We start from the raw sequence: 72,089 nt of genomic DNA on the forward strand, positions 1-72,089 counted from the left end.
CTAACAGGCTTTAAATGACGAGATAAGAGCTAACATCTTTCCTCATCCAGAGCTTCTAGTGCAGTACCCAGCACAGACTGGGCACTTAATTGTTAAAGGGAATCAATCAATCCGTCAGAAGTAGAGTCTGAAACCAGGGACCCATTAAAATCATTTCAATAAAATCATCCCGTATAGGTATGATTCATAGACGCTGGTGCCCAGCTTTTACCCTCCATTCCTCTGTTCACCGCCTCCCCCATCTCCAAATAACCAGAAGATTTACACCTCAAATGCAACAGCTACACGACATATATCATGCCTCTCTCCGAGATCGACGTAATCAATTCTCGCCGCAGATTCGTCAGTCTTGTCAGTTCCCTGTTTTCCTCATCCTTTCTCACTTCTGTAACGCTCCCCCTCCGCGGCTGGAGGCAGATATGCCTACGCTTTCAGTCTTAAAGGGCTATAAACATCCGCCTCATCCTCTCTCCAGTCAGCGGCCAACGGCCCCTGCCTTGCAGCCACAGAGAGCAGCTCCTGCGGCATTGACCAGACCCCAACCTGCCGTGGCCCTCGCTAAGAGTCAGTCATAATAGAGACTCGCCTTGGATATTTCCTGGGCGCCCATGCGGCGACGTAAAACGGAGTTCCCACAATCCTCTTCCGCCTTCTTTCCCCACTCTCATCCGTTCCTCCGCCCTGCGCAAAAAAAAAAAAAAAAAAAAAAAAAAAAAAAAAAGAGGCTTTAACCCCTTCACGTCTAAATCCCTTGCGCGGATTGCTTTGTTGAGAGATTCCAGTCATTTATCTGGGTTTAACCATTGATTTTTGTTTGTTTGTTTAAGACTCACAATTATCGATGGTAGTTAAAAGTATTGTCCTTCCCTTTCCTCCTCTTTGTTTTTCTAAAGCAGCTAAGAAAATTCAGGTCAGTAAGATAGCAGATAACTCTGTAACTTTCCCATGGTCACAGAGTTAGTAACAAATAGAGCCAAGACCTAACCTCAAATAAATTCAAATATGCCTTGGTCTTTCTCAAATATCACTGAGAAAATGGCAATAAATTATTTTTGAGTGCTTCTCCCTCCCAAGAGTTGCCTCAGTGCTGTGTAGGTCAGGAAGGCTAGGTTTTCTTCAGAGGCAGAATGGCAGCAGGCAATAAAGCAAGAGTCTCTCTCTTGAAGGCTGTCAGCAAAGGGGATGACCAAAATAGTAATATTTAATGGACCCTCCCCTTTTAACTCCTTTAAATTTAAACTCTATATCCTCATTCCAGAGACTTCATCTGCATTAAATTCTCCTAACCAACCTGGTGCTTTCACTGCTGGGCATCTTGCCCTGATCACTGAAGCCACCACCTGCTGCAACTGCTTAGCAGAAAGAATAGGTGAGTGGGGAGGATATTCCTAAACCCAGTTTTAGAAAGGGATATGTGTTCTCAGCATCTCTAGTGATTCTCATATCATATTTTAAGAAACACAACCACACATAGTTTAAGTGTTCAAGTTCTGCAATACTTTCTGTAGTATGTTTCAGTTACATGTTTCTTAAGGGCTGGTATTGGGTCCTAACATACAAATGATAGTGTTTTCAGGGAGCTTAGGTGGCTCAGTCAGTTAAGCGTCCAACTTCAGCTCAGGTCAGGATCTCATGGTTCATGGATTCGAGCCCCACGTCAGGCCCTGAGCTGACAGCTTGGAGCCTGGAGCCTGGTTCAGATTCTGTGTCTGCTTCTCTCTCTGCCCCTCCTCAACTCACACTCTGTCTCTTTCTCTCTCTCTCTCTCAAAAATAAAATAAACATTAAAAAATTTATTAAACAAATGACAGTGATTCTATATTGTAGTATATGTACACTGCTGGCGACCAGTTCAGGTCCCGTTTACAGGGCAGATGGACCCATCCCCCAACAACTCTGGGTGTTAGCTGCTAACTATAGCTTCTTCCTTCTCTGGAGAATTGCACTCTGCCGAATAAGAACTTCAGTACGCTGCCACACTCCCACTCCTTACACACCTTTGCAACCTGCAGTCAATGACTGAATGATGATGAGGGTATATAATGCTAATCACCCTACCTCAAGGTGGACCAATTCTGTGGGGGCAAATCCTACTCCAGTGCTCCTTGTGGGGTCAAGCTAAAGCTAGTCTCCAACTGGCTTAGTTGTTTTCCTCCTTGCCCTGTCCTACTTCCTTTATTTCCCTTTACCTGAGAACATTTCGTCAATAAATCACTTGCATAAGAACCACCTCCTCTCAGCCTGCGCTTCAAACAACACTCTCTAAGACTCATTCTTTTTTTTAAGTTAATTTTTTACTTTAACTTTTTTAATGGTTATTATTTATTTTTGAGAGAGGGAGAGAGACAGAGCATGAATGGGGGAGGGGCAGAGAGAAAGGTAGAGAGAGAATCCCAACTGGCTCCACAAGTCAGTGCAGACCCCTATGCAGGGCTTGATCTCATGAACCATGAACCATGAGATCATGACCTGAACTGAGATCAAGAGTAGGGCATTTAACTGACTGAGCCACCCAGGTGCCCCCAAGACTCATTCTTATCTCAGGTTTATCAGAGGACTAAGTAAAGAAGGCCCTCTGAAGTCCTCCCTTTCTCTGACCAGACCAACCATCCATTGTAGGAAGAAGAGTCATCCATCTCTGGAGAAGCCAGTGGTGAATATGCAACTAGACAGGGTCCCTCAAATCAAAATTGGACCTATGACATAATTCAAATGACAATGAGGCCCAGCCAATTCCTAATATCCTTTGTCTTATTGACACCAACAGACCACATTCTATCAAATCAGAAATAAAGGTACATTAGTTCATGCTTCATTGTAATTCTTTCTCACTACAGAATATGAAAAATTCTTATAATTATTGTAAAGGGCGATGTAAGATTTCTTAAAATTTTGGTTAGACTATAATTTTCTTGTGATAGATATTCCTGCTTAATAGCATGAATCTTAAATTTATTTATTAGCAGTTGGATATTTTATTTCTATTAACTGTAAACTGTTATTGAAGATGGCCAAAGAATGAGCTCAAGTTTTGATACCTGTAAGGATGTACTGATTAATCCAGAAGTCTTAAAAAACAGACCAGATTACTAGTTTGCAAATAATAAAAATACATCCTAATTTAATAATTCTCCTGTGATTTAGAAGACATATTGGGGTCATCATTATAAACCTTGATATTGTAGAAATATAGAAGTATTAGTTAAGAGTAATGTTCAGGTTGAAAACAACCAGATTTTAAAAATTTAATGTTTATTTATTTTTGGAAGAGAGAGAAAGACAGAGCATGAGCAGGGGAGGGGCAAAGAGAAAAGGAAACACAGGATCTGAAGCAAGCTCTAGCCTCTAAGCTGTTAGCACAGAGCCCGACTTGAGGCTCGAACTCATGAATCTCAAGATCATGACAAGAGCCAAAGTCCAATGCTTAAGTGACTGAGCCACCCAGGCATCCTGAAAATGACAAGATTTTTAAATTTTACATTTGTATAGATGCAAATTCCATAACATCTGGCATCTCATTCAGTTTTTTTCCTCCAATATGTATGTCCTATTATATATCCCTTGTATAGCCATCCATACCAATCTCAGTTGACTAAATCCACTCTTCTGGCTTACAATAAAAGTGCCAAGACAATAATTTTCAATGGGATTATCTTCTTAATTAACTTCCACCTAAATTAGGACACAAATCTATCTGAAAATCTATTTCTGTCTATATTTGAATACTTGCCTTTTGGTGTGACTTCTCATTATTAGTTTCCTTTTTATTTATTATTTTCATTTTTTACATATATCTACTTATATGTAAATTTTTATCTTAATTCTTTTTCATTTGTTATTTAGCAAAATATGTTGATCATCTCTTCCCTCCAAAGAAATCTACATTATGGGGGAACTTTTAAGTGATTGCTTTTGATTTGGAAACTAAAATAAGCATTGTCTATTTCATAAGAAGAAAATATCATTAATTGAAATTTTCTACTGATCAGAGAAATGTTTCTTGTTTACAGAAAGCACTTTCTACATTAGTCAAATAAGTCTCAGTATTTATGACTTATATAGTATTTTAGTTGTTTGCAAGATTTGCAATATAGGATAGGAAAGAACACTATACTTACTTGCTTGACACAGGCATATACTGAAGAGAAGATATGACTTTCCTACCTTATTTGTAACAATGGTTAAGTGAAAGTTTGTTAAGAGCAATTGAAGAATGGAGAATTATCCACTCATTAAAAATTTTAAAGTACTTGAACATTAGGGTGTACAGAATTATAGGACAAGATTATAAATTATTTCCTTTTCAAAAATTAGAACAAAAGCATATGAGGGCGAATATGTAAATTTTATTATAATAGTCCTCTCTGTTGGTATTTCTCAAAATATTTCTGGCCATCAACCCTTAAAGGCTTCTGTGATTGTATGTGACTAATACCACATCATCCATTTCTAATCAAAAATGTTTTTAAGTCTGTGATCTCTTTCAGAATTCACCAGTTTCACCACAGAAATGATAGTGAATTTCAGTGCCACATTGATTCATCGAAAATGCCCATCTTTTCTAGCTTAGTGGGCAGCTACTCATATTCTAAAAGCCCAGGAAAAATGTTATGCCTTATGCAAAGCCCTTCCCAATCTCCTTTCTCCCAGACAGAATTTATTCTTTCCTTAAATGTGCATTTATAGGTCTTTATAGATACTTCTTTTAGACTTTGCATCTCAGTGTATTATAATTATATGTTGTATCAGATAGGAATTGTATTTGGCTGTCATCAAGAAACCCATGATTTTTCTATCCCATAAGAGAAATCCAAAGGTAGGCAGTTCAGTATTGTTATGGTGGCTGGATGCATTCATCTTTCTGCTCTATTTCCCAAACTCAAGCTCTGCCTTTGTAGCTTAAAGTTTCCTCAATGTAACAATATGATTGCTGTATCTCCAGCCATTACATCCATGCCCTAGGCAAGGATGAGTAAGAAGGTAATGCAAAATGGCCTCCCACCTTATCAGCATCAGCTCATAAACAGCATCACTCTTCCTCCCTCCCACCCCAGTGCATGCATGTGCACACACATAAGCATGGACAAAATTATGAAGTTTTCTAGGAAGCCCAACCAACATCTTCCACTTCCATACAATTGGCCTATATATAGTCACATGGGCACCTCTGTCTGAAAGGAAGGCTGAAATATTACATTTTCTCCCATTTGAGTATATAGTCATCCCCAACAAAATCAGGTTTTCTCACTTAGAAAGAAGAGATAGGATATGTGATAGACAATTAGCAATCTCTGCCACATTTTTCACTTTTTTTTTTTTTTACCATATCTGTTTCCTTACCTAGATTGTAAAATCTTGGAAAGTTTAGAGTATGTCACATTCACTTTGTATTTCTAGAGTCTAGCACAGTACAAGACACTCAAGACAGAGTGGTTTACTGTTTATTTCCTTCACCTACAATGTGAAGGGTTATTCTGTGTAATATGCCTAGATAAAAATGATTCTATGTTTTATCAGAATAGTGTTTTGTGGTTTATGTTGACTGTGTTGTGTCCTCAGTTTAAGAAAACAAAGTTTCCTCAGTTATGTAAGGGCTAAGGTTCTTGACAATCATGTTACCATCTATGTTCATCTTTAAATGTTTTATTGTTGCATTCATGTGAATAGCCAAATATTGTTTCTTGGCACTAACCATCCTAGTTTAAGTGCTCAAATCTCCTGATAACTTTCGATTTTTCCCTTCCTAAAATTGAATCCTAGATGTAAAATGAAATAAAATAAATTTTAGGATATCTTTTGCACCTATAGTTATCTTTGGCATTTCCCCAAGGGTCCCTAGACAATCAAAAACTTGTTCTTTCACCTTGTTATAAAGAAAAGTGTTAGAAACTGTTATGTTTACTCAATGTTACTACTGATGATTGCGTGGTAAGAGTTGTCCAATCCAAAGAGATGCTTAGACTTCCCCAGGTTAAGTTTGGGTGGGAAAAATATTATATTAATATAAAATTTTCAGAAATTATATGCTATATGGGAAATACCTAGAGATTTCTCACTGCTCTCAGTCTCCATGATGTTCCTATTTATCAGAGTCCTGGTAGTGCTTTGCCTGAGATTATTAAGCAACAGCAATATAGTGTTATAAGTTATAATTTCAGTTATTGACCACATCTTACTTCTTATGAATTTGAATCTAGCATCTCAAGGCCAATGCTTTTTAATTGAGGATACACATCAGACTTAATTATGGAGTTCCATTAAAATATAGTTTTTGTACTGTTCCAGACTTACTGAATCTCTTTATTTGATATTGCTCATATTCTATCAATATGTATTCTCCCTGCATGTTTGATATATTCATGGTATAGAATATACATTATATTTCTGTATTATTATATATCTTAAGTTTTTCCTTTATAACAGTTATTATTTTTTTTTTGTAAATCAGATATAATATTCACTATCTTTGCTGAAAATAGGCTCAATAATTATCCTTATAGATATTTTGTGTATACCTTTGGGAATTGGCCTTATTTTTAGATTGTCTCTGATATCATACATTTGGGCCCATTGGTTTCTTATCTAGCAAAAAGAATCAGCAGACAATTTAATTCAAGAAAGAAAAAAGTTAGGGGTCTCTGATTTGAGAACTGAAACCCTAACTACTTCAGATGACTTTTGGATTTCTATTTTCTCCCCTCAGCCCTCCTAATTTCATGCTTTATAGGAGATCTAGAAAGTAGAGCAAATTCTACATGCTGTGGTTCACAGAATTGTGAGTAGTTTACAAAATGCCACTGCAACAAGTTAAATAGTATCCCCCTAATGATATTATTTCCACTTCATCATCCCTGTAACATGTGACTACTACTTAATATGGCAAAAGAGTGAATGTTACTGTACATGGCAAACAAAAAAAATGAGATTAATAATTCTGAGAGAAGGACCGTATCCTGCATTATCTAGATGGGCCCTACATCCAAAGACAAGTGTCCTTATAAAACTGAGGCAGAGGGAGATTTTACACAGACAGAGGTGATGCAAGGGTGAAGGCTGAGATTGGAGTGGTGGAGCCACAAGCCCAGGAATGCCAGGGCAACCCCCAGGAGCTGAAAGAAGCAAGGAGCCATTTCATCTCTAGAGCCCCCAGAGTGAGTGTGGTCCTGCCAGATTTTAGATTTCTAGACTCCAGAACTGTTGTGAGAATAGGTGTCTTTTGTTTTAAGCCACCATATTTGCAGGAATTTGTTACAGCAGTCTTAGGAAACTAATATAGCCACTAAGACTACAGAACTTTTTTAAAGTTTATTTATTTATTATGTTTGATAGAGAGAGAGAGAAGGGGAGGGGCAGAGAGCGAGAGCGAGAGCGAGAGAGAGAGAGAGAGAGGAAGAGACAGAATATCCCAAGCAGGTTCCACACTGTCAGTTCAGGGCCTGATGCGGGTCTTGAACCCACAAACTGAGATCATGGCCTGAGCTGAAATTAGGAGTCAGACACTTATCTAACTGAGCCATCCATGTGCCCCAATACTATAGAACCTTTTGATCTAAAAGTTCATTAAATTGGTGGTGGTTCAAAATAGAGCTGCTTAGATATAAGACTGGTTTCTTGAGGGAGAATGTGGACAATTTTAACAGTAGAGTGTTGTGCTTACATCCCTGCAGACCTCTCTGAGTATTTAATACTACTAAAAACCCAGGAAGTAAACCAAATAATCAGAAATTGGGTAATTTGGAGAACAATCTCATATCTGCTCTGACAGACTCTTTGGATTGGGTCTGAGACCTATTCCCTTGGTGTAGTATGTGCACTTGGCTCTCTTGGCTGAGAAGTATACCACAAATTGAACTGTGACAAATAATACACTCAAACTTTGTCTTATCAATAGGTTGTGCTGATGATATTTGGGGAGTTAACTATTTATATATCTTATTATATATATTGTTTATATATAACTTTATATATCTAGATGTATATGTAAATATAGATATAAATATAGACATAGATACACATATACATATATATCAATCCCATGAAAAAATGACAAGGGTTAGACTAGATCATTGGGTCAAGTCCAATGTGTTTCTATCCAAAAGTAACCAACATGGTCTCAACTTGTTCAATCTCTCCACAACCCTCTTGAGGCCCATCAGCTCTCTGGGAGGTGAATTATGCATCTGAAGAAGGCAGGTCACTCTGGGGTTTCTTTTCAGGCCCAGACCCTCACAGAAGTTAGGGAACTAATATATCCATGTTTTCAGAGAAACAGAAATTAGGAAGGATGTTGGTGGAGAAAGGAAGGGAGAGATGAACTGGGTAAATCATTCAGACTAGATACACCCAAGGGACAAACCAAACAAATTAAAGTGGGGCAAGGAGGAAGGATGCACAATAGTCACGAATTCTTAGTGGTTAAGAGCTTGGTAAAGATGTATTAATACATTATTACAATATATTTAATTAAACATTATATACATTACACATACTCTGTTCCTCTCAGTACCTAATTAGTATTTCTCAACTGAGAAATGTACTGGAGGGACTTCTTTTAAAGGAAAAACATTCCCTTAGACTCAGGCATTCATGTAAATTATGCTTATAATATTTCTTAAATGTAAACAAACATAAAACTAAATAGAAACTCAGCTGTTCATAAAGCTCTTATAAAAATTTAACACCAAATGAAATTTACAAATTGTGCACAAATGAAAAATATTAATTTAATATGGTACATGATATATGCTGAGACAAAACTGCTTTTAGAAACCTGAACATACTACTGACTGGCCTGCGTGTGTTCTTGGGTTCAACAGGCTTGTATGTGAGTCTTGTGAGGACTCAGCTTTCCCATTACTTTCCTTTTCCAAACTACTGGAAAATCTTCATCTGTAAAGTCAGCCATGAAGAAAGAGGTACGCCTAATTTATTTTCTCACTTGCTTATGACAGTTAAAGTAGTATTGTTGCCAACTTGATGTTTAAAACAAGCATTTGAGCCCAATTAAGTGGCAGCTGTTAGTTACCATTTGTCATCCAGACACTCCAGGATATGTTTAAAATTAAATGTAAAAGTAAAACATATTTGTAAAAAAATTCAGAGACTCTGTCATTAGACTCCAGTTTGAAAAACACTGTGCTATTATTACAGTATGTGTAAAAAATATATATGTTTAGACTATTTTACTGGTTTCTTATTAATAGCTTCTGGTGCTATTACCTGAGTACCTACATTATTTTTTTTAAGTTTATTTATTTTTGAGAGCAGGAAAGCAAGGGAGAGGCAGAGACGGAGAGAGAGAATCCCAGGCAGGCTCCACACTGTCAGCACCGAGCCCAACTCAGGGCTCAAACTCACCATCTAAGAGGTCATGACCTGAGCTGAAATCAAGAGTTGAATGCACAACAGACTGAGCCACTGAGGGGCCCCTTGAGTACCTACATTATTATGCAGCACTTGACTCCTGTTTCATTTGGACAACTAATTCTCTTATGTGTGGCAACTAAGCCATGGCCCATTCAGGCTCACTGGGAATGGTGCTTTGGGGACCACAAGTCAAACCATTATCACCCTTACATGCATGATTTTTAAATTAAATGAAAGAAGACAGGCACACTCAGCAGTCAGGTAACCAAAGAACTGAAGGAAGATAATATATAAATTTTAAAGGAGTGGTTCAGTTGTTTTCATTATAAATTGCATTGGTAGGACATGGCACGATTAAAACTGTGTGAGGCTTCTGTGTGACAACTCCCTATTTCTCCCAACATTTCTCCTTTCCTTCCTCTTGGGTTCTTTCACCTATCCTCTTTCTTCCACCTACTTTAGTTTTACTTTACCCCAAAGTTCAATATGATGAGTTTTTCCATAAAGCTAAATATATTCAATGGCATTTTTTATTAAGAGACCATGCTTTTAACATTTTCATATTAAAATGTTCTTCCTTTCATAAATTAAAAAAAATATCTTCGGGGGAACCTGGGTGGCTCCGTCAAGCCTCTGACTTCAGCTCAGGTCATGATCTCATGATTTGTGGTTTCAAGCCCCGACTCTGGCTCTGTGTTGATGGCTAGAGCCTGGAGCTTGCTTCAGATTCTGTGTCTGCCTCTCTGCCCCTGCCCTGCTCATGCTCTCTCTCTCAAATAAACATTTAAAAAAAATTTAAAAAGTCTTCATTTGGCAAAATAAGAAATTGGCAACCTTGTGTTTTCCTTTGAATATTAAAATTTTTTTAACATGTCCAAGATCAGCACCCACTTAATCTGGAAAGCAAAGCAAAGAGAGACAGGAAGAAAGAATGGTATGTGATATCTTAATAAGTGGGCTTAAGATGAACAAGTTAAGCGCCATAATATACTTTCTACTGAAGCAGGAATATGTAAGACTCATTTGGGAGTTAGGGAAGGCTTCACAGAGGAGGTAACATTTGAGCTGGGGCTTTAAGGATTAGCAGGGGAGAAAAGGCAGGGCATTCCAAGCAGAATGCATAATGCGAGCAAGAGCTCAGAGCACAAAAGAGCATTACGTGTCCAGCAGCTCTGAATAGCTTGGTGACTGTTGTGTAGAGTTCTCAGGGTTAGAATATCAGGGGTGAGGCAGGGACTATTTTTTCCTACTTGGCCAGTTTCCCCTACAGCTCATTGCACAGTGCTGGGCACACACAGTGGAGGGACTCAATATAAATACTCATTGAATTGGGACAGGGTATCCAAGTACGCTGGGAACCAGGACATCTGGATTCGTTCTCACGCACTCGCAGTGTGACCTTGGCTAAGTCCCTTTTTTCAGGGCCGCGGCTTGCTGCTTAGTAATCAATCAGCCCTGGGTGAGAAAACCGAGGTGGTTGGCTTCAAGGTTTTTGCCTTTCCAGCGCCTGGAATCCTTGGTTCAACGCATCAAGGGCGGGGCGGGCGGAGGTTCAGTTCCTCCTCCGCTCCAGCAGGGGGCACAGGGAGCGACTTCCCGCCGCCCTTCTCCTCCAGGCGGACGCCAGACGGACTGCAGCAGTGGTGAGCTGCGAGCGCAGTGGGCGGGGCGGGGCGGGCCGGGCGGCTGTGGCCCTGCTCTGCGTTGCTCTTACTGGGCTGGGCCGGGCAGCGGCGGCGACAGAGACGGCTTGCAGAGAGGCCACTGAGTCGCTGACCAGGTCTCTAGCAACCTCTTCGCGCGGCCAGCATCTCCCGGGCGGCATCTGGCCGTGGGGCTCAGCCTGCTAGTGAGCTGCAGTGGGCACACCCCGGCGCGGGGCGGCGGCGGACAGGTTAGAGTGGGGGAAGGGGCCGGCGCAGGAGCAGCCCGGGGCCAAAGAGGGAGCCTGAAGTCAGGCCGTCTCCAGCCATGTCCGACGAGACGTCGGCCACCACTTCGTACGAGAAGTTTCTAACCCCCGAGGAACCCTTCCCGCTTCTGGGACCTCCTCGCGGGGTGGGCAACTGCCCGAGCGAGGAGCCAGGTTGCCTGGACATCAGCGACTTTGGCTGCCAGCTGTCTTCTTGTCATCGCACCGATCCGCTCCACCGCTTTCACACCAACAGGTACGAACTGCCTCTGAGGGCCGGGACGAATCACACCCCAGCCTCAAGCTGGAGAACGCCTGGTCTCTCCTGAGCCAGGTGTTCCACCTCTGGCCTGCGCTTCCACTCGTCCCCTCCCCCACCTTCCTCGGAGTTCATTCCCCAGCACCTTCCCTCTCCCCCTCCCTGTGTTCACCCCTGCCCTTGGATTTTCCTTTCTGTCGGCATTTTACTCGCTCTCTTTTCCTCAGTATTCTGACCACAGCGACTTCTCCGTTTCCCCTCCCGCCTTATCTGTACCCTGAGAAGTCCAAATCCCCACCCTCGATTTTAAGATGTATCCCTGTTTCCATCCACCTGAAAAACTTTAACCCCTTCCATTTCTCATACACTCTAGATTAGATTTTGGATGACTCGAAATCGATCTATGGATCTTTTGAAAGATGGCACTTTTAAAGCTAGAATCTTCCCCTTCCTGATTTTTAACCTCACAGCCCAGTTTCCACCCCCGCCCTCATTTTTTTTTTTTTTTGATGAAGCTCTAGGAAACCAGGCCGTTCTTTTTTCCTGTCCTTATGAACTCTTCGCTTCACCGCTTTAGGCCCTGCCTAAATGTATAAGCTTAGCTCTGGAATGTTCCTTCATGTAGCATATCCCTTGGTTTGCTCCCCCAGTGGAGGGATGGAGCTAAGCTTAGGATGGGCTTGCTTTTACAAATGTATTCAATGGGTGCGTCTCCTAATGTATTCAGTGGGCGCATCTCCTAACTTATTTTATTGGAAGGAAGATTGTTTTGGAGAATTCCATGACGCAAGCATTTAAGTGTTACACCAAATGTGGGGAATTAAAGATGTACGCAGAGGTCCAACCTTTAATGTGGGTGGATATTTCGGAGATATATACCAAAGCCTGCTGCAGTGAGTGGGAAACAAGGGAGGAGGAAGGAGATGGTTCAGTTATGGAAAATATTGGAGTTGACATAAGGAGTCTAGTTCTGATTTCTGATCCACAAGATGAGCGTACATCCTTCCACATTTTAATGTTTTTTGCATGCCCCACATCTCTTAAATCAGTCTGCAGATTTACTGAGTACAAGGAGTGTATAAAAAATGATTCTTACCTAAAATAAATTTATAGTCTGGAAATGAGGTGTTACATTTAAAGAGTATCATCAGTATAACACATTTGAAAAGGAAGTGGTAGTAAATTTATTACAACTTTTCCAAATCCTCATTGCAAGACTGAGGAAACTGAGGCCCAGGACGAAAGACTGAGTTCAAGGTCATAAAACTGAGTTTGGCAAAGCCAGGATTATTTCTTTGGAGTCACTGATGAAATAGAACAGAACTAATGGCTCAGATGTAGTAAATGGTTGTTGTTTTTTAGACTAACTCACAGAAGCCTATTTAACCCAAGATGTGGCTATAACATAAAGTGTAATGTGTTTATAAAATCAAGTGTTCTTAGGATTGTTTGCATTGGAAAATGATACAAAAGAATACTTTTGCACATATTTGATATTTAATTTCTGCAGCATTGGAGTGAGTCATATAGACAGAAAGTTAAATGTTTGCAGAATTAGCCAGCTCTGATGATGAGGGCAAGAAAGTGGAGAAAGAGGCTGAGGGTAAGCACTGCCAAAACGGGTGGGCAAATGAGGAGTGAAACAAGGAAAATGATACATTTCTTACAGCTTGTTCTGTTCTTTCACCTCCTCCTCATTTTTGTTCTTGTGTTTTTCTATTCCTTTTCTTAGAGAAGGAGGTAAGGTCAAAGTTGTTTTCCAGAATGGGGCAGTTAAGAGAGAGTGGGAGGTTCCTGTTTAGCCCCAGTTTTTAAGTCAGACATTTTTTCCTATTTGATTGCCTACTTTTCACAAATCTCCATCTCCTATCCTACTTTTCAAAAGGCTTGGAATGGCAGTAGAAGTTCTAATGTATTTTGCCTGTACCCTTCCTAACAGAGATTAGGGCAAATAGAATTAGCAGTATTTACATCTGAAGATGTTTCTGCCCTAGGTTACCTTTTAAATCTTTTCTCATTCTGGACTGTTCTGCCTTCCTACCTACCCCTCCTCAAGATGGCATTTGAGAGGACCATATACATCCAGCCCTTTTCAGAGAGAAGCAAACAGTGAAGTCATGTATGTAGGCAAAGTTTAGTTTACAGAATTCTTTTATTTTGGATTTCCATGTGTCCCATTTTTTTTTTTCGTCACATCACCAGTTGAAGCAACAATTCAAAAATCAGATCTGAATAATTGAGTACTGATGTTATGCTTTGGGTTTGGTCATTATAAAACACATTTTATTGAAAATAAAAAGCTTGTCAGTTGGCAGATACTTGATTTACATTTATTTTGCTTCTTCCTTGTTACCTGATGAGAAAACTGGGGATATTGCTTAATATCATTGATAAAGGCTTTCTGATGACAGTTTGTGCCTGCTCATTTACTGGACTCTGGGCTATATTTGCAGTTTTCGTTAACCAAGGGATTTAAGACAATATTATTTATGATACCTTAGTTTGAATGTTTGTAGTGTTCATAATCAGAGTCACCTGCAACTTCGAATGGCATGTCACTACTCTAGGTTCAGTGGAAAATTACATGAACACAGCCACTTTCCTAAGAAATCACACTTTTCAAGGAGTATCTTTTAGGATTTTTATGACCGAGTTGGGTTTGTCTGGAATTTTGCTTAGAATAAAGTAAATTTCAAGAAACTTAATTATTTTTTAATTTGTGTCAATACGGAATATATTTGGTGTATGTACATTTTTCCTTGGTTTTGAGACAGGATTTTTCTAATATAATTATCAGCATTTGTCCATGACAGCCTCCCCCATTATCGAAAAAGGATGTCATTTACCAAACTGAAAAAAACATGATGATATTGGTTAGCCCAGGAATTAGATTGAAGGAGATTAATATGAACTACTAAATGTGTTATTGTCTTCATCTTTTGTACATCAGTACTTTGACATTGCACAGTTGTGAAAAGCGTGTGGAAGGACAGTGCCCCACTTTTGTATACCCTATTGGCAGGATAGGAAGTGAACTATTGAATAAAGCAGTTATTTGGTTATGTGATTAACCAGAAGACCCCCAAGACTACTGTATACCTTTTGTACTCCCCACAGTTTCACTGTCTCAGTATAGAATTGACAGTTGCAAAAGAGCTGTGAGTTGCAGGTGGGAGAACTGCACTCCATGAAGTAACAGATTATAGAAGCAGGAGGAATTTGGTTTGGGGACTTGAGACAAGTTGAGAATGGGGATCATGCTTGGGAGAACCATCCAGGGTAGACATGTGGATTTGGGAGCATTCAGAACAGAAATTCCAGTAGCTTGTTTGGAGTAAAACTGGGTTGCTAAAGGTTGAGAGAAGAAGACACTTTTCAATTAATTTAGCAGGGAAAGGAAGGAGAGGAGATGTAATAATTTGAAAAAAAAAAGTGAAGGTTTCTTCATCGTTGTTGTCGTTTGCCTTATTTAGTTTTTCTTTTCCCAGAATAGAGATTTTAGCTCTTTAGGAGCAGCCCACAGGAAAGGGAGAAATTGAAATTACAATAGAGCGGGGATGACAGGAGACGATGAGCTCTGAAGCCCAAAAGGAATAATTAGCTTTAGAAATGACATGGAATGTTTTTTGTTTGTTTGTTTGTTTGTTTGTTTGTTTGTTTACTTCTGAGGCTCTGGAGAGGGTACCAAGACAGTTGAGATCACTAGGAGGAGAGTTGGGAATTTGGGTGAGTAGAGTAGGAGAGTTGTCTTACTTGGACAATTGCTCTTACTTGGAACCTTAATGGCCTACTGTGCTGCTCCAAACTTGTAGCAGAGGTTGGGGGTAGCTATATCGGGGTTTTGGCAGATAAACTTTGCAGATAAATGTTCTTGGCTTTATGTTTTATAAATTACAATTTGGGCAGCAAGCCTCGTTATTGAATTAAACTCCATTTCATTGGGATTCTTTTCAACATTTTTCTTTTAAGATAGAAAGTCTTCTTTGTGAATAATTTTATGATATAGCTAGGATCTTAGGTAGCTTTCTCTTAGTGGAATAAGATATAGGAGATTTGCAGGTTTGATAGTTCAGTGCTGAGCACATGCACACAGTGGTCATTCATTACATATTTAAAATCACACTTAAATTTTTATTATAAAAGCTCATTTTAGAAAATTGGCATTGGGCACTTGGGTGGCTCAGTCGGTTAAGCGTCCGGCTTTGGCTCAGGTCATGATCTCACGGTTCGTGGGTTTGAGCCCCATGTTGGGCTCTGTGCTGACAGGTCAGAGCCTGGAGCCTGCTTCAGATTCTGTATCTCCCTCTCTCTCTGACCCTGGCCTGCTTGCACTGTCTCTGTCTCTCAAAAATAAAAAATAAAAAACATAAAAACAAGAAAATTGGCATATACAAAGCTATAAAGATCACCTATGATCCCTTTCAGTAAAGAAAACAACTATCAACATTTTGATGTTGTTACTTTTAATATTCTTTTTATGTTCATATATAATTTTTAAAAATAAAGATCAGGTCATATAAAATTTGTGACCAGATTTTTGCACTTACATTGTGAGTGTTTTTCTTTTCAAAAAATAGTCTGAAAATACATATTTATTGATTATAAAACACCATTATTTAGATATGTTATTTAATTATTCCCCATATTTGGGGACCATGTCTTTTTCTTTTTTTGGCTATTATAAATGATATTGTTTGGCCATGTTTGTACATACATTTTTTTCCAAATTTCTATTTGGGGAAGAGATAGATTCCTAGAGGGACAATTACTGAGTCCAAAGGAATTAACTTCTTTGAAGCTCTTGATATATATACAGTGCCAAATTGCTTTTTAGGAAGATTATGCCAGCTTAACACTCCCACCAGCAGTGGATAAAAAAAGTACTACCTAGGGGCGCCAGGGTGGCTCAATTAGTTTAAGCTTTTGACTTCAGCTGGGGTCATGATCTCGCAGTTCCTGAGTTCGAGCCCCATGTTGTGCTGACAGCCTAAGTCAGGCTCTGTGCTGACAGTTCAAAGCCTGGAGACTGCTTCAGATTCTGTGTCTTCCTTTCTCTCTCTGCCCCTCCCTTACTTATGCTCTGTCTTTCTCTGTCTCTCAATAATAAATAAATGTTAAAAAAGTACTACCTAGTTTGTTTTTGTTCACATTGCCTTAAAATAATAATAAAAATAATATTTGGAAGTTAGAAGATAATAGATTTTAAAAAATCTATGGTAATAAAATATTAATATTCTGTTTTGTAAATGATTGGTTTCAAGTATGAACCCAGTTTTGTTGCCACTGTTAATTAAAAAAAAAAGAAAGAAAAAAGAGCAAAGGCTTCTAAGAATACCCAGAATCCTGTTAAATCTGTTAGAAAGTCATGGACCTGGAAAACTGAGAAACATACTGATTTTGCCCTACAGTTAGAGCACGAAACCAAGTAAATTCCTGACTGTCTTGTCAGTGATCCAAACATTAGATTATTAAATCTAGCATAGTTTTTTAAAAAGGAAAGCCATTATTACTTACGGAAGGAAATACATTTCTGTGGAATTTTTGCCAGCTCAAAAGGAACTCTCATTAAAAATAGTTACCTAACAGCCTTTCCTACCATATAACACAGTACATGACACATAGAAGATACTACCTAAATGTTTGTTGAGTGAGAGAATGAATAAAGGTTTTAAAAAGTCACATGCAATTTGAAGACACAAAGAAAGAATAATTTGCCTAGAATAGAGCCTAGGTACTGGTTTACTAGGTCTAGGACAAATCTTGATTGCCATTCCATAGCTTTTATATTGCCTTATTGTACATCCTGAACAATGTGGTTAAATCTGCTGGGTTTGTTGATATTTTGAAAAATGAGGATACTGCCTGCCTAGGAAGCATGTGATGAATCTGTGTAATATTACAGTGTATTCTAAGATTGATAGATGAATTTTAGATTTTTGCCTACTTATAAAAGCTTGATGACATCTGTGTTTATATTTACTTAACTATAATAGTTTAGAGAGTGTGTGTTTGTGTGTGTTTTGATGCTTTAAAATATTCTACCTTTGGCTCAAATGAAGAAGTGCCATAAAATTGTCAGATTGCCACATTTTATAAATCAAGAACTTTGAAATTAAGATTAATCATGCAAAGCAGGGGAGGTAAAAAACGAACACAATTTGAGAAAAAAGTGGATTTAATGAGGAATGAGAAACAACATAATAATAGGTAAGTAACAGTTTTTTTCAGGAGGTCATTATTTCAGTATCTTATTAGTATGGTATATAAATCATTATCTCAATGGTTAATTCCCTAGGCTACCACTGACTCAATGAAGATGACCTCCTCCATAGTATAAAGCTAGTGGAAATTTCCAGAAGAAAACAGATTTGTAGATTTTGAGACCAAAAAAAAGTAATCCTACAACAAATAGCATAGACAAAATGTTAATATTCTTTAATGCATCAAGATCTCATAAAATCAATAAGGAAAACATTAACACATAGAAAAACAGTAGGGCACAATATCCAATAAATATTTTAGAATTTGATCTTGCCAGTAATTAAAGAAATAAAAATTGATATAAAATGTTTTTACTTCAGGATAGCTAAAAATTTTTTAAATTCCACTGCTGTTAAGGTTGTGGTGAAATGAGCACTTTTTGTATACTGCTTTGGGGAGTGTAAATTGGTGCAGCTTTCAGAAAGGTCTTTGCCTAAGTATGATATGACCTTCAGAAGTGTTCATATTCTTTGACTCAGTACTTTATTTTCAAGTAATCTGTCTTGAAAAATTATATATTTTGATAAACAGTTATAACCAAAAAAAGAGTCATAACCCCCCAAATGGGAATAGCCTAAGTATTACTGAAGGGATACAATTAAATAAATTATGATAACTTTTTAATCAAGGGAATATTATATAGGCATTAAATGTTTTCAAGTTACATACATGGGAAAATGTTTAATGTTAAGTGAAGAAAGTGGTATCTAGTATACTCTGTGTGTGTGTATCTGATTCTTTCTCTGGCCCTACCCCGCTTAATGTGCACATGCTTTCACTCTCAAAATAAATAAATTAATTAAAAAATACTAATAGCTATCATGTATTGAGCACTTTTTATGTCTACTAAGTGTTCCATATGCACTTATATAATCTTCCTAAGTGTTCCTTAAAGATGGTAACACAGACTTGAATAGGGTATGTTTTGCTTGAGATCAAATTGTAGTCAAATGATAGAGCCAGAATTTGAATTCAGTCTGACTTCAAAGTGTATTCATAACTACTATGCTGTAAGTTTTGATTATTGATGAAGGTTTTACTGTATTCATAATTTAAATACAATATTTATTTTACATATATATATATTTCTTATATATATATATGTTTTAGAGAAAGTATGCAAGCAGGGGAGAGTGGCAGAGGGAAAGAGAATCTTAAGCAGATTCAAGCTCAGTGTGGAGCCCGAGGTAGGGCTCAATCCCAAGACCCTGGAACCATGACCTGAGCTGAAATCAGAGTGGGACACTTAACTGCCTGAGCTACCCAGGCTCCCCTGGGTTCTTTTAAAATACTTTCTTATAAAATTTTTCAAATATAAAAATTAAAGGGGATAGGGTAATGAACCTCATACTCAGCTTCAACAATTATTCACATATGGCAGGCAATGTGGTTTATACCACTACTCATTCCTCAAACCCTTCTTATTATTTCAAGACAGATCCCAGATATATTTCATTAATAAATGTTTTAGTGTACATCCTTAAAAGAGAAGGACTCTTTTGAATATAATCACAATAGCATTGTCATACCTAAAAATATACTTCCAGTCTTCATAAATGTCATAAATCTGTCCTATTAATATCTTAAAATTATGTGAATTCTATAGTTCCTGTTATAATTTCTTTTGTGTTGGATTTTTAAGGTGGAACTTAACTTCTTGTGGAACAAGTGTTGCCAGCTCAGAATGCAGTGAGGAGCTGTTTTCATCAGTTTCCGTTGGAGATCAAGATGATTGCTATTCCTTGTTAGATGATCAAGACTTCACTTCCTTTGACTTATTCCCTGAGGGGAGTGTCTGCAGTGATGTCTCTTCTTCTATTAGCACATACTGGGATTGGTCAGATAGCGAGTTTGAATGGCAGGTAGGTTTTGTGTTTTCTTATATTACCATTATTACAACATAAATAGGAGAATGAATTTCTATTTTGATATTTTCATCTCTACCTCAAAGTAAGTTTTCTTCAGTGTTTATCCAGTCCTGGAGATTCTCTGACAACATTAAAAATTAGATGGAAAACCTATCCTTTAGTTTTGCTAATTTACCATTTAGGCTTCTGATGCTACAGATATCCTTATTTAGATTTTCATGTAATTTAATAATTGTATAATGTTCCCATTATTATATATCATCAGTACTTTTCTGTGCATGAATTCAAGCAAATGTATTCTTCCTACATTATAGTAATAGCCTTTGTGTCCTTATAGGCACAGTATCTTTGTATCAGAGTTATGTTCTATTTATCTGGGATCTCAAACCATTATTACAAAAACATAATTTTTGGTTCTGTTATAATTTCTCATTTTGTATTTTCATATGTAGAGGTATTTTTTGTTCTACAGTTTTATTTCTTATGGCATATATACCATGTAAAATGCTTTGTGCAAATTGTTTGGAAATTCTGCCTTATAATGAGTGCAGTTTGTTAGAAAATGTAAATCATGTTGCATTTTCCATTTGCAACATCCATTTTCTGATTGTAAAAAAATGATGACATTGAAGCCACTTTCCTTGCATATAGCAAATCTTATATTCAACAGATACTACTGTTTGAAAGCCATCCAAATCTTTGAAGTTGTATTCTAAATGAGGAATCAAATATTATTTTATTTTAAACATTTTCTTATTAAAATATGAAAACAGGCTGGCATGTAAGTCTCCAAGTCCCACTATGCTATGGTTACCACTGTTAAAAGCTTGTGCAGATACAAGTATGTTTGCACAGTGTTAAAAATGCACAAATGGAATCATATGTCAGCCACGGTTTGGCCTTTGCTATTTTTTAACTAACATTTCATTCTTTTCAATAACTATATCCTAATTTATTTAATCTGTTCCCTCATAATGGATATTTAGATTGGTTTCAGTTTTTTCTTGTTATAAAAATGCTACACTGAAAATTAAATTTTTATTTTACTTTTTAAAATTTACTTTTGAGAGAGAACATGAGCATAAGTGGGGGAGGGGCAGAGAGCGAGGGAGACAGAGAATACCAAGCAGGCTCTGTGTTCAGTGCAAAGCCCAACGTGGGGCTCAAACTCACCAACCATGAGACCATGCATGACCCAAGTGAAATTCAGATGCTCAACTGACTGAGCCACTCAGGTGCCCCTGTGGGTTGTCTTTTTACTTGATGCTGTCCTTTGACACACAACATTTTTTAATTTAAAAAAGTTCAGTTTTTTCTTTGAATTCTGCGCTTATGATGTCGTATTTAGAAAATCATTGCTTGATCTAAGGTCATGCAGATTTTCACGTGTTTTCCTTTTTTAGAGTTTTAGCGTTTTCATTTTTACATTTAGGTTTTTGATGTAACATAACCATCTGAATTCATTCTTCTGCATGTAACATTCAGTTGTCCCAGCACCATTTGTTGAAAAGACTACATGCCTTCCTTATTGAATGGTCTTGGTATGCTGGTGGAAATGAATTGGTCATAGATGTGTAGGGTTAGTTCTGGACTGTCAGTTATATTCCATATATATATATATAGGTCTATCCTTATACCAGTTGCAGAGTTTTAATTGCTCTAGCTTTGTAGTGAGGTTTGAAATCAGGAAGTGTGATTTCTCCCACTTTATTCTGCTTTATTAAGCCAGTTTTGGCTATTGAGGATCCCTTCTGAAATTCTATGTGAATTTTAGGATCAAGATGTCCATTTCTACAAAAAGGGCAATTGGAATTTTGATAGGATTGTATTGAATCTGTTGTAGTTTTTAGTGTCTAAGCCTTGTACTTCTTTGGTTCAATTTATTCCTACATATTTTATTCCTTTGATACTGTTGTAAAATGGAATTGTTTTCTTAATTTCATTTTTGTGTTGTTCATTGCTGGTGTCGAGAGATAAAACTGTTGTATATTGATTGTGTATCCTGCCACTTTACTGAACTAGTTAGCTTAAATGATTTTTTTTCTCTATGTGGATTCTTTAGAGGTTTTATGTTTCAGATCTTGTCATCTATAAATAGAAATAGTTTTTCTTCTTCCTTTCCAATCTGGATATCTGGATAGCTTTTTTTTCCCTTGCCTGATTGCTCTGGCTAGATCGCCAGTGCATTGTTGAATAGCAGTGGCAAAACTAGGCATCCTTGTCTTTTCTGATCTTAAGAGAGAAGCTTTCAGTCTTTGACCATTGAGCATAATGGTAGCTATAGGTTTTTCATAAATGCCCTTTATCGTATTGAGGAATTTCTCTTCTATTCCTAGTTTGTTGAGTGTTTTTATCTGAAAGAGTATTTAGATTTTGTCAAAATGCTTTTACTACATTTATCGAGATGATCATGCAGTTTCTTCCCTTCATTCTATTAGTGGGATGTACTAGATTGATATTTGTATGTTGACCCACCTTTGCATTCCTGGATTAAATCCTAATTGGTCATGGTATATATTCCTTTTAATATGCTGCCGGATTTCATTTGTTAGTATTTTGTGTAGGAGTTTTGTGTCTGCACTTATAAGGGGTATGGGTCGGTAGTTTTTTGTGATATTTTCGTGTTGCTTTTGCCTCATGGAATGAGTTAGGAAGTATTCTCTTCTAGATAAAATACTGTAATAAAATTTTCTCATTTAACATATAAACTTTTTCATGATCTTCATAATAATTCTCTTAATGACTTTATAATATTCCTGGTGGTAGATATGCCAGGGCTTATGACACCATTCCCCTATTTAAATCCATTTCAAAATATTTTCTATTTTAGATAAAACAGCAGTGAGCATCTTTGTGTGGGTACCTTTTTATTTTGTGCCTCAGTTTTTAAGTGCACACTTTGTATTTAAAACGAGACTACCACCAGGATTATTTAAAATAAAGTACAGTCAGATGGAGTCCTGATAATTCTGAGAATTATTTTTTCTGATTATTTTATTTGATTTAAAGTTGTTACCATCCATAATGTTGCAACACAGCAGTCGTTTTTTAATTTTAAATGCTGACTTTTTCACTCATTTCATGAGTAGTTAGAGTGGAAAACTATCCCCAACCACTGACTATGAATGTACATGACTGACTATAACATTGGAGCAAAAATAAGGCCTACCTTAGTAATGTGTTTTCCCACTTCTGAAACTGGAATGTAGGTACTCTTGTCACCATGGATATTTGCGATTTAAGTACTATTCTGAAAGGTTTAAAATGCACTCTATGGCTGCCTGGCAGGGCATATAATGCACCTAACTAATAAGACATAGTCAATAAATATCAGTTGAAATCTGTTAAAAAGAAAACTACAGGAACAGTATGGTGCCACTTAGGTCAAGTCTGGCAAACAAAGACTTAATACCTAACCTAACTGCAGTTTCAGCATCCTGGGAAGGTAACCTTTAACTAGTCAACATGGTATGTCTTGGTCAATACTAGGAAATTTACCAATAGAATTCTGCTCTCCTTTGGAGGACAGCAGCCTTGCCAAACAATGCCATTCCTTGTTAATAAATTTTCTTAAGGCCCTCTCTCTGCAGTTAAAAACCTTTGTGTTTGTTTGTTTGCTTAGTTTTTTGGATCATCTCTTTATTTGCTAGATGAGATGCTGCTTGATTCATGCATGGGTTAATAAAGCCAATTAGATCTTCACATCAAAAGAATGCTCTTTGTGGGACCACATAATGATAAGCAGGAAATTATCCAAGAAGACGATTACAAACTATGTGTTAGGATTAATATAGACTAGAAACTGTTGACTATAATTTAAAAATTCCAATTACCTTTGTTGTGATTAAAAACTATATCTGTTTAAGTCTTTCTTTTTAATAAACGTTTGAATTACTACCAAGGTAAATATAAAGGATTCATAGATTCTTTGGGAAGAGAAATATTAACTACTTGATAAGGCAGATTTTAACCTCAGGATGAAATAGCATCAAAACATTTGGCTTTGCTGATAGTTTTCTTTGCTTGCAGTCCTTTTGTTATTAATGATATATTTGACTAGTCTTAGAGCTTGAAAAATTATTGTACTGTTGAGCAGGGAACCATAGAAAACTTAAAGAGTGAGTAATTCAGCTGTCACACTCGAAATCTAAAGGTGCAATTTGAAATTACACGTCAGCTGTTACAGGAATGAGCTTACTCAAAAAATTTTGCTGCATACTGCAGAAAATATGGCAGAGGTTTTATTTAATTCTCTCCACTTTTCACAATTAATGATTATAATATAAATATACTAAATGCTCTTGTCCATGAAAAATAGGGAATAAGAATTATTAAGCATTTTTAGCTTGAAATATATTATCAGTTATAAAATGGAAAACGACTGGTCTAATAAATATACAGGAGTCCATACAATTAATTCTGATGTTCATCTGCAGCTCTAATCCCCTATCTCCAACTGACTACTTGACATTTCCACTTGGATGACCTTATAATTTAATGCATCTATTATCTGATGCTGATTCCTTGATCAGTAATGTAACTTCCAATTACGGTGTTTCTATGGGAAAAAATAGATTCCACTTAATAACATGTCTTAAGGTGTAGTGAAGAAAGACTATTATCATTTTGAAGGACATTTGCACTTGCTTCTTTCGTTATCAGTACAAACTCTCCATATCCCAAGTTGCATTCTACTCTCATTCCAAACTCCTGCAAGGCAGGAAGGATGGGCATAGTTGAAAGCACTGGACTTGTGTCCTACTTTGGATACTGCCACTAGCTGTATGATCCTCCCTAGACATCATTTTTCCTTATTTGAAAAGTGAGAGCGTTGGACTGAAAGATGTGTAACATTACTCCAGGTCTCTTTCTGTAAAAATTGAAGTCTTCAAGTGCATACACTGGATAGGTTGGTTGTATGACAGAAATGTGGCCAGTTTTCTTCTGCTTTTAACAAATGGTCATCTCTTACCTATTCAATTAACAAACTGCCTTGTAGGGGCACCTGGCAAGCTCAGTCAAGAGCATGCGACTCTTATGTCAGGGTAGTGAGTTAGAGCCCCACATTGGATGTAGAGATTATTTAAAAATAAAATCTTTAAAAAAACAGCCTTATAAATTGTTTTGCATTTGAAATTTTCCCTATTTATTCCCATTTTCTTTGCATTTTTGTTAATCTTAATCCAAGTGTTGATCAATTAAGAACTTCCTGTGTAATTCAATTTTTTTCATCACTCTAATTTGTCCCAAACTGCTTTTTAGCTCATCTTCCCTCAAGACCAGTTTCATCAAGTTACTTCTACCTAGAAAATGTTACTGACCTACTTCTCTGTATTATATAACACCTTGTTCATAAATTGAGCTTTCAAATCCCTAGTACTGATTTTCTGTTTTAATTATTTTGGTCTCATTAATCTCATCCTATTTTTTTTAGTTTGTGAATTTACCAAGTTTTTATCCTTACCTGAATGCCTTCTCCTTTTCTGCATTCTGCCATTCTAGACACCTTATGAAACTTCACCCACTTTAGCAACAGGTGACGTTCTCTGATGGGTTCTTGCCCTTTTCTAAGGGTACAAAACTGTGGCATGAGATGGGAAAAGGAAAACACATGTGTGTATGGAGTTTTGCCTATTAACCTCATTTAAATTTCTCAGCAGTCTTTTGAGATGGATGACTTTAATCATAACTCTGGGGCTCAAAGAGCTAACCTCTACAAGATCACATGGCTAGTGAGCAGTGGAGCTAGGATTTGAAGTCTGGCATCTTTTTACTTCTCCCTGAAAAAAAATGGCCAAAGAACCATTAGTTGCCTTTTTTTTACAGCCCCTCTGCAAACACACACATAAACAGAACTAAAGGCACAAATTGAAGTGTTTAACATAGTCTGCTACCTAGCAGAAGTTTGCCAAAGACATAGATGAAAATTTTTCTTATATTTTGAGAGTATACATATTTTGGTAGTTTCTTTACCTAGTTCATCAAAGGAGCTTGAAGTAGGGGAGGCCTTTCATCTGATAAGGACTGTTGCTTTTTGTTTTAGAAACCTCAGGGTCTTTAATGTAGTAGTGTTGTGATTTGAACTCTTTCAAAGGAAAGAACTATTTTCAAAGGAAAAATAGCAAGATATTTTTTAATGTTTATTTAGGGAAAGAGAGCACTTACCAGCAAGGCAGGGACAAAGGGGGGGGGGGAAGAGAGAGAGAGAGAGAGAGAGAGAGAGAGAGAGAGAGAGAATATGAATATGACAGGCTGTGCCAGCACAGAGCGTGATGCGGGACTTGATTTCAACTGTGGGATTCTGACCTTAGCCAAAATCAAGAGTTGGACACTTAACTGATTGAACCACCTAGAAGCCCCAAAACATTTTCTTATTTGACATTAAAGGCTGAAAGATGGCCTTCATGTGTGCATTCAGCAGTCATTCTTTCATGACGCTGACTAGATAACATTGGGGCTAAAGAATGAACAAGTCAAGCAGTGTTGATTAATGAGGTTTTTAAATGTTTATTTTTGAGAGAGAGAGAGAGAGAGAATGTGTGTGTGTGTGTGTGTGTGCGCGCGCGCACACGCGCGTGCGTGCACATGCCTGAAGGTAGGAACGATGAAGAGAGAGGGAGACAGACAGTCCAAAGCAGGCTCTGTGATGTCAGTGCAGAGCCTGATACGAGGTTTGAACACACGAACTGTGAGATCATGACCTGAACCAAAGTCAGACGCTTAATGGACTAAGCCACCCAGGCACCCCAGTTAAGGAGTTTTTAATGGAAGTCATACAAATTGTTGGTCGTCATTTATGCACTTGGATTCATCAGTGACTATTAAAGTGAAAATGTGGTTTTTAACAGTAGTAGCTAACTTAGATAATTTCATTCTAGGCATTATGTTTGCTTTGCATAGTGATCAACCTCATTTTTATGTCTTCATTAGGTTTTTCTATACAACTGACTCTCCATGCCTACCTTCTTGTAGCTCTCTAAGCTTTCGTTCTGCAGCTTTAACTCACTGCTAGATATTACCATTGATTATTTATCATTTCAAGTCTAGCATTTGTCATTTGATACTTTGTATAATTGTATGTTTGTGTTATTATATTCTCTTCCCCAGTTGAGAATAAAGTTTTTTGTAAGGACCATGAAAAAAAAACCCCTTTGAATCCTTTGTACTTATCAGAGTGCTATGGGTGTAGTAGGAGGCCAGATGTGTGTGATTGCAATAATCTTCATGGATAAACTAGCTTTTCTTTTTTGGTAACTTCAAAAGCCTAGGAATCATCTAGAGTTCAGATATCATTGCAAAGCACAACAACCAAAAGGTGTTATTTTGTACCTTGTAAAAATGAAAGCACTGTCTTTGAAAGCTGTGTATTCCTCGTAGAAGAAATTATCTTTTTGATGAATGATTTAAACTTACTTATTTGAGAGAGAGAGAGAACACGTGAGCATGAGCTTGGGAAAAGGGCGGGAGGGGGAGAGAGAGAGACAGGATTTTAAGCTGGCTACATGCTCAGCATGGTGCCCAATGTGGGGGCTTGATCCCACAATCCTGATATCATGACCTGAGCGAAAATCAAAGAAATGCTCAACCAACTGAGCCACCCAGGTGCCCCTTTATTTATTTTAAAAAAAGATTATTTAGGTAATCTCTACACCCTACATGGGGCTTGAACTCATGACCCCGAGATCAAGAGTTGTCTGCTCCTCCAACTGAGCCACCCAGGTGCCCCTAAACACATGTATTTAAAATTAAATCCATTTTGACTTTTGGAGGTGATAGATCTATTATCTTGATTGTAGTGATAGCTTCATGGGTGTATGCATATGTCCAAAGTCCTCAAATTGTCTGTATTAGTTCTGTATAATTCTTTGTATCACTTATAATTCAATAAAGATGTTAAAAAATTAAATCTATTCTAACTGGCTTTTAACAGACAGTATAAAATTATAGCACATAATTTTGGTGTTCATCTCTCTTCAAACTGATTTTCTCTATATTAGGCTTTCTTGCTTTTCTCCTTTGTCTACACATTGTTTCAGCATTTTTTCTAATTTGTCTTTTATAATACTTCTGACCTTTACGGTGTTTTGCTCCATAATAACAGCATATTTTAAGTACTTCTGATTGCCTCGAGGTTGTTAATACTGACTTAAGCACAAGGACCATGGCTTATTTGTCTTCATATTGGCAGTATGTCTAGCATAGTGTTGGGCAAAGAGCCAGGTAATAGCCAATAACTCAAGTCTCCTGAGATGGAGACCAGTGTTACTTACTCATCATGCTTTGTGTGCCCTAGCCTATATTCACATTGTGAATTAAAAACCCCAATGATGGAGGCTAAAGTCAGGGATTGTGATGCCTCCCGTTTTGGTTTTCTTCCTCAATATCACTTTGACTATTTGGGTTTTTTTGTGGTTCCATACGAATTTTAGGATAGTTTGTTCTAGCTTTGAGAAGAATGCTGGTGCAATTTTGATTGTCATCGCATTGAATGTATAGACTGCTTTGGGTAGTAATGACATTTTCACAGTATTCTGGCTCATCCATGAGCATGGAATCTTTTTCCATTTCTTTGTGTCTTCTTCAGTTTCTTTCGTAAGTTTTCTATAGTTTTTATCATACAGGTCTTTTACATCTTTGGATAGGTTTATTCTTTGGTATATTATGGTTTTCTGTGCAGTTGTGAATGGAATCAGTTTCTTGATTTCTCTTTCTGTTGCTTCATTATTGGTGTATAAAAATGCAACCGATTTTTTTACATTGATTTTGTACCCTGTGACTTTGCTGAATTCATGGATCAGTTCTTTTTTTTAAATTTTTTTCTGTTTTTTATTTATTTTTGGGAGATAGAGAGAGACAGCATGAGCAGGGGAGGGTCAGAGAAAGAGGGAGACACAGAATCTGAAATAGGCTCCAGGCTCTGAGCTAGCTGTCAGCACAGAACCCGACGTGGGGCTCAAACCCACGAACCATGAGATCATGACCTGAGTTGAAGGCAGACCTTTAACCAACTGAGCCACCCAGGCGTCCCCATGGATCAGTTCTGAAAGGCTTCTGGTGGAGTCGATTGGGTTTTCCATGTAGAGTATTACATCATCTGCAGAAAGTGAAAGTTTGATTTCTTTTTTGCTGATTCTGATGCCTTTTATTTCCTTTTGTTGTCTGATGGCTGATGCTAGGACTTCCAGCACTATGTTGAATAACAGTGGTGAGAGTGGACATCCTTGTCATGTTCCTGATCTCAGGGGGAAAGCCCTCAGTTATTCCCCATAGAGGATGATATTAGATGTGGGCTTCTTATAAATTGCTTTTATAATGTTTAAATAAGTTCCTTCTATCCTGACTTTCTTGAGGGTTTTTATTAAGGGATGCTGTTTTTTGTCAAATGCTTTTTCTGCATCTGTTGACAGCATCATATGGTTTTTATCTTTTCTTTTGTTAATGTGATATATCACATTGATGGATTTGTGAATATTGAACCAGCCCTGTAACCCAGGAATGAATCCCACTTGATCATGATGGATAATTCTTTTTATATGTTGTTGAATTCGGTTTGCTAGTATCTTGTTGAGTACTTTTACATCTGTATTCGTTAAGGATACTAGCCTGTAGTTCTCTTTTTTTGCTGGGTCTCTGTCTGGTTTGGGAATCAAAGTGGTGCTGGCCTCATAGAACGAGTTCGAAAGTTTTTCAAGACAGTATGGTATTGGCACAAAAACAGACACATAGACCAATGGAATGAAATAGAGAACCCAGAACTGAACCCACAAATGTATGGCCAATTAATCTTTGACAAAGCAAGAAAGAGTATCCAATGGAAAAAAGACAGCCTCTTTAACAGGTGGTGCTGGGAGAATTGGACAGCGACATGCAGAAGAATGAAACTAGACCACTTTCTTATACCATACACAAAAATAAACTCAAAATGGCTGAAGGACCTGAATGTGAGACAGGAAACCATCAAAACCCTAGAGAAGAAAGCAGGAAGCAGCCTCCTTGACCTCAATCGCAGCAATTTCCTACTAGACACCTCCCCAAAGGCAAGGGAATCAAGAGCAAAAATGAACTATTGGGACCTCATCAACATAAAAAGCTTCTGCAATGCAAAGGAAATTGTCAAAAAAACTAATAAGCAACCGATGGAATGGGAAAAGATAGTTGCAAATGGCATATCAGATAAAGGGTAAGTATCCAAAATCTACAAGGAACTCATCAAACTCCACACCCGAGAAATGAGCAATCCAGTGAAGAAATGGGCAGAAGCCATGGATAGACACTTCTCCAAAGAGGACATCCAGATGGTCAACAGGCACATGAAATGATGCTCAGTGTCACTCATCATCAGGGAAATACAAATCAAAACCACACTGAGATACCACCTCACCAGTCAGAATGGCTAAAATGAACAAATCAAGAGAGTGTAGATGGCGAGGGTGTGGAGAGACGGGCACCCTCCTACACTGTTGGTGGGAATGTAAACTGGTACAGCTGCTCTGGGAAACAGTGTGGAAGTTCCTCAAAAAACTATTGATAGAACACCTTTATGATCCAGCAATAGCACTGCTGGGGATCTACTCAAGTGATACAGAAGTGCTGATGCATAGGGGCACATGTACCCCAATGTTCATAGCAGCACTTTCTACAATAGCCAAATCATGGAAAGAGCCTAAATATCCATCAACCGATGAATGGATCAAGAAGATGTGGTATATCTACACAATGGAGTAATACATGGCAATGAGAAAGAATGAAATCTGTATATTTGTAGCAAGGTGGATGGAACTTAAGAGTGTCATGCTAAGCAAAATAAGTCAGACAGAGAAGGACAGATACCATATGTTTGCACTCATAGGTCTATCATGAGAAACCTAATGGGACCATAGGAAGGGGAAGGGGGGGAAAGAAAGTTAGGGAGAGGGAGGGAGGCAAATCATGAGAGATTCTTGAATAATGAAAATGAACTGAGGGCTGAAGAGGGAGGAGGAAAGGAGATGGGGGGTGATGGTCATGGAGTGGGGCACTTTTGGGGAAGAGCACAATCACCCAATGGTGATTGACTCTTAAATTAACATTTTATTAACAAGTCTTGATTATGATTTTAAACTTTTGGAAAATATCTTTCATTGAATAAGTTACTGTCTGAAGAGTATGTTGATGTTGCTGCTTTGTGTAATACAGGAGTGGATCAGAAATAATGTCTTCTTCTGTATTTGTCATTAAAAAGTAATTTTTAATCAATATGAAATAAGTTGTATTTAAAATGTATTTTTGAAAAAATTTGCTTTTCCTATCCCCTTCTTATTTTTATAAAGTTACCAGGCAGTGACATTGCCAGTGGGAGTGATGTACTTTCTGATGTCATACCCAGTATTCCAAGTTCACCTTGCTTGCTTCCGAAAAAGAAAAACAAGCACCGGAATTTAGATGAACTTCCTTGGAGTGCAATGACAAATGATGAGCAGGTAGGGATCTTGACATTTTTTTAAAGTAGGCTTCATACCCAGCACAGAGCCCAATGTGAAACTTGAACTCAGTGACCCCAGGATCAAGACCTGAGCTGAGATCAAGAGTCAGATGTTTGACTGCACCACCCAGGCACCCCAGGATCTTCACATTCTTAATTGAAAACATATATGTAGAGAATATGTGAAGCTCAGTGTATTGCCTATTTAGAGCTACTGGGTAAATGTGGATTGCTTAGGAAATCTGAATTTGAGTTTTAACTGTTTTGCAGGGAACAAATATAATATTAAGTGCTTTTGATATTTGAAACACATTATAAATGACACACTAAAATATGGGGTTTGGCATTGATCTTGTTTATTATATTTTTTCATCACATAGGTGGAATACATTGAGTATCTGAGTCGTAAAGTCAGTACGGAGATGGGTCTTCGGGAGCAACTTGATATTATTAAAATAATTGATCCTTCTGCTCAAATCTCCCCTACAGACAGTGAGTTTATTATCGAACTTAACTGTCTCACAGATGAAAAACTGAAGCAGGTATGTACAGAAAATACAGATTGTACAAGTATTAACAAAACCATTATTTTATAACATGTAGACTGAAATAATCATGTTGAAATACACAAATAATTAAGGTCCAAATCACTGCTGTGAAATGTGACATTAGAAAAAATGATGACACTATTTGAGAGCACATGGTTGTAAGGCTTTAGGTACACCTCACCTGGAAGTACCTTTCTGGGTTCATGTGCATCTAGAAACTGCCGTTTAGATGTGTAGGCTTTGAAACTTAATTTCATCACTTAAGGGGTGGTTATGCTATTTACTTACTCTAACTCACCTTAAAAAAGAACAATTGACAGAATCAGAATATTGATTATTGAGCGATGTCTATATTTGAGTTAACATCTGATTTGAATAGGCCTGTGGAGTAAGTGAGCCTAGCTAGGGTAAAATGTAAATTTCCTTCTGCTATTCTGAAATACGCATTTCTAGCATCTTCTAAATATAGTCTTTACTGCTCTATTTTTCTCTGGTACATAGCTGAATGAATACTTATGTTCTACTTTCATTTTTTAAAGAAATTTTTTTCATTTGTTATCACTTAATAAAATTTTTAAATTTCAGTTCTCTCAACAGACATATTATAATTTTCTATATTCCAGCTCATTTTTTCATTAGTGTTGAAATTGATGCCTTGCATTTGAAGACAGGTACAATGGAAGCTAAGATTTAGGAAACACCCTAATCTTCAATATAATCAGCAACTTAAATCATGTTAAATGGAGACTTTTAAGCATGCCTAATCTGATCTATTTTGTTGTTAATTTATCTGAGTGTTATTTTCTTATAATCCTAAATTCTGGAGGCTAGTAGCTTTCCATTGATTGATTATATTTTATATTTTTAAAATATAGCTCCATAATCAGTATTTTAGAACTTTGAACATTGTCAGTTTTTCTGGTACTTGTTTCTACATTGAGATTTTCTTTTATCCTTATATTCTACTTATGTATATTTATAGCACTTTATTTGATTTATTTATCTAACAATATCAAGTGTTTATTATGCATTAAGTTTTAGTATAAAGAGTACTTTAACAAATGATCCTTGTCTTTATAGAGCCTACAACTTAATAAAGAGCTTGGATTACAATCTAAGTTCATAAATCAGTATTCAATAAATGTCAATTTTATTTCTTCATATTTACTATCTTCCGCTTTCTCACTGTTAAGTATTGAGTTCCAAGTTCTTTTTTGTGGTATACTCATCAAAAGCAAGAAATTAACATAGATATAGTATTATTAAATATCTACAGACTGTATTTAGGTTACACCAGTTTTTCTACTAATGTCTTGTTTTATCCCAGGATCCAATCTAATCGTTTTTAAAAGTTTTTATTTAAACTCCAATTAATGTACAGTGACATATTAATTTCAGGTGTACAATTTAGTGATTCAGCACTTACATACAACACCCAGTGCTGCTCACAACAAGCGCACTCCTTAATCCCCATCACCTATTGAACCCATCCCCCCACACCTTCCCCTCTAGTAGCCATCAAGTGTGCCGTCTATGGTTGAGACTGTTTTTTGGTTTGCTTCTTTTTTTCCCTTAGCCTGTTTCTTTTGTTTCTTAAACCCCACATATGAGTGAAATCATATGGTATTTGTATTTCTCTGACTGACTTATTTTGCTTAGCATAATACTCTCTAGCTCCATCCATGTTGTTGCAAATTGCAAGATTTCATATTTTTAATGGTTCAGTAATATTCCTGTGTATGTGTGTTTGTGTACACTGTATCATCTTTATCCATTCATTAGTTGATAGACATTAACACTATTTCCATAATTTGGCTGTTGTAGACAAAGCTGCAGTAAACATTGGGGTGCATGTATCCCTTTGAATTAGTAGTTTTGTATTCATTGAGTAAGTACCCAGTACTGCAATTGCTGGATCATACGGCAGGTCTATTATTAATTTGGGGGGGCAGCCCTCCATACTATTTTCCACAGTGACTGCACCAGTTTGTATTCCAATCAACAGTACAGGAGAGTTCCCCTTTCTCTGCATTCTCGTCAACACTTGCTGTTTCTTGTGTTGTTCATTTTAACCATTTTGACAGGAGTGAGGTGACATCTCCTTGTGGTTATGATTGCATTTCCCTGATGAGGAGTACATCTGTAGCACTTTGAATAATCTTTTACATTATGTATAATATTCTTCTTTTCTCCAGTATTTTGAGGGAGAATGTCGAGGAGCACTAACTAGGTTTTGTCTTTGTGTTCCAAGGTCAGAAGCTATATCAAGGAGCATAGCCCTCGCCAGCGGCCTGCAAGAGAGGCCTGGAAGAGAAGCAACTTTAGTTGTGCGAGCACCAGTGGAGTGAGCGGTGCCAGTGCCAGCGCCAGCAGCAGCAGTGCCAGCATGGTCAGTTCTGCAAGCAGCAGTGGGTCCAGTGTTGGAAACTCTGCTTCAAACTCCAGTGCCAACATGAGTCGAGCACACAGTGACAGCAACTTGTCTGCAAGTGCAGCAGAGCGGATTCGGGATTCAAAAGTAAAACGTCTAATCAATACAAAACTTTACCTTTCAATATTAACCTTAGTACCTCCTTCATATAAATTTTTTGAAGAGTTAAAACTATCTTGCTCTCTAGATGCCAGTGAGTTTTGGCTTTAATTGAACAAGCAGGCTTCTCTGCTGTTAAGTGAAGCCCTTTAGGCTGAATGCTTTGAAATACTGTTTTGACTCAGCCACATCAAATTCAATTTTATCTGATTTTTCTGTCTATTTTAAGTAAGATAAATTGATGGAAATAGTGATTCTCAAGATTGTAATACTGACTGCAACTCACTACTGAGCCGATCTTACTATGTTGCTGGTGTTGCTGTCTATTAGCTCCTAAGAATGTTCTGCATGGTGTGTGTGTGTGTGTGTGCGCGCGCGCGTGTGTGTGACATGTTTTTCTATCATTGAATGTTTGTTCTTAGGTCTTTAAAAAATGTAATAACACCTCTAACTTCTACCTATTCACAGTTGAGAGATTCTTGGTAATATTACTGGGCACATAAAAAATAGGGAAGTATATGGTGGTGATGGAGGAGGGCACTTGTGGGGAAGAGCACTGGGTGTTGTATGGAAACCAATCTGACAATAAACTATTAAAAAATAGGGAAGTATAAGTGCATATAGAATGATTTTGTGGTGCTTAAGGGAGTTCAGTTCCTTGCAGTGAGGACAGTTTGGAGCCAACATAAGGATGATAAAAGTATCTCTGTAACTCTTTGGGAACGCAGTGGTGACTAGAAGATACACAGGGATTCCTTCCCTGGCTCTTACCAAAGTAGCAGAAACATAGCCAACTTTGTTAGTTGCCAGGGGATTCCTCTGGACATGTGGTCATTCCTTTTTTGCATCACTTCCCCAGTGACAAGGAATAGAGTACCCATTTGGTTTCTAATGGGCTTTTAAGATGGTATTTGCCTAATACGGAAAAGACATGATTCTTTCCTAGCTGTTGGAAAATTGGTAGTGCTTTCAGATGAAAGACACCTTAAAAGCATAAGCATTATAGATTTTGGCAGTGTTCTCTACATTTGTATTTAGTATTGTTCACTGTGTGTTCACTCAGTAGTGATACCAGTGTACCTTAATTTGGTAAAAAAAAAAAAAGGCTTTGAAATGATTGATTATCTATAACTAGTCAAAATAATCAGGTGTCCGCCCTTCCTAAGATTCACTGGTCAAGTACCATAAAAATAGAATCTTGAAGAACCATTTTCAAGTCTAAGCCAGTGGCTCACTTACTGGAATCAGGATCATATTGCAGAGGAATTTGAACATCTCCAAAAATTCTGAAAATACAGAATTATATCCATAAAATACTCTTGGGGTGGATATGCCAGAACTGAACCTTACTGATTGACAAATTTTTATTTTGGCAGAAGCGATCCAAGCAGCGGAAGTTACAGCAGAAGGCCTTACGCAAGAGGCAGCTGAAAGAGCAGAGGCAGGCTCGGAAAGAGAGGCTCAGTGGGCTCTTCCTCAATGAAGAAGTGCTGTCCTTGAAAGTGACTGAGGAAGACCATGAAGCAGATGTGGATGTTTTGATGTAATAAGGGTGAATCTGTCCGCATTCTTTCTAAGCATTAAAGTATTTTATCCTTTTATTTGTTTACATGCATCTTGACCAAACTTTTGGTTAGTGCTGTGCTGATGTACCATTAATAATTTAGGTCAGTGGTTTTCAGCAGGTGGTCCCCGGACCAGCAGCTTCAGCATCACCTGGGAAGTTGTGAGAAAGGCATACTACCAGGCCCCATCCCAGATGCAGTGAATCAGAAATCCTGGGGTAAGGGCCCAGCGTTGTGTTTTAACAAGCACCAGGATCTTCTGTTGCATGTTCTACTTTTAAAAACCACTAATTTAGTAAATGTTTTGACTATTTAGACTTTAGGGTGGCTAAGTGGGCTTTTTCAAGAACTAGTACTTTTACAGTTTAGCAGATTTCAAGGTACTACTGACAAGTAGCTTCACATGTCAGTATTAGGTACATATTGCAAGATCATAATTCAGTTTTCCTTCTGAATGTTACAATTTCTTAGTTTGCTTTTTCTAAAGGGCCACAGCATAATTCTCAATTCCTAGTGCAAATCTTTTATTGAGGTTGTGGGCATGGGGTATGGATTGCTGTTTATAATAGTGCCTTCATTAAGTTTAGTTTTGTTTTCATTTATTATTAACTCAAAGGTGTAAAAATAGGCCCTAATGTCTTTCCTGATAGGTTTGTTTCTGGTTTTCATTTTATGTAAATTCAGAATCCTTTCTGTAAGTGATGACTAGTGAGGAAATAATGTTAGTAGTAGCTGAACTTTAGGCTTGATGCTATATTAATATTCAAATGGAGAAAGCAATTAAGCAAAGCAGCCAATTCTGCTTTTCCACTGCTTTCTAAAATTTTAAGATGTGAAACTCTCTTAAGTTCTTTTTGTAAGTCACTTTTTTTTTCCAGCACAGCTCTAATTTTTAAATATTTGGCATAACAGCTTCTGGCATGTGAACAGCCTAATGTTGAAAGTTAACTAAAGAAAACCCTTACAGTTCTCCTAAACTTCTCTATAAATCACTAGAAATACACAGAGCAGTGAGATATAGAAAAAGCCTTAGCTTGTTGACTGTTAATAGAAGTCTAATTTTAGATGTGAAATCATGAAGTTTCTTTAAATATTTTCATGGAGAGTTTGATATCATGAACATAAGTAGTGTGATTCCTTTTCTTCTACCACATGTCTTTAAACATTCACATGAGTTAAAGAAGATGGAAACTGATTACTACTGACAATCAAGCTGCTTTCTGACTTTTGTAATTTTCTTTTTATTGTGGATAACTTTGGGGAGGTAGTCATGATTCTGTAGGAGGAGCTGTAATCAATATTTTTTAAAACTCTAGAGTTGGAGGTTTTGTGATAAGATCTTTACTTTTTTAAACTATCATATCAAGTGACTCATTAAGAAAAAGATTAATGACTTAAGTTTTTAGTTCTCAGTTGATATAAAGGCTTTTAGCCTTTGCTTACAATCATGTGTTTTGAAAGTTTGATTTTACTTTAATTCTTTGAAGGTTAAAGAATTGAAACTGAGGATAAAAATTGATGTAATACAGCTTTGCTGAGGTCTGTGGTATGGTTTTAAGATTTTGAAGACTAGTAAAATGATACTTTAAAATTTTGCTAAAACATAAAAGTATGTGTATATGGTTTTCAGTTGGAGTGCTCCCATTGACTTTCCTCTTACTCTTTCTTTTATGCTCCTAACTGACTTAGAGGTCCCAAAGAGAGCTTGTGGATAAGACCCCAGAATACTTTGAGGAAGGTGGAAAGGGTCAACTTCATTATATCTTCCCTTCCAAGTCTAGGAAGAGTAAATGTAGAGAAGAGCAAATGCAGTTTAATTCTCTCCCTGCTCTTAGCAAAGGCAAAATTCCAGAGAATGACTTGTCTGTCCTCTACCAACTCTTCCCAGGAAAATAGGCCACTTCTGGAGACCATAGAGCAACATTTATCTGTTAAATACGTGGAAACAATTGACAATGACCTGTAAAAGAAAATCTTAACAGGGTCATGATATAATAAGACCAATTTTTTTGCTCTCCCAACAGTCACATAGTCTTCGTACCTTGGATTTAACGTAAGTCACTATTAAATAAGGTTACCAAAGCACCACAAAGCCAATTTTAAAAGTTTATAAAGATTTGAGTGTTTATAGTAAAGTATGCCAGGAGATTTTGTGTAAGTCTGGATGTCACATCTTTATAGTACTATAAACTAAAGATTGCCCATAAAGTTGATCTGAAGGAGACTGAAAATAATTCCTCTGATTAAAAGAAAAAAACCCCAACTTGGCTTCCTTGTGATATGGAAGAGGGAGATTACAAAGTCTCTCTCCATCTCCTTCCTGTCCCCCCAAAACAGCAGAAAAAGGCAAAAAGTTCTTGTTTTTGTTAATGTGCTGTACTGTTGGGTTTTTTCTGTTTTAATGTCTCATGTAGATAATTCAAGTTTGAATTATTCTTTCCTGGAATAAGTCAAAATTTATTGAGTCTGACATATCTCTGAGTTTAAGACAAATCCAACTCAGTATTTTTTTCTCTTTATAAATCCAAACTAACCAATTAATAAAAATATGAGACTTACTTGCTCTAGTATCAGTTGTCATCTGTAGAGAAGAATTGGCTCTGGAGCAAATAAGCGTCTCCCCCTTTAAACATAACCTTTGTTAACTTTAGGGCATGATAAAGTCCCCTCTGATTTTTCAAAAACATTTTATTAAAGATCTTGTATGTATGTTAATTGTACCTCAATAAAACTGGGAAAAAAAGAGTTTTTTGTAGAAGTCTGTCAGTCCCCAGCATACTTTTTTAAAGTATTAACCTTGAATTAAACAAAGTGTCATGTCTATTTCTACAGTTTTGCAACTGAATTAAAATAAGACAATGTAGTATAATGTTTAGTGGAATTTAAAGGGCTAAAGAATTTTGCCCTAACAAAAACTTAGAATAAAATAACAGGTTTCTTTCATGAGATTTGTCTCATTTTTTGTTAGGCTGTGGCAGTTTTGTCTATTTCCTCAGTCCTTTGGGTTGACCGGATATTGCTGAATTAATCCCAGAAAAAGACTTGTAATTTAATGATTCTATGGATTGAACAGACATCTCAGTTATTTAGCTCCTTAAAAGTGCTAATTGCCTCTTTAAGGAGAAATTCCAGGAAACTAGTGTATAAAGGTATCCAGATTCTGGTGAGCTTTAAAAATTGTGAAATTTATTAAGTGTCTTCATATTTAAGCCAAAAATGTTAGTATATGACAAATATAGAAGTTTTGTTTCCAGATTCTTTAGCAGAGATTTTTGTTCATGGCTTACTTTATAGCCTCATGTGCCTTATAGGTGAACTCTGTACTTTTTCTGGATATCAGACTTTTTCAAACTCAAAAATAATCTAAATATTATAATTTGTTTTATAAAATGACCATACTGTTGGGTATCAGTAAGCAAAAACATTAAATTGAACCTAATTAATCATTGGTGGTACAATATGTAATAAAACAAGAATCTTTCAGGTCTTAAATTTCACTTACATAATGTTATTTTTGCCCCAGCTAGGCCATTGAAGGACACTGAAAGGTATTTGAAGTATAGCTTAATGTGTTCTCTCATTTTTTTCCCCTGAAAAAGGTCATAAGCCAGAATGCTTTTTTAAAACCAGATAATTCTTAGTATCTGGAAATATTTTAAAGGCAAAAGTAGTTCAAGAGCATAAATTATATAACAGCTTAATTCTCTCATTATAACTTTAGGCATTCTTTGCATTCATTTGTGTAATAGCTCGAACACTCCCCTCCCCTTTAACAATTACTTTTTAGCTCTTGTATGTTCAAGAAAAGGTTTGCTTAGAACGGGAGGCAGTTACTTAAAGTCAGTATATAGTTTGAGACAATTGATAGGAATATTCCCAGTTGCATTCAAATATAGTATTGATACTGAGCAAATTGACATTCAGCATGTCAAAAGTTAGAGGTAAATCTAATCCTTAAAAGGACTATTTAGAAATAAGTATTTGTATACACATGTACGGTGGTAACTTTGGATTAGTTTTAAGTCTGACCAAGTAAGATAAATTCTATCTTTACAATGAAATTATGCTAAGTGGGTGAGAGAGATATTTAGACCTAGACATCTCTGTCAGCATAGTATCTAGAACATAGCTCCTTAGAATTCTAGCTTAATTCTCATTTCTTTGTAAAATAATTTACTTATTCCAAAGGCTTAGAAGGAATTCTGAAAAATCCTCTAATTAACCGGCTATTAATAGAGTACAGAAGTTGCATGCTATAGCTGCAGATCTCAGTTGAATCACTAAAAGTTTATTTTCATATTTTCTCTAATATTAAAATTATTTATTTTCGGCCCCTCTCACAGTTATATTTTCAATTCAGGTTACTAATGCTAGATCACATGATGCTAAGTTAATTTTTAATTTGACATTCATACTGAACTCTGAAAACCTGGTTTGGTCTTCTCTTATTTTAGAATACAGTATTTTTTTCTTTATAGTCAAGTTTGTTACATCTTATTGTCAAGTTTGTTACATCTTTGTGATCAGTGGAACCTGTGGAAATCTGTGTTCTTTTTTTGTGGTAAGGGATAGGGGTAGAAAAGAGGAGAATTGCCCTAATTATACATACTCATTTTGACTATATAAAGGTAGTTGTAGAATTAATATATATAAATGACATGTGAACACTTACCTACTCTGGATTGTTCTAAGGAACAGTGGCCTGAAGCCATGGCTTGTTTTCTGGAGCTGCTTGCTCTTCAATAGTAGCTTACCAATTGGATTTTAAGTTTAGATTTTGGGGTTTGGTTATCTAGCTGAGGCTTTTAGGACTGGAGCAGACTATGTCTGTACCTGTAGTGGATCAGTTTAATTTCCTCTTTGAGTACTCTAATTTGGGTATGACTATTATCTATTCTGAATCTTTGTGTTGGGAGTTTAATTGGACTGTTGTCAAAAGCTATTAAAAAAGATAAACACAAGTATATGTAAAACACTTCACAAATGTTTAAAATTTTCACTTTTTTTAGTTTCAAAAGATAGTTATGTAGCATCAATATCGTAACCAAAGCAAGTAGGAAATTGACTGGTTTGGAGAGTCTTCAAGTAGTCTTAAATACTGTAACATATCAGATTGTTAACCAGGATCTTTGTCCTGTATTTCTGCTAAACGTATTACTATATTAATGCACTTTTGTATATAATAACTGTCTTCTGTACATTCTGTACTTACTGCAGTGTATATAAGAGCTGTTTTTCCTGAAGCTTTAGGGGAAAAACAATAGCTGTAACACAAGTTGTTTCTATTTTGAGTTCCTTCTTGTACTTAAAAGTAGTAGTTCTGTAGTTAAATCTAATGTGTATGTATGGTTGTAATTAAAACTGGCAATGTGGCAGAGCTGTCTTTTGAATCTGAATATCAAACTAAACAGTGTTGTTTTGGGTATTGAAAACTCTTGTAGTATTATCATTGTTTCTTTTGATGTACCATGGGTTTCTACAAAACCCATTGCTGCTTACTACTTTATACTTCTGAATCTACTCCTTTACATGTTCCATCCCAGAACATTTATCAACAGAGAAGAATTAGGTCTCCTTTCTTTTGCTCACAGTTTGGTTAAGGTTCCATAAACTTTTGTTTTGTGAAAGCCCCAATTTCCCAACTGTCATCGGCAAATCATTTTTATTTCCTGGGGAGATCAGATTTCTAGAGAGATTAGCATTCATAGTAAGTTGAAAATTAGGTCTAACTTTTGTTTATAGAAAATCAGATCTATTTTCCTTATATATTAATCTAGAATCTTGTTAGATTATAATTATATGAAAGAAATGTCTGTGAGCAGTTTTACATAGTTTCAGAAGCAATTCAACTTTCAGCAGCAACTTTATCTCTTGCCAGTAGAGGGAGGTCTGTGATTGCTCTCCTTCTGAAATATCTTAGCTGCTTTTCTTTTGTTTTTAATTTTAGAGGTTGGAATCCACCTCATTTTCAAAATTCATTTTGTGATATTAAATACTTTCATTTATTAGTGAAAGGTAAGTTAATTGAGCTTGTTTAATAAAGCAAATCTTATGCTTTTCTGTAATTTTCAATTTTTAATAAATGTGAGTTAGATATTAAATGAAATGTGTGGATGTGTGTGTGTGTTTCTTAGATATTTTAGAACTGTACTGTCCATTATAGTAAGTAGCCACATGTGGCTATTTAAATAAAATGTAGTTCCTTGGTCCCATTAGCAACACTTCAAGTTCCCAACCAATAACCACATATGGCAAAAGACTACTGTATTAGTAAACCCAGTATACAGAACATATTTACCATCACAGGAAGTTCTAATGGACAGTACAGTCTAGAGATTTGATGGTTTATGTAGTGACCACTGTCATCATTTGACCACTGAACAGTACTCAGTGATTCAAAACTGCTGCCCACAGTTAACTGTCAGGTGATTGGTGTGGGAGGAAGAGCAGGCTGTGTTTCATTTTTCTACTTCATTAAAGCCACTACCAAAGTTGAGACTTCAGTGATTTAGTGGAGAAATTTCTCAAATATTGAGCCTTTCACTTGAACTCTGAATAAGATTTCTTAAAGACTCCATTTTAAAAATCTGCTTAGAGTGTTTTTTTATTCTTGTGATGTAAGAGCCTTAATAGAGTAATACAGCCACTGTTTCTTGGGGCTGACAATCCTCTACCCTCTCCATCAGTCTGAATCTTATGGTTAAGTGGTATTTTTATATTACATTATTTGTGTTTCTTAATAATTGATGGATATTTGATTTAGGTACAATGTTACTTCACTTTGTAATGGGTAAGTAACATTTTTAACATTCCAGTTTATGCATATGGTCACCAGGCTCCCATTATATGCTTTTTTTTCCCCTTAAAAACAGCAGATAATCGAATTATATATATTCAGGTTTGTCTTATAAAAATTGTTAAGACAGCGAAATGAATCCCCACATGCCCATATTTATTTCCACTGTTGTCTTATGCCAATCTTGTTTCTTTTGACCTCCACTCCCAGACACTCCCCTTACCTCAACTCCCAGTGATAACTAAAGCTAACCCCAGGTGATAATTTCATTTTTAAATGTTTGTTTCAAATGTTTAAAAGATAAAGGCACTCCTATTTTATACATAAATATGACCATGTGTCTTCATAAATAAAATAATTCCTTAATATCAAATGTCTAGTTTACTTGCTTGAGATCAAAACCATAACCATTAGTCTTTTTATTTTTTAATATAATTTGTTGTCAAATTGGCTTCCATTACAACACCCAGTGCTCATCCCAACAAGTGCCCTCCTCAATGCCCATCACCCATTTTCCTCTCTCCCCTACCCCCCCATCAACTCTCAGTTTATTCTCTGTGTTTTCGAGTCTCTTATGGTTTGCCTCCCCCCTCTCTCTCTTTTTTCACCTTCCCCTCCCCCGTGGACTTCTGTTAAGTTTCTCAAGATCCACATATGAGAGAAAACATATGGTATCTGTCTTTGACGTATTTCACTTAGCATGATACCCTCGAGGTCCATCCACTTTGCTACAAATGGCCAGATTTCATTCTTTCTCATTGCTATGTAGTATTCCATTGTATATAGAAACCTCATCTTGATCCATTCATGATTGGTGGACATTTAGGTTCTCTCCATAGTATGGCCATTGTTGAAAGTGCTGCCATGAACATTGGGATACATGTGCCCCTGTGCATCAGCATTCTTATATCCCCTGGGTAAATTCCTAGTCGTGCTATTGCTGGGTCATAGAGGAGTTCTATTTTTCGTTTTTTGAGGAACTTCCACACTGTTTTCCAGAGAGGCTATACCAGTTTGCATTCCCAACAACAGTGCAAGAGTGTTCCCATTTCTCCACATCGTCGCCATTAGTTTTTTTCATTCCAAAATCATTCTGCATTTTGTTAGCACTAAGGAAGAATTACTTTTATTACAGCTTGAGTAAGTGCTGATAATATTTCTTGAGCACATTTTTATTTAAAGTGAGATATCTATTGCTTTTAGATAGAAACAAAATCCAGTGTTTTTCTTACTACTTTGTTAATGAAGCCATGAAATAATTTGAGTAGCAGGAAGGAGGGAGGGAATTAATTGTTCAAGATGAGTTGAACAGTTATTTTATGTCTCATCTACCTTTGAGTTCAAGAATGTTCTTTTTTAGCCCAAATTGGCACACATGATAAAGATTTGAATATCTATTATTTATTTATAAAGAGTTGCAAGGTGCTCAGGGACATAAGAAAAAATAGAGATCATTTTATCCCCTCAAAATTAATTTCAGGAACTCTTTTTAATATGTGACTGAGGCTATTAGTTTTGATTTTGCATTTTAACTTACCAAAGTTTGGGCTTCCCAAATTGTAGAAGTTCAGAGCTTAGGGGAACTTTAGAGATCATTTATTTAGCTTGGTGGTTCTTGAACTTGAGTGTGCATCAGAATCCCCTTCAGGTCTTGTTAAAACACAGGTGACCAGTCCCCACTCCCAGTGTCTGATTCAGTAGGTCTGGCTTGGGGCCTGAGGATTTGGATTTTTAATGAGTTCCCAGGTGATGCTGATGTTGCTGGTCTAACGAACACATGGAGAACCATGAATGCAGCTCAATCCCTTTTTCTCTTGCCTCTTTTTGCAAATAAGATTTACACTAAATAGAAAGTGACTTCTTTACCCAGACTGGTTAGTGACATGGCCAAATCAGAATCCATATCTTGAGGTGCCTTATGCACACTGGAAAAGTCAAGTGCTTTTCCTACTGTGCATTTGTTTTCTTTATAGGAGTTGCCTCCAAATGATTCCTTCCAAGTCTTTTCTGAATATTTGGATTTTCTTGATACAGGTCAATCTTTATCTCCCTAGATTGGGAGTTTCTTTTTTTTTAATAGTTTTTTTCTTTTAGTGTTTTTAAATTTATTTTTGAGAGACAGAGAGAGACAGTGCGAGCATGGGAGGGTCAGAGAGAGAGGGAGACACAGAATCCGAAGCAGGTTCCAGCCTCTGAGCTAGCTGTCAGCACAGAGCCCAACTCGGGGCTCGAACCCATGAACCGTGAGAATGTGACCTGAGCCAAAGCCAGATACTCAACCGACTGAGCCACCAAGGCGCCCCTAGATTGGAGTCGGGATTAAAATTGCTGGCAATGCTGGGGCACCTAGGTGGCTCAGTCCATTAAGCATCCGACTTCAGCTCAGATCATGATCTCGCAGTTGATGCGTTCGAGCCCTGCCTTGGGCTCTGTGCTGACAGCTCAGAGCCTGAAGCCTGCTTCGGATTCTGTGTCTCCCTCTCTCTCTGCCCCTAACCCATGCATTCTGTCTCTGTCTCTTTCAAAATTAAGACACATCCCCAACGACAAGGGAAATGAAAGCAAAAATGAACTATTGGGACCTCAATAAGATAAAAAGCTTCTGCACTGCAAAGGAAACAATTAAGAAAACTAATAGGCAGCCAACGGAATGGGAAAAGATAGTTGCAAATGATATATAAGATAAAGGGCTAGTATCCAAAATCTACAAGGAACTCACCAAACTCCACACCTGAAAAAATGAGTAATCCAGTGAAGAAATGGGCAGAAGACCTGAACAGACACTCCAAAGAGGACATCCAGATGGCCTACAGGCACATGAAATGATGCTCAACATCACTCATCATTGAAATAGAAATCAAAACCACCCTGAGATACCACCTCACGCCGGTCAGAGTGGCTAAAATGAACAAATCAAAAGACTACAGATGCTGGCAAGGATGTGGAGAAACGGGTACCCTCCTACACTGTTGGTGGAAATGTAAACTGTGCAGCCACTCTGGAAAATAGTATGGAAGTTTCTCAAAAACCTATCAATAGAACTCCCCTATGACCCAGCAATAGTACTGCTAGGGATTTATCCAAGGGACACAGAAGTGCTGATGCATAGGGGCACATGTACCCCAGTGTTCATAGTAGCACTGTCAACAATAGGCAAAACATGGAAAGAGCCTAAATGTCCATCCCCTGATGAATGGATCAAGAAGAGGTGGTATATATATATACAATGGAGTATTATATGGCAATGAGAAAGAATGAAATCTGGCCATTTGTAGCAAAGTGGATGGACCTCGAGGGTGTCATGCTAAGCGAAGTAAGTCAGGCGGAGAAGGACAGATACCATATGTTTGCACTCATAGTTCTAACAGAACAGGAGAAACCTAATGGAGGGCCATGGAGAGGGGAAGGGGGAAAGAGAGTTGGGGAGAGAGAGGGACACAAAACCTGAGAGACTATTGAATACTGAAAAGGAACCAAGAGTTGAGGGCGGATGGGGAGGGGGAAGGGAGGTGATGGAAACGGAGGAGGGTACTTATGGGGATGAGCACTTGGTGTTATATTGAAACCAATTTGACAATAAACTATTAAAAAATAAGTAAACATTAAAAAAATGCTGGCAATTATTTTTTACATGCCAATGTATTTTTCTAAGGAGGGCTCCATATCTTTTATTAAGTTCTCAAAGGACTTTTCTTCCCCTTAATGGCTAAGATTCTGTCCTTTTAGGGCAATTTTGGTTTTTGGAAATAACCAAGGGTCATTTGGGAAGCTGTGTGGTGGTCAACATGCATGAGAAATCTGGAGATTGCTACACTTGGTCAATGAAATATGATTAGTATGACTGGTTTTCTCGTGTGGCCTAAAAACTGGCTTTAAAGTACATTAAAGAAAAGAGTTATAGAAATATTTTGGTTAGTGACAGTATCATTGGATTAGGTGTATGGTGATAACTTAGAATGGGGATGTTATTAATTTGGATGTATTAGCTCTGGCTTGTTTACAATAGTCACCTCTTCATAATCATAACTTTTATTCTAGAAAATCCTTCATTAATGTTTTAGAAATACTGGGTTAGATTTCACAGATTTGTTCATTAAATCTGAGATAACAGAACTAGATGGTAATCAGACAACTTGAAAGAGATACAGACTTCCGATATAACAGTCATTAAACCAGTCTGTTTATTTTGCAAGTGTAAGAAGTGAGTGATTCATTCAGGTCCTATATCATGACAAATTAAGGAGTAGAATCCAAGGCTCTTTTGAATTCTTGAATTTTTGGATTTTCTTTGGAAAATAAAAGTGCTTTTTCCACTATATAACACTGCTTTATATCATACTACTACTTTTTACAGTGTTTTGGGGAAAACATCCTAGGATTTTGGTATAGAGCAGTGATTAAAGTGTGGACCCCACACCAGCAAAATCAGTATCAGCTGAGTACTTATAAGAGGTGCAGATTCTTAGGCCCCACGCCAGAACTAGGGAATCAGAGACTGGGAGAGGGGGGTGTAAAGCCCGGTAATCTATAATCTATGTTTTAGCAAGCCTCCCAGAGGATTCTGATGCACACTCAAGACTGAGAACCACTAGTATAGAGTAATGATTCTCTACTCTGGCCAAACATCAGAATTATCTGGGGAAACTTTAAAAATACCATTACCACCTTCCCTAGTCACCCAGACAAATCAATTGCAGAGGTGACACCTGGGCATCTATTGTTTTGTAATAAACACATTCTGGAATAATTTTATCTTTATAAGAAAATTGTGAAGATATATAGAGAGTTCCTGTGTGCCTGTTACTCACACCTCTAATGTTAAAATTAGTTTTCAAAACTAAGAAGTTAACATTGGCACATTACTGTTAACTACAGGTTTATTCAGATTTCCTTATTTATTCTTTATTCAGATTTCATTAATTTTACCATTAATGTTCTTTTTCTATTCCAGAATCCAGTTCAGGATTCTTCATTGTATTTATTAATCATGTCTTCCTTAGCCTTCTGTGGTTTGTGATAGTTTCTCAGTCTCTTCTTGTATTTCATCATCTTGACAAATAATAAGAATTGGCCAGTTATTTTATGGAATGTCATCCTCAGTTTGGTCTTGCCCAATGTTTTTCTCACAGTTAGACTAGGGTTTTGAGATGACTCAAAATTAACATGACTCAACCCTAGTTACATTAACTTTGATCACCTGGTTAGTGTTCACCAGGCTCTTCATTGCAAAGCTACTATTTTCCCCTTTGGATACTCTGTTTTCTGGAAGTGAGTCATGTAGTCCAGCTCACACTCAAGGAGAGAGAAAATAGGCTCTGTTTTCTGGAGAGAGGATCTTTACATATATTTTGGGGATTTCTCTATGGAAGATTTGCTTTTCTCTGTATTTATCTACTTGATCACTGAGAGCAGTATGGATTCATGGATATTTATTTATACTCTGGCCTATAACCTGATACTAAGTTATTTTATATCAAAAAAAATTCCAGATTTGGACTTTGGGAACTTTTAAAGGTTGCTTCTAGTGTCCCTTCGACCTACCCATATCATTTTGTATTTGAGTGCTTTATTTTCTGGCACTACACATTGCTCCAACACTAGAATCAACATTTCATCAAGGAACTGGACACTTTCTTTTCCTTCAAATTTTTATTTAAATTCTAGTTCGTTAACATACAGTGTAATATTGTTTTGGATACTTCTTTTTTAAAATCTCAGGTGTGGGGCACAGGTGGCTCAGTCAGTCGGTTGAACATCCAACTTTGGCTCAGGTTATGATCTCACGGTTCATGAGTTCAAGCCCTGCATCAGGCTGACTAGGATCTTCTGTCTCCCCACCTCTCTGTCCCTCTCTCACTCGAATTCTCTCTCAAAAATAAATGTTAAAAAAATTCCTCAGGTGATTCTAGTGCAAAATAAGAGTGGGAACCACTGATGTTAAAGGTGAACCACATTCTTCTGTAAATCTCCTAATGCTATGATCAGACCAGATCTTATCTTGCATCCTCATAAAACATAGTTGTTTTTGATTCATTCCTCTTCCTTTTCATGTTCAGTCTGTTCACTAAAGCTGTTTTCTCCTCAGCAACCAGAGCAACGCTTTTTAAGCTTTAATGTACATAAGATCTTGTTAAAATGCAGATTCTTGGGGCACCTGGGTGGCTCAGTTGGTTAAGCATCCAAATTCAGCTCAGATCATGATCTCACGTGTTCAGGAGTGTGAGCCCTGGGTCTGTTTCTGTGCTGACAGCTCAGAGCCTAGAGTCTACCTCAGATTGTGTATCTCCATCTCTGCCACCCCCTCCACTTGCCCTCTGTCTCAAAAATAAATACACATTAAAAATTTTTTAAATGCAGATTCTGATTCAATTGGTTTGGGGTAGAGGCTCAAGTTTTTGTATTTCTAGCAGGTATCTATGTGTTATTAATGCCATCGATCCATTGAACTACATTTTGAGTAGTGCATGTCAGAACAAAATCCAGATAACTTAGGATATTTCGAGAGCTTTCATGGCCTGCCTGACCCCAGTGTGCTTTCCAGGTTGATCATCCATGCATTTTTACACTCAAACCAACCAGCCTACTCAGTATTTGTGGTGTTCACCTTCTGACATGGCCCCAAAGATTGTGGCAATTCACTTCTTTGTTTAATTCCTTTTCCTTGGGTGTAGGTTGGACCTAGTGACTTGGTTCTGATAGCATGCAGCAAAAGTGATGGGATGTCACTTCTGTGCTTAGGTTACAAAATATTGTGACTTCTGTCTCACTTGTACTCTTGTTGATTTCTCACTTTGATGAAGAAAGCTGCCAGACTGTGATACGCTCTGTGAAGAGGCCTACATGACAAGGAACAAAGGGACTGAGGCCTTAGTGTAACAACCCATAAAGAACTGAATTCTGCCAGCAATTGTGAGTTAGCTGAGAAGTGTACCTTTCCCAGTGGAGCCTTGAGATGACTGCAACATTGTGACAGACCCAAGGCTGAGCTCAAGTATCCATCTAAGTCATGTCCAGGTTCCTGCCCACAGAAACTGTGAGACATGTTGTTTTAAGCTGATAAACTTTAAGATAGTTTGTTGAGCAGCAGTAGATAAATAATACAACATATACTTAATATCCAGTGATATGACTTTCCTGTTGCATCCTTCTCATTTTCAGATGCTCCTTCCTCATTCATTTATTCAGCAGTATTTGCTGGATGCCTATTATATGCTAGGCACTATGTTAAGCACTAGTGGGGGATAAGTGGTAAATAGGCAGACACACTGTCTGCCCTTCCATCACTTGCATTTTTTTGCATTGATTTTCCAGAGTCTCACAAAAGAGTAAACAAACATGCATTTTGTTAAAGCAACACTATTTTTAATGACAAGAAATTAGGAAGGGGCACCTGGCTGGCTCAATTGGTTAAGCGTCCGACTTCCGCTCAGGTCATGATCTCAAGAGCCCCACATCAGGCTCTGTGCTGACAGCTCAGAGCCTGGAGCCTGCTTCAGAGTTTGTGTCTCCCCCCTCTCTCTGCCCCTCCTCCACTCATGCTCTGTCTCTCTCTCTCTCTCAAAACTAAATAAAAATATTTAAAAAAAGAAAGCAGAAAGGAAATAATCTAAAGGAACTTTATGAAAAACTTTCCTACAGTGTCATTTTTGTCATTTTGCTATACACCAGTTAACACTTCATTATGGACTAGTATGGACTGCATTTAGGTGAAGTCCTAGTTCTAGGGCATTTTAAGTCAACCCTAATTCCTCCCTAGTTGGGTGTATTACTTTTTCTAAGCACCACTAAAATATTTATTGTACCCTTATTTTGCTTGTATGCTATTCCACCTTACACTTAGAGAGGTTTAGTTTTCTCTACTCGTCCTCATTTTCATTTGTACAACTCCATGGTTGCTTGCACATGTGCAAAGACCTTTGTTAATTTAATATTAATACCAGCTTTGCTAACCTGAGATTAATGGAGCTTTCAATTCAGTCATTTTAAAATTGCAAGTACCATTGTTCATCATTTTCTTCTTTTGTTTTTAAATGTTTGCTTATTTTTGAGAAAGAGAGACAGAGTGCAAATGGAGGAGGGGCAGAGAGAGAGAGGGAGACACAGAATCCAAAGCAGGCTCCAGACTCTGAGCTGTCAGTAGAGGGCCTGACACAGGGCTTGAACTCACAAGCTGTGAGATCATGACCTGAGCCAAAGTCGGGTGCTTAACCAACTGAGCCACCCAGGCACACCTCATTTTCTCCTGTTTTAAGAGAACTATTTATTGAAAGCACAAATCTATCATCATTTTTGACACCTAATTTTGCCTAAATTTTTTAAAGAAATAGGATTTTCAGTTAAAAATGTCAAGTTCTCCATCTACTCTTCCCCATGTTAATGCATATATTTAAAAATGTGAGGTTATCATCACTTTTAGAATTACCTACCAGTTTTATCTGACATCTGATCTTTTGTCTAAACTTTGTTGGCTGTTTCCAAAAGCAAAACATATGTTTAAATCTAAAATATTAATAGTATAAGATTAGAATGATATCTACTTTGGTGTTAAAAATAGCAAAAACTCAAATAGATTAAAAATAGCATATATCCAACTGTGGGTGAGACAGTGGAAGAACCAGAACTCTGTAAAACTGCTTGGTAGTATCTATTACAGCTGAAGGTATACATTCCTTAAACCTCAGCAATTTCACTCTCAGGTATATATTCTATGGAAGGTGTATATTTGCCAAAAGATGTACTGAAATATTTACAGCAACACTATAATATCCCTAAAGTGGAAACTACCCAAATGACCAATAGGTGAATGCATAAATAAAATTGGGTATATTCACCCAATGAAATACTATGCAATCTTAATCATGAATATGGTTGAATATCAGATGAATATGGATGAATCTCACAAACATAATGTTATGCAAAATAAACTAAATACAAAGGAGTGCATAGTTTAAAAAATACAGGGGAAAATAATCCATAGTGTTAGGATTAGGCCAGTCCAGGGTACCTGTAATGACTAGAAAGGTATTTTAGGGGGCCTTCTGAGCCACTGGTAATATTCTTTTTCTTGATATGGCTGCTGGTTGGTTAAATAATGTGTTCAGTTTGTAGAAATTCAGTGAGCTATTCACTAATGTGCAATGTTTTAGGTATGTTAAAGTTCAACAAAATGCCTTAAAATTAGCACTTAAGCCATTAGGAGATGACTGGAGTCAAAATGTTCTAAGGAAGTTGTATGGAATTTAAACTTGAACTTCAAAGATAAATCCTAAAAACAAACATAGAGGCTCTAACTTACAAGTCTGTAAAGGGAGAAATGGTGTAAGAACAAAGAACCTTTCATTCAAAACAGGGCAAGAAAAAAGAATCAGAGAAAGGACAAATGGAAAGCACAAAATGGCTGAAAGAAATTTGAATATATTCTTAAAAATTACAATACATGTAAAACAATTACTGTTAAAAGATGAACAAATGTAAACTAGGTGTTTTTTATGTCAAATGCTCTGTACAAAAATACTCCTCGATGACATGAAGACCCAACACTAACCAAAGGGAAGATGGCATAGATGGATGTATTAATATTAAACAAAAATACACTGTTGGACAAATGTCATTATTACAAATAAATAAGGTTGTCACTATGTAAATGATACAAGTTTCAAGCCACCAGAAGAATAATTCAATTCTAAGCTTGAGTATGTCTAACAACATAGCTTCAAAATATGTAAGGCAGGGGTGCCTGGGTGGCTCAGTTTGTTAAGCGTCTGACTTCCGCTCACATCATGATCTCATGGTTCGTGGGTTTGAGCCCCATGTCAGGCTCTGTGCTGACAGCTCAGAGCCTGAGGCATGCTTCAGATTCTGTGTGTGTCTCTCTGCCCCTCCCCTGCTCACAATCTGTTTCTCTCTCAAAAATAAATAAACATTTAAAAAATTTAAAAAATACAAACTAAAAGATAATGAAAATGCTATGTATCAAAACTATGGCATGCACCTAATATTGTGCATGGGAAATTTATATCTTTAAATTCTTATATTAAAAAAGAGGAAAAGCTTTAAAATTAATTCATTAACTGTATAAGTTAAGAATCCAGAAACATACCCTTTTATCTCTTTTTTTTTATTGTTTTGTTTCTTAAATTCCACATATGAGTGAAATCATAGGTATTTGTCTTTCTCTGACTTAATTCACTTAGCATTATACACTCTAGGTCCATCCATGTAGTTGAAAATGGCAAGACATCATTCTTATTTATGGTGGAGTAATATTCCATTTTTAAATGTTTATATGTATGTATATATGTATATACCAATTCTTTATCCATTCATCCATAAATTGACATGGGTTGCTTCAATATCTTGGCTATTGTAAATAATACTGCAATAAACCTTGGGATACATGTATTTTTTTGAATTAACGTATTTGTTTCCTTTGTGTAAATACCCAGTAGTGGGATTACTGGGTCATATGTAGTTCCATTTTTAATTTTTCAAGGAACTTCCATATTGTTTTCCATAGTGGCTGTACCTTTGCAATTCTACCAACAGTGTACAAGAGTTCCTTTTTCTCCACATCCTTGCCAACACCTGTTATTTCTTGTTTTTTATTTTAGCCATTCTGACAAGTGTTAAGGTGATATCTCATTGTGATTTTGAATTGCATTTCCTTCATGATTAGTGATGTTGAGCATCTTTCACTTTCCTATAGGCCATCTGTTATGTCTTCATTGGAAAAACATCTATTCAGGTTCTCTGCCCATTTTTAATTGGATTAATTTTTGATGTTGAGTTGTATAAGTTCTTTATATATTTTGGATATTGACCCCTTATTGAAGATATCACTTGCAAATATCTTCTCCCATTCAGTAGTTGCTTTTTTGTTTTGTTGATGTTTTCCATCACTGTGCAAAAGGTTTCAGTGAGGTGGGTAGGAGGATGGGTGAAATAGATAAAGGAGATCAAGAGCACACTTATCTTGGTGAGCACTGAGTAATGTAGAGAATTGTTGAATCATTATATTGTACACCTGAAACTAATATATAACACTGTATACTTTAGTTAAATAAAATAGGAGGGGAAAATAATAATTTAGGTCCAGAACAACAGAATAAAACTAAAGAGAATAGAAGCAAGTAATAATAAAATAGCAGAAATGGATGAACTAGAAAACAAAGATATACTAGATAGAATGATCTATGATATCATACCTGAAGCCTTTCTTTTTGCTCACAACTTACACTGAATCTATCCATGAACCCTGTTGTCTCTACCTGCAAGATTTTCCAGAATCTGACCACTTTTCACCACCGCCATTACTACTACTGAGATCAATGCTGCCATCACATCACTTGTCATTAAACTATGATGAGGGTTTGATACCTGTGAAAGCAAAGAAGAAGGAAGGAAGACTGGGGAGGAAGAGTTTCAGATTGCAGTGCAGCTTTGAAAAAAATCTTGGACAGCTGGATGGGGAGTTCTGCAAAGGTTATCCTGTGCTGGCCATAACATGCTCAGTCATAGGCTGAAAGCTACCTTGGAAGCACATGGCCTCAACTCAAAAACAGCAGGCCATAAAGGAGCCGGCAGCTGGAAGCTGTCAAATAATTGTACTACTTGAGGCAGATTCACTCTGAAATGGAGATCTGAGTGGTGTACTTTCATATCTACCACAGTATCCATTTCTTTTTAATCTTGTCAGGATGAGGTTTAGGACACAGTAAAGGGCTCAGCAAACTATGACTCATGGGCCAAACTGAGCCTGACACCTGGATTTGTAAGTAAAGTTTTATTGAAACATAACCACACACACTTATTTATTTCTTGTACATGGCTGCTTTTAGGCTACAATGGCAGATGAGTAGTTATGATAAGACTATATCACCTATAAAGCCTAACAAAGAGCCCTTTGCATAAAAAAGTTTGCAGACCCCTGATTTAGTATATATTTAGTAATATGCAAGGCACAATGGAGTCTTTGAAGTTTTTCTTTTAACTGTTTATCTATTTATTTATTTGTTTTGAGCAAGAGAGAGTGCACACACATGGGAGGGACAGCGAAAGGATGGTTTGAAGAACCTTCAAAGAGAGAAGTCTTTATGAAGCTGTATGAGTTAGCCATCTTTTAAAAAGAGTAAGAAATGCACAAATACTTGTGATGTCTCACAATTTCTATTCTTCATACTACATGTAAACTCTTTGGGTGTATAGAAGAAGGACAGATTTAGGAAAGCCAGTTCTGTGTTCTTATTTGGGCTTTTAAAGACTTATTCCGGCTGCTTCGTGGAGACTAGTATAGAAACGCAAAGGTGAAAGCAGGGATAACTGTCAGGAAGCAATTAATCTAGTCTAGGCAAGAAACGATGGTAGTTTGGGTTAGGATGATAGTTTTAAAAAAGGAAAGACAACATTTGTCTGTGATGAAAACTGTAAAGGGATTGAGTAGTATGACAATCAAAGTTTTGTTTTTGACATGTTGAATTTGTGATATCTAGTGGAAATATCAATACAATGTTAAATAAATGAAGCTAAGGTTCGGAAATGGTCGAGTTGATTATGTAAATTTGGAAAATAGTATATAGGTGCTACTTCAAGCTAGGACTAGATGGAATTATATAGGGAGAGAATATAGATAGGTGTTTCTTACAAGCAAAATTTGAAACACCAACATTAAAATGTTGGGGAGGGAAAGAGAAATCAGAAGAGGAGTCTAGTATAGTGGTTCTATAAACAGGCAGTGGAAAATCATGTAGAATGCTGTTGAGACTAAGATGAAGTCGGAAAAAGGTCCATTGAATTTGGCAACATGGAGATCCCTGGTGACCTAAAAAATAAGCGGGATTTGTTTTTTTAATGTTCATGAGCAGAAGCTAGAACAAAATGAGTATGAGAATGGGAAGTAAGGGAATGAAAATGGGATAGAGGCAACTGTTTTGAGGCACTTTACTGTGAAAGGGAGTAGACAAACTGGGATTAGTTGGAGGACGTGTGGGGTCAGAGGAAATGCCAGAGCCTGTCTGAAGGTTATAAATTAGGGTGGTGACTCCATTAGTGCTTTATGAAGATGGATCATCCTTATCTTCTATTGCAGAGTAGAAATTACAGGGAGACCATGGAAGGTGTGTGCCCTCTCTCCACACTGGGTACTATGTGTCTTCTCAATCTGGCTGTTTCTCTGAGTCGTGTGAACTCCTCAAGCCGATTAATGGAACACAAGGAGGAGGGCGTGGGACCCTCCATTGGAAGAACAGTTTCAGATTATTCTTTTTAAAAAAATTGAGGAGGGGGCAAGATGGCGGAAAAGTAGGGAGTTCTGTAATTTTCACCCACCTGCAAATATCAAACTAAGAAGGTCTGAAGCCACAATACTCTTATCTACAAGAGTGGGAGGAAAACACAGAGTACATAAAGAAGACATCTTCATAGGTGCATGAGTGAGTGAGAACTGGGGAAGATAAAAATGGTCCAGGACCAGAGGCCTGGAGGGGAGGGAGCACCCTCTCCTCACAGAGCATCAGAAAGCACGGAGAGCTTCAGAGAGACAAGGGAAAGAGATAGAGAGGCTGAAAAACGCTCATAGAGCTGTCTCAAGAGAAGAAAAAATACTCGGCCCAAGATGGAGAAGGATACCATCATACCATCTATAACCACAGGGCACGGGGAGAGAGATCTGTCCACTTTAACTGGTGTGTTTTCCTTGGGCTCGGCGCCCCGATCCCAGGTGGCGTCAGGAGAAACTGCTCCCCTACCGCCCCACTTGGACCCTGGCTAGGAAGCCGCCTGCCTGCAGTAGTACATCTCATCCCAGGTGGTATCATTATGGTGTGGCTTGGAAAATACAGTACAGGAAGATCAGACTCAAAAGAGTGGGTTGCAATGCTTGGTTCAAGAAGAGATTGGGGGAGCTGCCATTCTTCTCCCCACAACCACCAAGGTGGGGCCACAAAGAGCAGCCTGCAAGAACCAAGGTGGAGTCGAGACCTCCCTACACCAAACCATGCCCATCCATGCTGGAGATCTGCCTTTTTATTTTCTCTTTCTCCTTTTCCCCCCAGAACCCGGGAAAAACAAACATTGATGAGTTGGCATTAGATCAATTTTTGCTATTCAGATATATTTTTCCCTTATCTCATTCTTTTCTCTCCCCTCCACTGGTTTTATGCTTTTAGACTGTCCTTTGTCTTTTGTTGATTTTGTCCCCTCTTTTTTTCTTTTCCCTTTTGGTTTGCTTGTTTCTTTGATTTGTCTGTGTGCTTTTGTTCCCTGTGTATTTGTCTTTCTGTTTTCCTTTAAAGGGGTACCTCAAGAAATAAACCAACGTACACATAGTGGAGAGCCCCAAATATCAATGAGTAGGGAAACGAAATAACCAAAGGCACAACAAGAGAAACTGAGACACACCATTAAAAGAACACTGCCTGGACATACAGGCCCTGGGCAGTCAATGAGTCTCCTTTAATATAGCAATACTAAAAGATGAAAAGTGCATAACAAGGTTTTAAAACTGATAAGAGACAGGAAGCTAGCCAAAATTACAAAACGGAAGAACTCTCCTCTAGAGATGTCCCAAGAAGAAGTCACAGCTACAGAATTACTCAAAAAAGATATAACTTTGGCTATTCGGGGTCTTTTGTGGTTCCATACAGATTTGAGGATAGTTTGTTCTAGCTTTGAGAAGAATGTTGGTGCAATTTTGATGGGGATTGCATTGAATGTGTAGATTGCTTTGGATAGTAATGACATTTTCACAATGTTTATTCTTCCGATCCATGAACAGGGAATGTTTTTCCATTTCTTGGTGTCTTCTTCAATCTTTCATAAGTTTTCTATAGTTTTCATCATATAGGTCTTTTACATCCTTAGTTAGGTTTACAACTAGGTATTTTATGGTTTTTCGTGCAATCGTGAATGGGATCAGTTTCTTGATTTCTCTTTCTGCTGCTTCATTTTTGGTGTATAGAAATGCAACTGATTTCTGTACATTGATTTTGAACCCTGGGACTTTACTGAATTCATTGATCGGTTCTAGAAGGCCACTCCACTTCTGGTGGAGTCTGCCGGGTTTTCCATGTACAGTATCATGTCATCTGCAAAAAGTGAAAGTTTGACTTCTTCTTTGCCAATTCTGATGCCTTTTATTTCTTTTTGTTGTCTGATTGCTGATGCCAGGACTTCCAGCACTACGTTGAACAACAGTGGTGAGAGTGGGCACCCCTGTCGTGTTCCTGATCTCAGGGAGAAAGCTCTCAGTTTTTCCCCATTGAGGATAATATTAGCTGTGGACTTTTCATAAACTGCTTTTATAATGTTTAGGTAAGTTCCTTCTATTCCAGCTTTCTCAAGGGTTTTTTACTAAGAATGGGTGCTGTATTTTGTCAAATGCTTTTTCTGCATATATCGACAGAATCATATGGTTTTTATCCTTTCTTTTGTTAATGTGATGGATCACATTGATGGATTTGTGAATATTGAACCAGCCCTGTAACCCAGGAATGAATCCCACTTGATCATGGTGGATAATTCTTTTTATATGCTGTTGAATTAGATTTGCCAGTATCTTGTTGAGTATTTTTGAATCTGTATTCATTAAGGATATTGGTCTGTAGTTCTCTTTTCTGGCTGGGTCTCTGTCTGGTTTGTGTATCAAGGTGATGCTGGCTTCGTAGAATGAGTTTGGAAGTTATCCTTCTATTTCTATTTTTTGGAATAGTTTAAGAAGAATGGGTATGAGCTCTGCTTTAAATGTCTGGTAATTCTACCTGGGAAGCCATCTGGCCCTGGGCTCTTATTTGTTGGGAGATTTTTGATAATGGATTCGATTTCTTCACTGGTTATTGGTCTATTCATGCTTTCTATCTCTTCCCGTTTGAATTTTGGCAGTTCATGTGCTTTTAGGAATTCGTCCATTTCTTCTAGTTGTCCAGTTTGTTGGCATAAAATTTTTTATAGGAATCTCTGATGATTGCTTGTATTTTTAAGGGATTGGTTGTAATGGATCCTTTTTCATTCATGATTTTGTCTATCTGGGTGCTCTCTCTTTTCTTTCTGAGGAGTCTGGCTAGAGGTTTATCGATTTTGTTTATTTTTTCAATGAACCAACTATTGGTTTCATTGATCTGCTCGATTGTTCTAGCCAAAGTAATATTGAAGAAGAAAACCAAAATGGGAGGCATCACAATCCCAGACTTTAGACTCTATTACAAAGCTGTCATCATCAAGACAGTATGGTATTGGCACAAAAACAGACACATAGACCAATGGAATAGAATAGAGAACCCAGAACTGGGCCCACAATGTACAGCCAATTAATTTTTGAAAAGCAGGAAAGAGTATCTGATGGAAAAAAGACTGCCTCTTTACCAAGTGGTGCTGGAAGAACTGGACAGCAACATGCAGAAGAATGAAACTAGACCACTTTCTTACCCCAAACACAAAAATTAACTCAAAATGGCTGAAGGACCTGAATGTGAGACAGGAAACCATCAAAACCCTCAAGGAGAAAGTAGGAAAAAACCTCCTAGACCTCAACTGCAGCAATTTCCTTCTCAACACATCCCCAAAGGCAAGGGAAATGAAAGCAAAAATGAACTCTTGGGACCTCATCAAGATAAAAGGCTTCTCCACTGCAAAGGAAACAATCAAGAAAACTAATAGGCAACCGACCGAATGGGAAAAGATAGTTGCAAATGACATATCAGACAAACGACTAGTATCTAAAATCTACAAGGAACTCACCAAACTACACACTCACAAAACAAATAACCCAGTGAAGAAATGGGCAGAAGACATGAACAGACACTCCTCCAAAGAGGACATCCAGATGGCCTACAGGCACATGAAATGATGCTCAACATCACTCATCATCAGGGAAACACAAATCAAAACCACCCTGAGATACCACCTCACGCCAGTCAGAGTGGCTAAAATGAACAAAGCAAGAGACTATAGATGTTGGAGAGGGTGTGGAGAGATGGGCACCCTCCTCCACTGTTGGTAGGAATGTAAACTGGTGCAGCCGCTCTGGAAAACAGTGTGGAGGTTCCTCAAGAAACTATCCATAGAACTCCCTTATGACCCAGCAATAGCACTGCTAGGGATTTACCCAATGGATGCAGAAATACTGATGCATAGGAGCACATGTACCCCAATGTTCATAGCAGCAATGTCAACAATAGCCAAAACATGGAAAAAGCCTAAATGTCCATCACCTGATGAGTGGATCAAGAAGATGTCATGTATATATATACAGTGGAGTACTGCATGGCAATGAGAAAGAATGAAATATGGCCATTTGTAGGAAAGTGGATGGACCTTGAGGGTGTCATGATAAGCGAAATAAGTCAGGCGGAGAAAGACAGATACCATATGTTTGCACTCATAGGTCTAACAGGAGAAGAGGAGAAACCTAATGGAGGACCATGGGGAGGGGAAGGGGGAAAGAGAGTTGGGGAGAGAGAGGGACGCAAAACTTGAGAGACTATTGAATGCTGAAAATGAACTGAGGGTTGAAGGGGAAGGGGAAGGGGGGAAAAGAGGTGGTGGTGATGGAGGAGGGCACTTGTGGGGAAGATCACTGGGTGTTGTATGGAAACCAATCTGACAATAAACTATTAAAAAACACAGATACAAGCAACATAACTGAGCATGAATTTAGAACAATTGTCATAAAATTAATCGCTCGGCTTAAAAAAGCATAGAAGTCATTAGAGAAGCTATTGATTCAAAGACTAGGGACCCTCAAAATAGCTGTGACGAGTTAAAAAATGCTATAAATGAGGTGCATAATAAAATGGAGGTGGCCACTGCAGGATTGAAGAGACAGAGAGGAGAATAGGTGAATTAGAAGAGACAGATATAGCAAAAGAGGAAGCCGAGAAAAAGAGAGAGAAACTGATCCAAGAGCACGAAAGGAGAATTAGAGAAGTGAGTGATGCAATCAAATGGATCAGTATCCATATCATAGTAATTCTTGAAGAGGAAGAAAGTGAAAAAGGTCTTGAAGGGGGGCTTGATAAAATTATAGCCCAGAGCTTCCCCAACCTGAGGAAGGAAATAGACATGAAAATGCAAAAGGCACAGAGAACTCCCCTCAGATGTAACTTGAATCAACCTTCGGCACTACATATCATAGTGAAACTGGCAAAATATAAGGATAGAGAGAATTCTGAAAGTAGCTAGGGATAAAAGGGCCATAACATACAAAGGGAAACCTATCAGAGTGATTACAGGCCTGTCTAACAAAACTTGGCAGGCCAGAAAGGAATGGAAAGAAATATTCAATATGATGAACAGAAAAAGTATGTAACTAAGAATCCTTTATCCAGCAAGCCTCTCATTCAAAATAGGAGAGATAAAATTTTTCCCAAATAAACAAAAATTGAGAGAATTCATCACCACCAAACCAGCCCTACAAGAAATCCTAAGAGGGACTCTGTGAGGGAAATCTTGCAAGGAATACAAGGTACCAGATACACCACAACAAGCATGAACTCTACAGAGAACACAATGACACCAAACCCATATTTTTCAATAATAACTCTGAATGTAAATGGACTGAATGCTCCAAACGACACAGGGTAGCAGAATGGATAAAACAACAAGATACATCTAGTTGCTGTCTACAAGAGACTCATTTTAGATCTGAAGACAACTTCAGATTGAAAGTAAGAGGATGGAGAAATATCTATCATGTGACTGGAAGCCAAAAGAAAGCCGGAGTTGCCATACTTATATTGCACAAACTGGACTTTAAAGTAAAGGCAGTAACAAAAAATAAACAAGGGCATTATATAATAATTACAGGGTCTCTCCATCAGGAAGAGATAACAATTATAAACTTCTACGCACTGAATTTGGAAGCACTCAAATACATAAAACAATCACAAAAAGAAACAATCTTATTTATGAGAGTGCTTATCACAGGGGATTTTCATACTCCACTTACAGCAAGGATCAACCAGACAGAAAATTATTAAAGAAACAATGTACTTGAACTACACATTGGAACAGATGGACTTGACAGATATATTTAGAACTCTACAACATAAGGCTATGGAATTCACTTTCTTTTCGAGTGTGCATGGCATATTCTCAAAGATAGATCACTTACTGGGTCATAAAGCAGCCCTCCATAAATATAAATGATTTGAGATCATACCATACACACTTTCAGATCACAATGCTATGAAACTTGAAATTAATCACAGGAAAAAGTCTGGAAAACCTCCAAAAACAGGAGGTTAAAGAATGCCCTACTAAAGAATGATTGTGTTAATCAGGCAATTAGAGAAAAATTTTAAAAATATATGGAAACAAATGAAAACAAAAATACAACAATCCAAACTCTCTGGGACCCAGCAAAGGTATTCCTAAGAGGAAAGTATATTGCAATCCAGGCCTATTTCAACAAAGTAGAAAAAGTGCAAATTCAAAATCTAACAGAGCACCTAAGGAACTAGAAGGGGAGTAGCAAGAGCACCCCAAACCCAGTAGAAGAAGAGAAATAATAAAGATCAGGGAAGAAATTAACAAAATAGAATCCAGAAAAATGGTTGAGCAGACCAATGAAATCAAGAGTTGGATTTTTGAAAAAACAAACAAAATTGATAAACCTCAAGCTAGGCTCCTCAGAAGAAAACAGAGAACACCCAAATAGACAAAATCGCATGTGAAAATGGATCTATTACAACTTATCTCTCAGAAATACAAGCAATTATTAGGGAATATTATGAAAAATGATATGCCAACAAACTGGACAACCTAGAATAAATGGACAGATTGCTGAACATACATGCACTACCAAAATTTAAACGGAAAGAGATAGAAAATCTGAACAGATGCATAACCAGTGAACAAACCGTATCAGTTATCAAAAGTCTCCCAAAGAATAAGAGTCCTGGGCCAGATGGCTTTCCTGGAGAATTCTACCAGACATTTAAATCAGAGTTAATACCCAATCTTCTCAAGCTGTTCCCAAAAGTAGAAATAGAAGGAAAACTTCTGGACTCATTCTATGAAGCCAGCATCACTTTGATTCCCAAACCAGCCAGAGACCCAACAAAAAAATAATTACAGGCCAATGTCCTTAATACATACAGATGCAAAAATCCTCAACAAGATACTAGCAAATTGAATTCAACACCATACAAAAAGAATAATCCACCATGATCAAGTGGGATTCATTCCTGGGTTACAAGGCTGGTTCAATATTTGCAAATCCATCAATGTGATACATCACATTAACAAAAGAAAACAGAAAAACCATATGACCCTGTTGATAGATGCAAAAAAAGCATTTGACAAAATACAGCACCTTTTCTTAATAAAAACCCTGAGGAAGTTGGGATAGAAGGAACTTACTTAAACATCATAAAAGCCATTTATGAGAAGCCCACAGCTAATATCATCCTCAGTGGGGAAAAACTGAGAGCTTTCCCCCTGATCAGGAACACAACAGGGATGTCCACTCTCACCACTGTTGTTTAACATAGTGCTGGAAATCCTAGCAACAGCAATCAGACAACAAAATGAAATAAAAGGCATTGGAATTGACAAAGATGAAGACAAACTTTCACTTTTCACAGATGCCATGATACTCTACATCGGAAACCCAACTGACTCCACCAGAAGCCTACTAGAACTAATCCATGAATTCAGGAAAGTTGCAGGGTACAAATCAATGTACAGAAATTGGTTGCATTCCTATACACCAATAATGAAGCAGCGGAAAAAGAAATCAAGAAACTGATTCTATTCAGAATTGCACGGAAAACCATAAAATACCTAGGAACAAACTTAACTAAAGATGTAAAAGACCTGTGCGATGAAAACCATAGAAAGCTTATGAACGAAATTGAAGAACACACAAAGAAATGGAAAAACAGCCCATGCTCATGGATCGGAAGAATAAACATGGTTGAAATGTCATTATTACCCAAAGCAATCTATACATTTAATGCATTACGAATAAAAATTGCACCAGCATTCTTTGCAAAGCAAGAACAAACTGTCCTAAAATTCGTATGGAATCACAAAAGATCCTAAAGAGCCCAAGTAATATTGAAGAAGAAAAGCAAAACGGGAAGCATCATAATCCCAGACGTTAGCCTCTACTACAAAGCTGTCATCATCAAGACAGTATGGTATTGGCACAAAAACAAACACATAGATCAATGGAATAGAATAGAGAACCCAGAACTGGACCCACAAATGTGTGCCCCATTAATCTTCAGCAAAGCAGGAAAAAAGACTGTTTAGCAGGTGGTTCTGGGAGAACTGGACAACAACATGAAGAAGAATGAAACTATACCACTTTCTTACATCATCCACAAAAATAAACTAAAAATTGATGAAGGCCAACTTGACAATAAACTATAAATAAAAACAAACAAATAAATGAATAAATAAATGAACAAATTACAGGGAGAGATCCACATGATATACAAATACAGTCTTAGCTAAGGTAGTGAGAATGGAAAGTGGGGGACAAATGCATTCTTCACTCTGTAGAATTGTTACCTCAGCTTATTTATTCATAGGTTTATATATGTTAGCCACCCTTATCTTGATGCATTTCTTTCTGGAATGTATAATGCAGTTAGATAAACTTTCGTCTTTTCTTAGAATGCTTGAATTAGTACTAAATGTAAAGAGATGGAATAAAATTAACAAAGCTAATTAGTCAGCTCTAATCACATGCCATGCAGGCTGCTATACTGCCCTTTGTTTTGTTACTTATACATTGGAATCAGAGAGACTGTACTACCATTGATGTCTCCTAATTTTTAGCTGTGTGATGCTGAGAAAATCATCTGGATTATTGTGAGGACAATTTGAGGTAATATTTTTAAAAATATTTCAAGCAAGATTTCCATTCTGGCCATGGTGAACTAGAACAAGCCTTCCATTGAGGAAAATTATGAAAAGTGTGTGTGTGTGTGTGTGTGTGTGTGTGTGTGTGTGTGTGTGTGTAATAATTCATTGCTCAAAGTAACCAAGCGTTTTGGAAGTCAAGATCCAAAGGCCCAAGAAAAGGCAGAAACTCAGAGGTAAGTCTGGCATTTGGGGGCAAGTTTTTGTTAAAGGCTTCTGTTGATTCCAGAGTATACTGCTGAATGACTGAGAGGCCAAGCAGTGCTTTAATAGCTTCAAGGGTGTGCAAAATCTGCAGTCCAGGGCTCACCAAGGAGAAGAGGGCCTGGAAACTCCACCCAAAACTCTTAGTTGGCACATCAAAAAGGCTATATCGCAGGAATAATGGAAAACTGGAAATCGACTTAGGTTTGCAAGGTTTGAAACCCAGCTTCCAATAATCTCAGTCTCTGAAGCTGGATTAAGATAATACTATAATACTATAAGGCTAGGGACTCTAGTCACTTGCAAGAAGGCTCTCTTGGCTGGGCAACTTCACTCTTGGCCTCAAATTATCTTTAGCAACTGTTCATGTACAGTGTTCACCATTCATTGAAAAGTAACCGCATATAAGAGAAAATGAAATGTGAAAACAAAACTCAAGAAAAGCAAGACAATAGAAACAGAAACATTTGATATATGAATACTTCAAATAATGGAGTTAACAAGCACAGACTTTACAATAACTATCCTTGGGGCACAGGGCTGGCTCTATCGGTGGAGCATGTGACTCTTGATCTAGGATCTAGGATCTAGGATCAAGTTGTAAGTTCAAACTCCACATTGCATATAGAGATTACTTAAAAATAAAATCTTTAAAAAATAACTATCTTTAATATGTTAAAGAAGATAAATGGCAAGATTGAGAGTTTAGAAAAAAAAGACTTAAAATTGAGCAAGAGACTTGAACAGGTGCTTCACAAGATCTCCACATGGCCAATGAGCATATGAAAAGGTGCTCTACCTCATTTGTAAATAGGAAAATGTAAATTAAAATGACGAGATACTACTATGTACTCTTCCAAATAGGTAAAATTAAAAAGACTGACAGAGGCACCTGGGTGGCTCAGTGGGTTAAACGTCTGACTCTTGATTTCAGCTCAGGTCATGATATCAGTCTTCATAGGATAAAGCCCCACATCAGGCTCTGTACTGACAGTTGTGGAGCCTACCGGGAATTCTCTCTCTCTCTTTCTCTTTCTGCCCCTTCCCCACTCTCTCAAAATAAATAAATAAATAAATAAATAAATAAATAAATAAATAAATAAGACTGCTAATACCAAGTATTGGTGAAGGATGAGGAGCAATAGGAACTCCCACACGCTGTTTGTGAAATGGTATTTTGGTACAAACACTTTAGAGAAGAGCTCTGCATTATCTACTAAGGGCGCAAATATACATGTGCTGTGACACAGCAACATAACTTGTGGGTATATACCAACAGATATGTATGCATATATGTACCAAAAATATTCAGAACCACGTTATTTGCAACATACCTAATTGAACACAGTCCAAATCTTCATTAATTGCAGAATTGAATAATTAAAAATGTATTATCTTCAGATAATAGTATACTGTACCATGTAGTATGTACATAACTACATGGATCAATCTCACATTTCAATGTGGAACAAAAGAATTGAACACAAAAAGAGCACCTTATTGTATGGTTCCCTTTACATGAGTTCAAAAACAGGTAAAACTAATCTTTGGTGTTAAAAGTGAAGGTGGTGGTATCCTTTGGAGAAGGAAATAATAATAGGTGGAGGGCAGAGAGGAACATCTAGGTGTTGGCTAAGTGCTATTTCTTCACCTTGGTGGTAGTTATATATTTATCATGACTGTCAAATTACATTGAGTTGTACATTTACTCCCTGTGCACTTTTCTGTGTTATACTTTATAACAAAAAATTAAATCTGTATACATCGTTTTCCATTTCCAACTTTTAACTAACTATTCTATTTGACACCCTAGAACATAGCCAATTCCAATCTCTCCACTTGCTTATTTCCTCTATGAAGCCTTTCTTAACTCCTCTGCATAGAATTGTTGACTCCTTTCTTTGGGTCCTTACTGTAACACAATACTTGTAATAATATATTATTCTTATTGTTTGTTGTCTCCATTTACAAAGTTGTAAGTCTCTTAAAGGCACAGATTATTCATCTTTTTATTGCAAACTGAGTAGAGTGCCTAGTACCACAGGCATTTAATACATATTGGTTGGAAGAATGAGTTGTAAATATCTTTTCATTTTACACATACCAGTCGTCAGAAAGGTGAAGTATCTTGCTCAAAGCCACACCAGCTACTAGGTTGATGGACTAGGTTTGGACCCAGATCTATCTTATTATAAAGCTGGTGCTTCTGTCATCCTCATGACCTCAATACTCATATCATCCTATAGGTGAGGCAGCTGAGGCTCAGAGGGGCTCAGTAACCTGTTCAGGATCACACCTTTGGGAAGTAGTCAAGCAGTGATTCAAATTTAGGTGTTTCCAGTTCTTAAAGCCCTTGCTCTTAACACTACATTATAATACATTTAGAGTACACACTATTTCATAACCATTTGGATTACCTCCTGTCAGAGCAGAGTACAAATACAGCATTGTCATTTAAGGGTTTGGTTTCCAAAGAGGTCTTATTCTAATATTATTCTGCTTTCATAAGGTGGTATCTTTCCCCAATAAGTATAAAAATGGAATTTTTTATCATTAAAACCTCTATGTTATAGATGATGGTTAATAGGATTCTGGACAAGATCTAGGTTTTAATTTGGGCTAATTATGTAAGCTACTCTCCAAAACTCTTTTTCTTCATCTCTAAAATGGGGCTAATAATAGTATTTACCTCGGGGTGCCTGGGTGGTTCAGTCGGTTAGGAATCCGACTCTTGATTTCAACTCAGATCATGATCTTGAGGTTCATGGGTTTGAGCCCCATGTTGGACAGTGTGCTGAGAGCTCAGAGCCTGTAGTCTGCTTTGAATTATGTGTCTACCTTTCTCTATGCACCTACACTCATTGTCTGTCTCTCTCTCTCAACAGTAAATAAACATTAAAAAATACCTCATTTCAAAGGCTTAGTATGAAAGAAAAATATAAAATATTTCAATAATATTTCTGTATTGTTACATGTTAAAATACTAATATTTTGGTATGAATTAAAATACATTACAATAGTTAATTTTACTTGAATTTAAAATTTTTTAAATATGGCTCCTAAAGAATAAAAACTATACATGTGGTTCAAATTGTATTTTCATTGCACAGACCTGCTCCGGTGGCTGCATGCTAAACCATGGCTTTTGCTTGAACCAGATTAAGCAGATGTTTTACACTGGCAAGAGGCTGGCAGTTTGAGTAATAAGGATGTAAGAATCAAATATTTCTTTCTAAAAGTACATCGTAATTAACTGATATGAAAGAGAATGGAAATTGTCTAGAGTGTTCTGTAGCAAGGGGAACATTTAAGCTTCTTCTTAGAAAGATTAATAGTGAAAGTGACAAAAAGGGAAAACATGGGTACACTTGGGAAAAAGCTAGTAGTCTAGTTTGGGGAATATGATAAAAGCAAGGAGAGTAGAAGGGGCTGGATAATTAAGTGAAGACCAATTCTAACAAGCCTTGGGCCAAGGATTTGGGACTCTATGTTGTTAATTCTAGGGAGATATTGATGGGTTTCAAGGAAAGATGTCATGAGATGACTTGGATTTAGGAATGTTAGCCTTCCAGCTATATGGAGTGCAGCTGGGGTTGGAGAGGAGATGAAGTTGGAGACAGAAATACTGGTAGTAGGGCAGAGTTAGGAGGCTTGTGTCAATAATTCAGGTGAGAGGCAATAAGCGCCTGAGGTTGATTGATGGCAGTAGGAATAGGAAGGCATTGATTCAGTTTGAACAGTACTGCTGAAGTAGAATTACTAGATTGGGCAGTAGGTTTATGCAAGTACTGGAGAATGAGTCAAATATGATTCAGTGAATGCAAACAAGTGGGGTTCCCCAGTTTTAGGGATGGACAAATTCAGGTCAAATGGGTCAGGGTTTCTGGACTGTAGACATAACATGACATAAATGGCTAACATTATAGTCTAGGCTAGCCCAGAGGCAAGTGAAGGCCAGTGGGAAGAGGAAGAGAGGAAAGAAGAAAGGCAAGACTTCAATCTTTAGGGCCTGGTGAAGCCACTTCCATTTTTGGCTTCAATTTTCCTATCTGAAAAGGGGAGATTAAACCAGATGACCCTTAAGTGTCCTTCCAAGGCCAATATTCATTCTAAGGTATGTGTTGGTAGTACAGACATAGTATACCCTACATCAGTAGGGCATAATAAAATTACCTTAAGTACCAGACCTATTTTGTTCTTGAGATCTGTTTCTATTAATGGCTTTTCCCCCCTTGAACTTGTGATCAACTCTCTCCAAAGTCTTCTATCATGGCAAATTTATAGATGCTAAATTTGATGAAAGGGAGGGGAAATAAAGGAGAACTTGTGGAATATTTAAAGACATTTAAATATTTAGTTGCCTGAAAAGGTACAGTGAGTAATATACAAGGAAAAAAATATATAACTTAACTACAAAGAATTACTGAACCAAACGTGGTTAACATCAGCACAAAGCTTTGAGGCCTTTCCTTCTTATTGATTCTAAACAGAATAAATCTCTAAATGATAATCGTCCTCAATTTATTTTTTATTTTTTAAAGAATTTTTAAAAGTTTATTTATTTTTGAGAGAGAGAGAAAAAGAGAGAGAGAGAGAGTGTGTGGGCAAGGGAGAGGCAGAGAATGAAGGAGACATAGAATCTGAGGCAGGCTCCAGGCTCTGAGCTGTCAGCACAGAGACCAATGCAGGGCTTGAACTCACAAACCATGAAAATCATGACTTGAGCTGAAGTCGGATACTTAACCAGCTGAACCACCCAGGCACCCTAGTAGTGCTCAATTTAAGTTACTTCCAGCAAGTGCCACTTCTCAGGGTTTTCAGACATCATGCTGCTCTTTCAACCACACTTTGCTTGTACAGAGCAGATTAATGTGGATAGAAACAATTGCAATTGAGGACAATATACCATCGTATCTTTTCACTGCATAGGATTGCTTTAGATTGAAACAAAATTAATTACATGTATAATGTGGTCTATGGTTTTTTACACAGAAAGCCCTGTTGGAAGAAAAAAAAATGATCCCAACATTAGGTCCCACTCTGTCAGACTTCTTCAGAAGTTGAAGAGAGAGGGTATAGACCAAGAAAATGAAGCAGAAGCAAAAAATATTTCAGCAGGGAGTGATCCACAAAATACCTCTTCTTATGGGAATTTCACAGGTCTCAATAGAGAACAAGTCCTTATCAAAATTGTCAAGTGGGCAGCCAGATCAAGTGGAGGAAGAGTAGAATAGAGTGTTGTCTTCGAGGCAAGAGCAGAGAAAGTTTGAACAGTGTGTCTTTATGGTCCAGGATGTTAAAAATAAATGACCCTGAAGCTGAAGCACTAGGAGGCAGTTAGCATTGTCATCCAATGCCCTTATAGCAAAATTAGGTTGCCACACTCATGATGTCTTATAACCCTTACTACAGTATTTACCCAGTGGAGTCTAGGAACCACCTGTGTCAGTATCAGAGATTGGGGAAAACTTTTTCAAAACATGGATTCTCTGACTCGAAGGCTCCACTCCATATCTATTGAATTAGAATTTTTGGAGGTAGGACTTAAGAATATGCACCTTAATAAGCTCCCAGGTGATTTGCATGCATACCAAAGTTTGAGAAATATTGCCTCACTTCAGAAAAATCCTTAAGGTACATATCATGTCATATGTGGTACTTGGTACAGTGATGCTGAATGAATTATTACAGAGTTAGCGATGCTAATACATGATTGGCTTTTACATTACTGGTCCAACACCAGGTTTTCTTTTTCTTCTTTGTTAATTTTTCAATATCTCTGAACAATATCAGCGTGATAGGCTGAAAAGACTGGGCATAGGTAAAGAACATTACCTCCTTCGCAGAGAAAACTGAGATAATATGTCCAACTCCCTCAGCTTCCTTCTTGCCTTGTTCCCATTCTTTTTTTTTCTTTAGATTTTTTTTAAACTAATCTCTACACTCAGCCTGGGGCTTGAACTCACAACCCTAAGATCAAGCGTCATATGCTCTACTGATTGAGCCAGCCAGGCACCCCATCTTGTTGCCACAATTAAGTGGAAAACATTCAGCTTATCACCATTGTGATATTAACTGCAGATTTTTCATAGCTGTCCTTTAAAAGAGTAATGAAATTACTTTTTTTAATGTTTATTATTTATTTTTGAGAGAGACAGAGACAGAGAAAGAGCATGAGCAAGGGAGTGGCAGAGAGAGAGGGAGACAGAATCAGAAGCAGGCTCCAGGTTCTGAGCTGTCAGCACAGAGCCCCACATGGGGCTTGAACCCATGGACAGCAGACCACGGAATCATGACCTGAGCTGAGGTTGGAAGCTTAACTGACTGAGCCAATCAGGTGCCCCATAGATTAATGAAATTTCCATTCCTAGATTACTAGGAGTTTTTATTTTAATTTAGAAATGGACGTTGAGTTTTGTCAAATGCTTTTTCTGGATCTATTTAAATGATCGAATGGTTTTTCTTTTTTAGTCTGTTAATATGGTAATTACACTGATTTTTGTGGTTTTTTTAAATAGTTTATTGTAAAATTGGTTTCCATATAACACCCAGTGCTCTTCCTCACAAGTGCCCTTCTCCATTACCACCCCACCTTGTCCCTTCCCCCTCCCGCTCCCGCTTCAACCCTCAGTTCGTTTTCAGTATTCAATAGTCTTTCATGATTTGTGTCCCTCTCTCTCCCCAACTCTCTCTTCCCCTTCCCCTCCCTATGGTCGTCTGTTAGGTTTCTCCTGAGTGCAAACATATGGTATCTGTTCTTCTCCGCCTGACTTATTTCACGTAGCATGACACCCTTGAGGTCCATCCACTTTGCTACAAATGGCCAGATTTCATTCTTCCTCATTGCCATGTAGTACTCCATTGTATACACTGATTTTTGAATGCTTACACTTTGTGTTTCAGAAACTCTTGAATGATTCCAGAAGAGACAATGGTCTAGCTCTGGACCTAACTTGTTTGCTGAGATCATCTAAAAAATTAAAGTTTTATTTTGTTTCTTCTGTTGTGGGTGGTGATTGTTTTTTCTTAAGTTTATTTATTTATTTTGAGAGAGAGCGTGCATGCAAGGAGGCAAGGGGCAGAGAGAGAGGGAAAGGGAGAATCCAGAGCAGACTCCTCACTCTCAGCATAGGGCCCCATGTGAGGCTTTATCCCATGAGCTGTGAGATCATGACCTGGGCTGAAATCAACTTGGATGCTTAAATGACTGAGCCACCCAGGTTCCCCTGTGGTGATTGTTTTCTAAAGAATAACATTCCTGGTATTGATAGACTGAAAAGCTAACAGGATTTGGGGCAATATAAAAACATAAGTGTTTTGTGGAACTGTTTATCATATATCTCATAATCTGTGTTTATTGTATTTCTATTTTGTTAATTCTATTTCAAGAGTGATATTGTCATGCCTGTTTTGTGTTAGTCAGCTTTATTTGTCTGTGCTATAGGAGGCTGGTGA

At 37.3% G+C, this 72,089-nt stretch overlaps 1 protein-coding gene across 2 annotated transcripts; it reads left to right on the plus strand.

Annotated features, from left to right (window-relative positions):
• Positions 1 to 11,051: 11,051 nt before the first annotated feature.
• On the plus strand, positions 11,052 to 41,871 carry FAM199X (family with sequence similarity 199, X-linked). Of its 2 annotated transcripts, none has more exons than XM_029930485.1 (6): positions 11,052 to 11,534; positions 19,441 to 19,660; positions 30,976 to 31,125; positions 31,508 to 31,669; positions 33,927 to 34,193; positions 35,582 to 41,871. In XM_029930485.1, the coding sequence occupies exons 1-6, from the start codon at positions 11,338 to 11,340 to the stop codon at positions 35,750 to 35,752; spliced, it is 1,167 nt and encodes a 388-aa protein (XP_029786345.1). In that variant the 5' UTR covers positions 11,052 to 11,337; the 3' UTR covers positions 35,753 to 41,871. The 2 variants fall into 2 exon arrangements, with proteins under 2 accessions (XP_029786345.1, XP_029786346.1); XM_029930486.1 differs by having other exon boundaries at positions 33,927 to 34,064.
• Positions 41,872 to 72,089: the final 30,218 nt, after the last annotated feature.

The sequence above is a fragment of the Suricata suricatta genome, chromosome X, assembly GCF_006229205.1.
Source record: "Suricata suricatta isolate VVHF042 chromosome X, meerkat_22Aug2017_6uvM2_HiC, whole genome shotgun sequence".
Lineage (NCBI taxonomy): Eukaryota > Metazoa > Chordata > Mammalia > Carnivora > Herpestidae > Suricata > Suricata suricatta.

Bases quoted from the DNA above. Each gene is read 5' to 3' on its own strand.
- FAM199X (XM_029930485.1), top strand. From the start codon at position 11,338: ATGTCCGACGAGACGTCGGCCACCACTTCGTACGAGAAGTTTCTAACC. The intron at 11,535-19,440 runs GTACGAACTGCC...TGGATTTTTAAG, and splicing joins CACCGCTTTCACACCAACAG to GTGGAACTTAACTTCTTGTG. The intron at 31,670-33,926 runs GTATGTACAGAA...TTGTGTTCCAAG, and splicing joins CAGATGAAAAACTGAAGCAG to GTCAGAAGCTATATCAAGGA.